Here is a 72,089-nt window from a genome sequence, read left to right as displayed (position 1 = left end):
TTTAACTTCTTAGAAACTAATTACAAAAGTTATAAGTTATTATTGAAACAATACGTTTATGACGTGGACTGTCAAAAATAAGTATAGCTACATTCAAAATTGATTTTCCATCCAATCTGATTAAAATACAGATCCTTATAACCACTCCGTTCAAACGTAATGATAATGAGGATCTGTATTTTAACCAGATTTTGATCAATAGACAAATTTGGTGAGTAGAATACGGGATTTATAAATCTGATCGATAATAAAATTTCCGATTTTATCGTATATGTATCAATGTGTTTACTTAAACATTATGAAGTTGGTCCATTTAGTTCTTATGTTAGAACGGGATATGCAACTCAATCTTGATAAAATAATATATTAACTCATACAATTTTGAAACAAACCACTACTTAATGTCTATAAAATACAAAGAAGAGTTTGTTTGACTGGATTTGACTTTACAAAATCATGCACATCATTTTCGACATTTTGCTGTCAAGCAAATGGCGGTTGTAAATTATAGGCATGTTCATTCTAAGTATGTATATATAGGAAGTAAAATATGGGTATACAAATTTTCACTAGATAAGACAGTATTTAAAACCATAAATTGTTTACTGGTTTGATGAAAACGTGTATGCTTGGCACGTTTTTAAACAATTAAATCTAGTTACCTTTTTGAACCTAACTAGCACCAACAAATAGATGTGCTAATTTGACTATCGCATTTCACAACAATTACCGGTGGTGTAACCTTTAGGAACATTCCAGAACCGCCAGGAAGAAGAACTATAATTAGATATAATCAGACATGTGATCTTTCGGAATTATCGATATTATCACCCAAGAAGTGTTTTTTCCGCAATCAGATTTCTTGACTATAACCAGTTTAATACAGTTTTAACTACAAAGAAACTTCATGTTCCCAGGTAAATAATTTATGAAGATTTTTGATAACCGTATTTAAATATTTACTTCTCAGTTAGACAGTAATGGTGTATATTAATGTAAATCTATGTCTAATTAGCACACAAAATAATACGAAATAACTTGTTTTGCTTTTGGTGGATGTACATACCATATCGGGAATAGTGTCATTGAGGGTTTTTTTGGGAAGCAATAAATTATTTTTATCCTAAAGTTCAAGAAGCTCAAACTTTTCAATGAATGCAATGGTGTGTAAATTAAGTAACTTCTGTAATTGAAGAAAAATACTAATTGATTAATGATTAACTGTCATGATGAAGATTAAATTTATCATCTGTACTTTTGTTTTGTAGTCATATCGTATATTGGATGGCAATATGGATGAAAGGACTTTTTTACGAGCAATGTAAATTTTCCCATGAACCAATTTTATTAAAACTAAATGTATACATACCAACATTAATGCAAACCTTTGAAATATGTGATATGGCCAAATTAAAATTGTCCTTTAGAGGTGTATGACAGGGTTCCCTTTTTATCTAAAACGGTATTGTGTAGTATTATTTTCTGAAGAGTATAAATAATTACTTATTATAATCATAATAAGTAGGTAAAATGTAATAAACATTGTTTTTCAATGATAATAGATAATAGATCGGCAATAAAGCTCTGCATGCGGATATAAGTAATCAATTAAAGTCCACGTTAATTTCCATAATTACTACATCTGTTTCTCGAACAGAAATATATCAACTTTCCTTCCAAAGTATTCAAACCAACTATACGTCGAATAGTTGTGCCCTTTAGATATATTGATATATAGTACTTTAATGTACATTATTATTCGTAGCCGTTCAACATTATTATTTCAACGAATTTTAAAATAATAAAAATGCAGTAAACCAAATGTTTGACATCCACTTTGTCATAGTTTGATATATAGTACTTTAATGTACATTATTATTCGTAGCCGTTCAACATTATTATTTCAACGAATTTTAAAATAATAAAAATGCAGTAAACCAAATGTTTGACATCCACTTTGTCATAGTTTGAGATTATAGTTTTTACTGTCCATGGCCAACCTCTGAAGACGCAAATAGCCTTTATACTCAATACAATGTACAAAAGGCTCCCAAATATGTTTTATGGACTGATTACTATTTGGCAACGAGCATTGGAGCAGTATAAGCTGATAATTTTTCTAAACCTTGCTGACTCAGTGAAGACGGGTGTGATTTGGCATACATTGCTCCAAAACCGTTCAGTGTCATATGTCTGGAAATATTTAACCTGGTGACACGGCATAGTAGACCTGTATACATTCTGTAGACCAGATATGAATCAAAACATTATGAAAATTGCGATTTAAAGGAAATGCTGACAGACGACGGAAGGATGAACGATGTACGTTTTACCACGCGAAAATTGCCATTCTTAAAGACTAAGTGAGTTAAAATTCAGAAATGTGCCCATTGTCAGTACTATATAACATTGACCAGATGGGATGGTATTGTTCCGCGTATGTGGTGACATGCTTCAGTGAGATATCTCTATAATAGGGTCAAAGTCCACTTCACAAATGGCCACAACACGAACACACTGCAGTTTCTTCAAATACTTATGCACTTCACAGACGGACAGCACATACACTTGTTACATTAACGAATAACAGAAAGGAGAAACCAGCAGCTAAATGCAAAACACAATTTAATTATATATACAATATTATACAGAGATGGTTTACAATATCTAAAGTAATTGGTGGTGGTACAAGAGTAATACGATGATTTAAAGTGTAACTTATCTGTATGCGAATGTCCTGGTATAATCCTTGATCCTTCCAGGTTTCAAATTCACAATAATCACAAATCCACAAGGAAATTGAATGTCCACCGATGATTTGTAAAGTTCCAGGCAATATGAATAAATCCACACAAAGTGTTGTAATAATCCACAGATAAAGTCACAATAGCTCTCCCAATAGAATCTTATATGGCGCTGTACAATTCTTGATATGTCTTATTACAGGTCTCATCGCAGTTCCGATTAGCCTTGGACAGCTGGAGAATATATAGCTAAACCGTAATTCAAGAATATTGGAGAAACTTCTACTTCTAGAAATATCTAACTAAAAACAGTAAACAAGTAAACACACATAACTTTCTGGAAATAGATCATTCTAGATCTCTACTTAAAATCAACATGTTTACAAACATATTTGTTTATACATGATTATATTCTAGAAAGTTCTATAACCTAAATCAATGATATAACCTTCATAGGATGTATTGATAAAAAAAAACTATAGGAGTTATCTCCCTTATCTCATAACTACATGTATTTAGTGTCATACATAACACACCCCTCCTTAAAGAAAAGAAAGTTTTCTTGAAAAGGAAACTTTCTTGACATATCAAGTAATATTTAAATCCTTGATAAAGCATCAGCTAGAATATTGTCTTTCCCTTTGATATGTTTGATGTCAAGATTGTACTCTTGCAAAGTCAAACTCCACCTGAGAATTCTTTGATTTTGTTTTTCATTTTCCCAATGAATGTCAAAGGGTTGTGGTCGGTGAAGACCAACACAGGCACAACTGTAGTGCAGAGATATACATCAAATTGGTTCAAGGCCAAAATCAATGCTAAACATTCTTTCTCAATGGTAGAATAATTTCTCTGGTGTTTGTCAAATTTTTTCGAGAAGTAACAAATTGGATGGTCAATTTGTTCAGTACCTTCTTGCATCAAAACAGCACCAACACCTACATCGCTGGCGTCAACAAACAGTTTAAACTGTTTATTAAAATCTGGAGCAGTCAGAACTGGTGAGTTTGATAGTATGGCTTTCAATTTCTCAAATGCAGACTTACATTCGTCTGACCAAACAAATTTGACATTTTTCTTTAACAAAGCAGTAAGTGGAGCTGCTATAACAGAGAAATTTTGACAAAATTTTCTGTAGTATCCAGCCATACCAAGAAACCTCATCAGCTCTCTCTTGCCTCTAGGAGCTGGAAAATCTATAATTGATTCTACTTTGGCCTGAACAGGTTTAACCTGCCCCTGTCCTACAACATGGCCTAAAAATTCAACAGTTGCATGACAAAATTCACATTTCAATAAGTTTACAGTCAATTTCATGGTAGTGAGTCTTTCGAAGAATTCACGAATCCCGCGTAGATGGTCTTCCCACGTGTCGTGGTAGTTGATGACGTCATCAATGTATCCATCACAGCCTTCCAGGTCTGATATCACGCTGTTAAGAAGACGTTGAAATGTTGCCGGGGCATTCTTCATACCAAATGGCATAACTTTGTACTGGTACAAACCTTGCGAGTTTACAAATGCCGACACTTCTTTAGCTCTTTCTGTTAATGGCACCTGCCAATATCCTTTCAACAGGTCAAACTTGCTTAGGTACTTGGCTTTGCCAACTTTGTCAATACACGAGTCAATCCTTGGAATTGGATAAGAGTCTGTTTTACTGACAGAATTTACTTTTCTGAAGTCAGTACAGAACCGGTATGTCTTGTCTGGCTTTGGTACCAGAACACATGGAGAGCTCCATTCACTTTTGCTTGGTTCAATAATATCATTGTCCAACATGTATTGAATTTCTTTCTTTAAATATGTTCTTCTTTTAAAGGATTGACACGGTAAGGATGTTGCTTGACAGGTGGCGCATCGCCTACATCCACGTCATGATAGATAGCATCTGTTTTTGCCTGGTGTATCCGGAAACAAATGTTTAAACTCAAGTATCAAATCTTTCAGTTCATTGCGTTCCTTTTCTGATAGATGACACAGTTTCTTGTCCAAGTTCGCGAGCACATCTGAATTCCGTAACTTAACACCACAGTCTAAACCTACATTTTGTACACCACCATCTAAGTCTAATTTACAAATATCAGCTGTACTTTCACTTTGTGATGGTACAGAGGCCAAAGTAGCAATAGGTTGAGAGGTCTTGCTCTCTTCTCTATCTACATATTTCTTAAGCATATTAACATGACATAATTGAGTTTTCTTGCGCCTCCCTGGAGTTTGTACAATGTAGTTAACATCATCAACCTTTTTCTCAACAATATAAGGTCCAAAATATCTAGCTTGCAAAGGCTGACCCGGTATTGGTAATAGAGCCAAAATTTTGTCACCTGGATCAAAACTTCTTGCACGGGCATCTTTATCATACCATGTTTTCATTTTGGTTTGAGTAACGGCCAAATTTTCTTTTGCCAGTTCACATGCCCTTGTCAACCTTTGCTTAAAGTTAGACACATACTCTAAGAGATTCACTTTAGAATCTTCGTCCAAAATTTTGTCTTTCAAAATTTTCAAAGGACCACGTACAGTATGTCCAAACACAAGTTCAAAGGGACTGAAGCCAAGAGATTCTTGTACAGATTCTCTAACGCCAAACAACAACATGTGTATACCTTCGTCCCAATCTCTTTTGTTTTCAAAACAATAAGATCTCATCATATTCTTCAATGTCTGATGAAAACGTTCTAAAGCACCCTGAGACTCTGGATGATAAGCACTAGACTTATATTGCTTGATCTGGAGCTGGTACATGACTTGTTGAAAAATACCAGACATGAAATTCGAACCTTAGTCCGATTGGACAGCTTTTGGAAGACCAACCAATGTAAAGAATTTAACCAAAGCCTTGACTATGTTAGGGGCTTTAATATTCCTGAGTGGAATGGCTTCAGGAAAGCGTGTGAAAGCACACATAATAGTTAAAAGATACTCATTCCCAGACTTAGATTTGGGTAGAGGACCTACACAGTCTATAATGACTCTACTAAATGGTTCCTCAAATGCTGGAATGGGGTGCAAAGGTGCAACAGGGATTTTCTGATTAGGTTTCCCTACCACCTGACAAGTATGACAAGACCTACAAAAATCAGCCACATCCCGTTTCAACTTGGGCCAAAAGAAGTGATCTAAGATCCTGTTATAAGTCTTGGTCACACCTAAATGCCCTGCCATAGGTACGTCATGAGACAAACTTAGAATATCTTGCCTATACCTCGGTGGGACAACTATTTGATTGACAACCTTCCAGTCTTCCTCGGGAGACACATCAGGGGGACGCCACTTGCGCATTAACACACCTGACTTACGGAAGTAACAAACCGGGACTTTCTCAGCCTCTTCCTCACTCAAAGCCCGATTACACAATAAGGAGATTTCAGGATCTTTCTCCTGTTCTACTATAAGCTCCTCTCTAGACAAAGATGATTTACTCATCATGTCAGACAAAGAAGTACCCTTGTTAGGAACAACTCTCTATCACTATCAAAGTCTACAGGATTGCTCAAAAGATCACACTTGCTCCCGACATCCTCTATATCATGAGCCAAGAAAGTGTCACCTAACCCTGGACTATAATGATCCTCAACTACTGCAACTTCAGAAACCTTCTTACTCATTGAACGAGTTACAGCACAAGAAGGGAAAATACCAGGAAATTCCTGTTGAATAGTCTCAGCATCATCTGTTTTATCTGGAATACTGGACACTAAGGGATCTACCCTAACTTTCTCTCCAGCCAAGTCATTGCCTAAAATGAGCGACACGCCCTCTATGGGAAGTTCCGGTCTAACACCAATGGTGACAGGCCCAGTAACCAAATCTGACTTTAAATAAACACAATGGAGAGGCACATTAACAAAACCTAACTCTACACCTTGAAGCAAAACACTACTACCAGATGAGGTCTCCTCAGACAAAGGCACTACGCCATCTAATATCAAAGAATGAGAAGCCCCAGTATCTCGCAAAATCTTCAAGTTGGTAATATCACTAGTAAGTGAAACAAAACCTTCAGCAATGAAGGGAGAGTACTTCTCCAAGACACTATCAGACTCTGAGCTCTTAATCTCAACAGACACTTTAGAATCTTCCACAATATCACTAAGTTTCTGACTAGGCTTTGACATAGCTAACACAGAAGGAACTGACTGTTTACGCCTTTGCTCCTTACGCTGGAGAGAATAACCATTCAGGACATAGTATGGCCCTACTTTCTTGCAGTAATGTACAAACAGGACCAGAAGGAGACCCCCCACACCTGCCCTAAGATCTGATTTTAGAATCAGACTTTAGTCTTATCGACCTAATTTAAGGTTTGTCGTTAGGAAGGGCCACTAAAGGTTTGGGTTCCCTTAAGGCTTGACCCAAATTTACTAGTACCTCTGTGTAACCTCCAACTGGTTTTTGTCTTGAGAAAACTGTTTTTAACAAATGAGCCCTCCTTTGTGGTGATGAGCGTAATCAATCAGCCATTGTAGCTGCTTCACTAAGTGTTTCAACTTTCTCTCTCATCTTAAATGAAGTTTTTATGTTTTGTTGTGGACAACAACGTTATTAAACTCCTCTATCAACAAATAATTGCCTCAATTTACCGAAATCGTCATCAATTTCTTTAGAATCACACCACCTATTAAATAATTGTTCTTTTTCTCTGGCAAATTCTACATGAGTTTGTTCATCTCTCTTTCTCGAGTTTCGAAATTTCTGGCGGTAAGCCTCAGGAACTAACTCATAAGCTTTCAAAATAGCTTTCTTGACTACTTGGTAATTTGAAATCTCATCTACAGATAAAGAAGAATAAATGTCTCTAGCTTTACCAATCAAGACACTCTGAAGAAGCATTGTAAGCTTATCTTCAGGCCATTTCATACTGTCAGCTATTTTCTCAAAATGCAGAAAATACTTGTCAACTTCTTTCTCTTGAAAAGGAGGAACTAACCTAATATTTCTACTGACATCAAAACCTCTGTTTCCTTGTAAACCCCTAAAAGCTAGATTACTTGAACCGTCTTGAGAAGCTAGTTCTAATTCTTTCATTCTAAGTTCTGTTTCAGCTTGAATTTTTTGCTTCTCTAGCTCTAACATCTGATCTCTCTCAATTTCTTTTTCTCTTAACTCTCTTTCTTTGTCTATTTCTTTTTCTCTTAACTCCTTTTCTATTTCTCTTTCTCTCATTTCTTTCTCTATTTGTTTCATTTTCATTTCATGTTCAAGTTCCATTTGTCTAATTTGGATTTCTGAAGTGACTGTTTCCTCTATACTATCTAATGCACTAGAGTCAAATTTGCCATTGTCAACAAAATATCTTATAATTACATTCCTAATTTCAGCTTTCCTCAAATTAGTTTTGATAGTAAGGCCTAAATGTTTACCCAATAACCGTAAATCCTTCTTACTAACTTGCAAAAGAACTTCCAGGGATGGCGCTTTAACAAACTGTTCTACCTGCATAGTAGTCATATTTATCTAGCTGTTGGTTTCAAATGTAAACTCAAAGTTTGTACACAAATTTTGAAAATTTCTTAATTAATTTTTCAAAGTTAGATTTCACAAATTGAATATCGATCTCGGACACGAGCCCCCAATTCTGTTACATTAACGAATAACAGAAAGGAGAAACCAGCAGCTAAATTCAAAACACAATTTAATTATATATACAATATTATACAGAGATGGTTTACAATATCTAAAGTAATTGGTGGTGATACAAGAGTAATACGATGATTTAAAGTGTTACTTATCTGTATGCGAATGTCCTGGTATAATCCTTGATCCTTCCAGGTTTCAAATTAACAATAATCACAAATCCACAAGGAAATTGAATGTCCACCGATGATTTGTAAAGTTCCAGGCAATATGAATAAATCCACACAAAGTGTTGTAATAATCCACAGATAAAGTCACAATAGCTCTCCCAATAGAATCTTATATGGCGCTGTACAATTCTTGATATGTCTTATTACAGGTCTCATTACAGTTCTGATTAGCCTTGGACAGCTGGAGTATATATAGCTAAACCGTAATTCAAGAATATTGGAGAACCTTCTACTTCTAGAAATATCTAACTAAAAACAGTAAACAAGTAAACACACATAACTTTCTGGAAATAAATCACTTCACAGACGGACAGCACATATATGGGAAACCATCCATTAATTTTTTCGGGATGCAATTAATTATGCTTTAATATTTTTATTTTGAAGTAAAACAAGAAGCTCAAACATTTCAATTTTGGTAATGGTGTAAGTAGCTTATGTAACGGAAGAAAAATGAATGGTAATAAGCCTGCTTTTGTTTTTGATTAGGACAAAATGTCCATTCGTCGGCAGTGGAGTGTCGTTAAAAATGGGTTTGGCTGTTAATAAGACGTTAATCGAATCCGCCAACCTACGTAAAACTGGAATTAACATTATTTCGTTTATACGCCAATATAATAAAAAAGGTCACGGCCAAGTCGGATGACACAGCTGCACTAGATATGTGATTTAGAAACTGACATCAAGTTAGTAATTATACCAAAGGCGTTCGTCCCTGACCTTAGTTGACCGACTTCGCCCACGACGCTCTATACTGTAATCTGTTTCCATCAATCAACCATGAAACCAACATCCGGTGGGTCTCGAAATCACGGCAGTCAGTTTCTATGCTACAGACTTCACTTCCACATCTTGTCTAAATATCCGCACCTTGATCACATTTAAATCCGCACACAGTCCATATATACACCCAAATTAGATCTTTTATTTTATTAATAGTCTATATATAGAATAGTGTACACGTTAATGACATAAAAAGAGACGTGGAAGCCGTTACAGCATTATCAGAAATCTAATTGGTTCTTATTGATTGAACATCATATGAGCACAGGTTTCCTGGGGATATCGAGGGTGACACACTTTTGATGTCAACTCTAGGCCATATCTGTACAAAGCACAAAACACCCAGCTTCGAATTCATATTGTCAATTAGACTGAATTATACTGCTGTTTAATCATCATTTTACAGGCCTTGAACCTGTTGTCCTGTCATTATTGTCTAGGCCATAAGCCTGTTTTTCTACATGTATCATTACTTTTATATGCCTTGACCCGATGAACGATAGATCCGGCCAATTGTAAACGTACGTATTTCATCCATATTTTCTTTTTTAAATGTTCCTATTAACAATGCATGCGGTGTGTTGCATGTATGAAGTGCATGTGTGTGTATTGGGAGATTGCGGTATATTCGTGTTGTGTCTTCTTGTATAGTGGAACTCTTGCCCTTTTTATAGTGCTGATATCAATGAAGCATGCCACCGAAGACGCCAAGCAACACACCCTAACCGGTCACATTATACTGACAATGGGTGAACCAGTTTTTTTGTCTGAAATTCTACTCAAATATGATGGAAGTCATTTCATTTTCTGTAAACAATGTCGTTGATAAAGCAATGTTTATACTTTATATCGGTCTACTATGAATTGTTAAAAATCGATTCTGCGCAAAATTTGACAAATCAAAATTACATACGTTTACAAAAAAAAACTAGTTTTTTTCTACTGTTATGCTCGTAATATCAGTCCATTATAATCTAAAGTCATGATGCAGTCAGCTGTTTTTAATGTGATTTTGATTTCCCCATTGGCATGGTCGTGGATGTTGATTTACTGTCGGTAATACTGTCAGAAGACAAGGCCATTTGACATTTTAACATAATATATTGTTGTTGTTTAATCACCCTGCACTCCCACACAGTGATAGATATATGACACATCGTCCTGTTTTTGTTCGCGTTCTATATACAAAACGGTAGAAATACATCATAGTTACATCCCACGTCACACTGCCTGGAGGGATAAATCGTAGGATACTGGTAACAGTAGTTGGTTGGATTTTATCAACGTCCTATTAACTCTCAGTGTCATTAAGGGGCGACCTTCCATAATGGTTTGTAGTGTGTGTGAAATGTTTTGGGAGACTGTAGTATGTTTGTGTTAGTGGAACTGTTGCCATCTCTTCTTTTTATAGTGCTATCTCACTGAATCGTACAGCCAGAAACATAGAACTGACAGAAAAATAGTTTCACACCTTTTATGCTGACGCAACGATGATATCGTATCTAAATCTGCAATCAACTGCTACATGATACCAGTAGGTGATTATTAAAATATCCCTATTTTATAATACATTTAACCATACATATGCAGATGTGAGCATTACAAGATTGTTTCTAAACGTTAAACCCTTGAAATCAAATGAAGAAGAAAGGCCTACATAGGCAATATTACCTCATTTTTCCATGTTAAATTCATGTGAATATTCACGTGAAAGGGCCTTCACGTGAAATTCAGGTGATGAAATATTACCTGTGGAAAGGTCAACGGTAATACATAAGTCAAAATTGTGGGGCCTGTAGAATGTAAGGGATATAGTAAAACTGGACTACCTAGACAACGATACATGTAGTTCATCGTTTTGACCATACCACCATCCTTCGATGCGTTCAACTTATAATAACTAATGAAACCAAAGAATGACGATCGACTAGTACGAGAGATTGTGAGTACGGTGACACCCTTATATCTCTACGGTCTAAAAGTCCGAAGGCCCGTTAGTCCGAAGGCCCAATAGTCCGAAGGCCCGTTAGTCCGAAGGCCCAATAGTCCGAAGGCCCGTTAGTCCGAAAATTAGTAAATATTGCAAGTTATATACTAGTAGTTGATATAACTAACGTACAGTCAGTTTTCAGAAAACATTTTTCTGCACTGCTGATCTGACAATTTCTATGGACGGAAAGTTGTCATTTCTTCATGGGGTATTGCAAGGTCAAAATAACATCAAAATAATAAAAAAAATGATAATAAAAAAAGTTCGAAATATGTTATATTTGATAAAATATCTCTCAAGCATACGTTCTATGAATTATATTACAAACATACAAGCTTTAAGATGTCCGATTGTAAGCCTTATGTACAATGTAATTTGATTGCATTATGATTAACGTTTCTCCTTGAATAAATGATGTATATAATCAAATTTTACCAAAAAAATGATATTTATCATACCTGTAAACGTCGTTATATTGTACAATATATACATGTATTTAATGACTTATTTTTGCGTTTCCTTCCCCTTTCTTTGACTTGTTTATTTTACCCTTATTGATAGAAATAGTCGCATAATGATATTTAGATGTCACACAGGTTGCGTTGTACATATAGAATGCAAATACTCTTTGATACGTTTAAGTATTTCAAGATTATACTCTTTTTTAAAATTCGCAACATTTCGTTGTTTATTACATTTTTTCGTTATAGTTTACCTTAGCCCAACAAATCTTTTGCATCGAAAAATTGTAATAAACGTTTGTATCATTTCGAGTACAGTACTGGTCGCATATAAATTCCAGTTATATTATCTGTTTTCGGACTATCGGGCCTTTGGACTATTGGGCCTTCGGACTAACGGACCTTAGGACTAATGGGCCTTCGGAATAACGGGCCTTCGGACTATTGGGTCGTAGGGATATAAGGCGGTCACCGTGAGGGTGTGTTTGATTCAGAGCGTAGCACATACTCATAGTTATGTAATACATTTGTCAAGGTCCATGTATAACCATACCGCCTTGGTAGAATTGAATTCTTATCGACGGCGTACCCAAAGTTCATTATTTTAAATTCTATCAGGGCGGAATGACAAGATCTCATCAAAGATCCTTGATTAGGTATGTTATTCCTTAAACAAATGTAAAAACAATTATCTGATGTTCATGTTAATTGCATGAAGAAAAGTAGCCATAGGGCGCTACCCTGAATAACTCAACGCTGCGCAAAGAGTTTACAAGCGCAATATCAACCTTAATGTGACGTCACGTAAAAGACACGCACCATACATTTCATACACCAACAAACTGTTATATGAGATGGGGCCGCGGTGGCCGAGTGGTTAAGATGTACCGACATATTACCACATGCCCTCCACCTCTGGGTCGCGAGTTCGAATCCCATGTGGGGCAGTTGCCAGGTACTGACCGCTGGTCGGTGGTTTTTCTCCGGGTACTCCGGCTTTCCTCCACCAACAAACCTGGCACGTCCTTAAATGACCCTGGCTGTTAATAGGACGTTAAACTTATCAAACCAAATCAAACTGTTATATGAGAGACCGTTCTTACATGACCCTGGCTGTTAAAGATGCTCCACCGCTGACGAATGGTATTGTTGCCTATAGAAACATTTTTCTTCAGTTACGAAAATTACTTACTTTACACATTACCATCATTGAAAAGTTTTAGTATCATATTTTAATTCAAGATAAAAATCTTAAGATTACTTAATTGCGTCCCGAAAAAAACCACAGCACTGTGTTTTATATGGAATTAAGTACTAATTTTGCATGCACCAAAAGCTAAACAAATTATTTCTTATGCATTTTGGTGTTAATTAGACACATATAACACGATTAAGTATCCTGTATGCTCTGTCATCGGTGGAGCATGAACATTATAAATAGGACATTAATTTAATCAAACAAACAATGTATGATTTGTCTAGACACCTACAACTTATAAAATGGTCTATGGGCACTCTCGTAGGTACAAATACTTTTGTTTGTTTGTCTAATTGATTTATTAATTAAGTAACGCCCTGTAATGTTAGGACGGTTCCCATGTATGCAGGTATGTAGTGTGCGATGTGTCAAAATAGAAAAGAAAATAGCGAAATTTAGTAGCCACAAATTTCAGTTGGTCTACAGTCAACTGTAGATACAGTAATTTGCAGACCTGTGTAATAAAAAGCCATATAGATGTCTTATAGCGTTATGCCACATGCAACAGGCGATCTATATTTTATTGGGGCATAGTACCGTCAATAATTAATATCGTTTTGAATGTATGCGGGACATTTAGATATAACTTTCCCTGCGTATCTGATCAAAAAGGAATATCAATAGTGATGTTTATGTGCTGGAGGGAGTTTCACTGCAGTCAGTTATAGAGAGAACGATGACCTCTGACCTTTATATAGGGTTATGATCAATTTGTTTGAGTAACGAAGAGTGTGAATTCATTGTATCGGTATCTGTTACTAACATAAAAATTAATATTTGATCAGAGACGAATATTACAGTGATGACCTCATTTTATGACCTACATTTCGACAGCTGAAAACTGCCCATTGGTACTAGGTTATATAAATTATTAATGATTTGTCTTCACATACAAATCATAAATGTCGACAACTGGAGCAAGTTTGTGGTCAATATCAATGAGCGGTTAACGTTATATTTGCCACACCCGGGCGAAAACATATCATGTTTTATTCTATAATCTATTGAAAACCATCAGGGATTTTGATGAATTAATCTATGAAAATTATTGAAGACAAACAAAAATTTATGATGCTTTCTAATCATAAGTAACCACACAGAACTTTGCATTTTAATTTTTTTTTTATGTTTTAAGTATGATTAGATGAAAGCATAACTGCTGGCTCCAGTATCACGAAAGAATCTGAATTAGACTTAGCTCATCACTAATGCCTTAACTTTATGTAACGTCATCTCTGATTGGCTAAGTCTAAACTTAAGATTGTTTAATGGTCCTGAGGCCAGAATTTACTTCACAGTAATTTATAACACAGTAAAAATGTGAAATGAAACAACATCTCCATTGCCTGACCATATACACATTTCTAGGTAGGCCTAAAGGTAGATGTATCATACAGTTGGTGTTTCAAGTTATTTTCCCGCATTTCCTGCATGATATAATCATATTTTTTTTTTTTCAAAAAGTGACATGAAAAGCTTTTCAGTATGGAAAAAAACTAAATAACTGACAGTAACCTCCTGTGTATTGAGTATGAAATGTATAATACAATTATTATGTAATGGTTTGTTGTTTGTTTGTTTGTTTGTTTGTTTATTTAACGTCTTTTTAACAGCCAGGGCCATGTAAGGACGGCCTTCCATGTATGCGGTGTGTAGCGTGTGTGAAATGCGAGGTGCGTGATTTTGGAGACTGCGGTATTTCATGTTGTGTCTTCTTGTATAGTGGAACTCTTGGCCCTTTTTATAGTGCTATATTACTGTAGCATGTTGTCGAAGACACCAAGCAACACACCCCACTCGGTCACATTATACTGACAACAGACGAACCAGTCTTCCCCTTCCCTGTATGATGAGCGCTAAGCAGGAGCAGAAACTACCACTTTTATAGATGTTATGCTGGAGCCGTGTGATACAGTTGATGACCTAAGGGAAACAACTCCTATTTAGAGTCGTCCCACACTAATTTTAGAATCTGTACAATTTTGGATGATTTTACTTTCTTATTATTAATTAACATATACAAATACAAATACATATCCTTATTTTATACATGTAGTTGTTTAGAATATGTTTCGATTGCAGGTGATAACTTTATGTACACAGATATCGATTGTCCTGGAATAAGATAGTATTCTGTTAATGTTGAATTTTAAGTAATAAATGATCGATCAAATAAAACAAATTTCAAAATTATACACTACGACTCTATTTAGACCACCACCATAACACATTTAAAACACAACTGACAAAAACGGTTATATGTTTTGTTACGGTTGTAATGTTCTAATGCATTTATTGATTATACATTATATAAGAATGGGAAAAGCATGAAGAATACAGAAACCGTCACATTGCCGGTTTTAACAGTGATTTATACCCTACAAGCAATTCAGGGTACTTCAGAATGACGTCATTCGATCATTGATGTCGTTAAAACTTTGTTACGCGATACTTACAAAAATGGAGTTCATGTCAAAGTTTAAAATCCCGACCAAGTCCGGGAGGTCATATTCCACTAGTGCAGTATCGATATATCTATCCCAGTATCCAAAACAATAGATATAATTGATCGAAAATTCAAAATAATACTTTGACTAAAAGCTTACCAGTTCATTTGCGCACAGTAAAAGAAATGATTTCTCGAAGTATCAAGGCGGATCTGGTACGACTCATTATTGTTTATTTCAATATGTAAATTGTGTAAAAGATAAGCTTCTATTGTTATCTTGGTGATATAAAAGTTCATTTTCCTTTGCTGCAATTTCACTAACTAAATATATAAAATGTATTAACGGCCCACAATGTTTCCGAAAAAGGCTTTAAGTTTTAAAGTGGGAATGTAAAACGAGATCGATAATTTTGTAGAGTCGCAAAAGTTATTGAGTTACCGTTAATACTACACTCATTATCATCTTCTGGAAAAAATAATTAAAATCAAGAACATGTTAATTTCCATAACGCGGGTCGTCTTATGTTTCCCGCCGTCGTTCTAAATACCGCGTGGTGGTTAACTATCACTGCGCCAGACGGCAAAACAGCGAAATTAATCTCCACAGTTATCATATATTACGCAGATAATCTTGCATACATTTGGTGTTTTAACCTCATCTTAAGCCATCGATATATATTTTCTGATGTTATTAATGTTTTTAAGAATTTTTTTAAATGTCACTAAATGTCGATAAGATCGAAAAAAGTTTCCATAACTATTAGTTACTTTTTAGTTTTATCTGGGATTCTTATCTGTGTCTACAGTTAGGGGAGATAATCGTACCAAGTAATACTTGTGACTTCCTGTCAGGAATTTATGGTAGCAAATATATAAGGGTAAGACGTTTACGTGGGAAAAGGGAGACAACCACAACAATATAACGTAACTGCTTCCGTAACCATGGGATTGCCTGTTCAACTTTTGTCTATTCGGCCTTCTAGTTTATCAAATCTTTGCTGAGTTGTTTATTTAATCTCAGTGAATGCCTTTGAATCCATTGAATTAAATTTTGGAAACAAAATGCATTTACATGTGTAAAAAGTCTATTTAATGATGTCCATATACCCATTATTGGGCAGTTTGTAGAGTGTCAAGCAAAACCAGCATTCACACTATTCGCATTATATTCCTTCTGTATAATCGTTACTGATTTATATTTCCTATGTCTCTTCATAGAGGTTTTATTTGTTGCAGCTTGGGTTAATGAAACCTCGCCTTCCCCCTCGCTTACCATTGCGGATACTTATCATTCCTTATGGCTTTTTTATATGCTGTGTAACATGTGATGTATCACTCGGTTAGTTCTTATAACACGTGGTATTTTCTGTGCTGTATGTGAACAGCGAAATACCCCCACTAGTAACAAATTGTAGTCTACAGAAAATTACCAGAATTGGATTGCATTTATTGAAGATGCTTCGCCGCTCACAAATAGTATTTTACTCTATCAAAGACAGGAGCAGACGAATTAGAATTTTTCTTCAGTTGCAAAGTTACTTACTTTACACCATTACCAATATAATTGAAAAGTTTGAGCTTCTTACCTCAAGATCAAAATATTAAAAATAACTAAATGCATCTCGAAAAAAATCTGTGGCACTATGTCATATATGGAATGAAGTTTTGATTGTGCTTGAACCAAAAGCAAAATGAATTATCATAATCATATTTGGGGTAAATAGACATATATATACTCACGATTAAACACCAATTATTGTTAAAATTATGAGAATCGTTTATACTTTGTAGGCGGCGGAGCATCTCTAAGAAGTTCTTACCTACCAGCAGTCTTCATATATCCATACTCCTTTTTAATATTGATGCTGGGTAGATTTTGTTGCTGGTTCATGTTGTGCAACGTTTTCTACTGATTTGCCTAATATTGATGTGAAAGCGTGGTGATTTGAATTCCCTCCTTCTTATTTTACCCATAAATGAAAGAATGTATCTCCTTATTTCTTCCCATAGAATCCTGTCCTCTTGATGAAATAGTCTCTCTGTGTCCTTAAAACCTTTCTGTTGATTCCATACATCAATGCAGTTTCCTGGTATTACATTATACATAGGTTTAGACGGCAATAATTTGCAGTCATACCTATAATTTTCCTTCTGCTGCTCGGTGAAGTATCCTTGTAAGTCTAACAACAAGTGCCTGTCCTTAATTAAATGTCAGCTGTTTTTCTTTTTATATTCCTTTTCCTGAATCGTCTTTTCAATGATGTTTTTACATTTTTCAGTTGAGGCTCCGGCTATGCATTACTCATTTTACCTTCAGTAATCTCTTTCTTGACGTTGTGTAGCACCAATCCTTTTTTATTACCAATTGCTATATGCTACCATTTTTTTCTTTGGTGAAATAATTGGATTGTTGCCACTCCAGATATTTTTCTAGTTGCCGTATTACCATTGATGACTTCTTGTGAGTAGTTTCGTGTGTATCATACAGATCCATGCAAATATGGTCTAATTAAACCCACAGAGTTTTAGATGATATAAGCATGCCGATTACAAAGTTGGAAAAGTTTGAAGGCACGACTACTAGGATATTATGCTCCCACATTTTTTAAAAACAAGATTGAACGATAGTTGTAGATCATTTTTGATGTGTCCAAAAACAAAGTTTGATTTCGGTTGTGGCCAGATCTCTTACTCGGATCATGATCGTGAGTTGAGCAGTAAGGACAATCATCAAACGCATCATAATTCGCCCGTTGTTAGTGTATGTGACCAGATGGGGTGTATTGCTTGTTGTCTTCAGCAGCATGCTTCAGTGATATAGCACTATAAAAAAGGGCAAGAGTTCCAATAAACAAAAAGACACAACACAAACATTCTGCAGTCTCTCCAAAGACGCACAACACACTAAATGCATGCTACACACCGCATACATGGGAGGCCGTCCTTACATAACACTGCTGTTGATAAGACGTTGATAAATCAGACAATCAATCCATACTCAATGTTCCCAAAAAATGTTTCAATTTGACGACTAAGGTTCATGTATACATAGTCCTTTACTATACTCAAACTACATTGAAAAGAACGGCGACAAAACTATATTTTCCGTCTATTCTTTATCTTCTTCTTCTTCTTCTTGAAATGCAACCATCTGCAATGCGGACCCACACGGAATCTGAGAATGAGAATGTGAACGTGAAAGTGCACACAGGCCCGACAAAGAGATGACGAGGACGTGAGCTACACGCTCCAGTTGGTGTCGAAACACTTTTTGCATTCAATGTGAGAAGTGAGTAGTACTAACCGGAATTGAACAATGTGTGTTTTAGATGTTTGTCCAGTTCGCCATTCATTTTCGCAACAGGCAAGCCAAAGAAAATATAGATTTTACAGGGCTTTAAAGAAAGAAGAAGGAAATCAGAAAAAAAACATGTAGCGTATTATTCTACATGTTCACAACAAAAAATGGCTTATTACTTTGTACAGCCTTTGGGGTGTCGATGTTAAACTGTTGGGAATATTATTAGAACGAATATACGTCTCCGGCCGAAATTGTACATATGTGTCATAATGGAGCACTGCCATAGAAAACCACTCGGGCACAATTTCTAAACTTTTTTAAAAGGTTTTCAATTTATTTAAGCGCATACATGCATTTATATATTATTTTTGTCCAAAAAACAACAACAGAACGATCATTCGTTATATCTGTTGAACCACTCATTAGACGGCAAACTCATAATTTGTAGACATGCCGTATAATTTTCCTTCGAAAAGACCATTATATTTATATGTGAAAAAAAAAAATGTCTGGCTGTGAATTTGATATTTTATGCGATACATTTTTATTATCTATGAAGTAAATGATATAAAACAAGTACGATAAAATGGATACAGACGTTTTAAAAATCGTTTGCTCAATCATTTCTTTGCTCAATTAGAATAGGGACCAAGTGTGGCTCTAAAACGACAAAATTATAAATCTAAAAGTCGTTTGAGCTACAATACTGCAGCTAGGATATTATAACCCAAAAATAAGACACTTGATACTCCGGAGGAAACTTGTGTTTCATCAACTAAACAAAAACGCCATCGATCCGCCATGCACCAGGATAAGGAACATATGTATGTGTAGTTTGCAATCACTAGATCACAAAGTACCCCCGTAACGGACGATATTCTAAGAGAAATTGCTATGGTTTAGGAGTCCCAGATTTCCAATATTCAAATAGATGGCTTAGTAGATTTAGAACATGTGATATCGGAAGACATTGTAGGAATTGATAAGAAAATTATGGTAGACGAAGCGGGATAACCGCAATTGAAATCTATCAACTCAGAAATGTATTCAATGTTTATCGAATATTTTATATCGCCACAGCCAATTCTACGAAATATGTTAAAAACTAAAGGATCGTATCACTGTCGTTCTCACATGTAACGCCGATGGAACTGAAAAATTGAAGCCGTTTATCATAGGCAAGAGTACGACTCCAAGGTGTTTGAAACATTTAATGTAAAGTTGTACGCACATCGTACAGCAAACACCAAAGCCTGGTGATCTCCAAAGAGATCATATAAAAATGTCCCGGCAAAACTCTAATGAGCTACTAATTATGGAAAACGCATCCTCCCACGCCATTAAATGAGGAAGTGCATGTTCTGCCTCCAGCAACAAGTCGTCTACATCCGCCGGATACCGGAATCATTCAGGCGTTTAAAAGACAACAACTTCCACTTGGTTGACTGTATTGACAACAACCAAGTACCATGCGTACTTTTGAACGAAGGTGTACGATACGTAAAATTGGCATGGGACAATGTTACCACAGCAACTGTCGTAAGCTATTGTGGTCACAGTGGCCTTGTACAAAGTGATGAATGCCAATCCGATAGCCCTATTACCATTGATTCCACCCGACTCGAAAGAGTTATCGCTCGTATTCAGGACGACCTGGATTTTGACCAAGACATCAGACTAATGGCTTGTACAAAGTGATGAATGTCAATCCGATAGCCCTATTGCCATTGATTCCACCAGACTCGAAAGAGTTATCGCTCGTATTAAGGACGACCTGAATTTTGACCTAGATATTAGACTAATGGTTCGGGGGTTTATCAACCTCGACAAAAACCTCGAGAACTCTACTGAAATTCTACTGAGGCTGACATAGTATTATCTATAAAAGCTACAAGCCATTCTGACAACCATTACAACACTAACGGCGAAACAATATTAAGCCGCCATCCTGTTCCGCTTGGAGAGCGGCTATGGAAAACGTGATAGCGTATTTTAAATGAGGACAGGACAGAACATGATATGAAGATGCTGAAAGGGCTGCCTAAGTCATGTTTTTGAATGAACAGTGTAATTAGTATGATAGGCCTATACCTTGTACATAACTGTTAGACTTGTATTTCAATAAGTTGTCTGTATCCGGACATTGACACTTTACATTAACAACCAAACCATATGATTACATTATAAAAATTTTATACTAATAAATATGTTTGTTTATTTGCATTTTTTAATTGTTTACCTGTAGTGTTGTTACATCTCAGGGAGAAATACTTCATGCTTTTATTATTTTTCTTCTAACTTATCTTCCCCTTGTTAAGTATAAATTTTATTTATTTTACATCGATTGAGAAAACAAGTTATACAACTTATGTAAATCACTCTCGATGGCCCGGATGTAAGCGCGCGAGGGGTCTTCATGTGCGAGGAAACCGGAGTGCCCGGAGAAACCCCACGTGATCGGGCAGGTGACCCCTAACGTTTTCACGTCCGTGCCGAGGATCGAACCCCGGCCGGCTAGATGAAATGCGAGCGGCTTAACCACTACACCACCCGATCACCCTCATTGTTCTCAACGCGCTTCTATTTTGTTCTTGAAATGAATGACTGGAAATGCGCAGAAATAGGCAACGTCTTCCGTGCGCAGTTGGTAGCATCGATGGTACTTCACATAGGATTTATCGTCCTGGAGCTATACTATAGTACACACAGACATGTTCACTGTACATAGACAGATAGAGATCGACGACAATTTAAATATAAAGTATGTAGATACAGGATGTAGAGATGACTTTAATTATGTACAGTGTTTCAACACCATGGTAATCGGAAGCCGTGCAGAATTGGACATCCCATGGAACTGGTATTTATCAGGAGATTGAATCCGTCTTATCATCCTGTTAGTACTCCTTACACTGCTTCACAACCACATTGTACGTCGCTCTAACCCCACAACAGCACAGGCGGAGTATATCGGATTTATGTAAACGAGGCGGAGTATATCGGATTTATGTAAAACATGCTATCTTTTTTCACAAGATACATTTTGTCATTGGAACTTAATATAGACATAACTTCACCGATATTGGTGTGGTTGTTTGTTTATTTGCGTTTCTAGCCAACAGACGTGGACGTCTAGTCTTTCATTAAAGTGTATCAATGTAAATATGTTTCCATACTCATGTAGTTTAGATGACTGCAACTATATACGGGGCGAAGGAAACGTGTGCACACGGACAGGATATGGCCAAGGAAATCCCGTCACGGTAGTTTTGGTAACAAGATATGTAATCGTGTTGACGAAAGCAAGCAAAGCAGCGATGTTTGTTATATATATGATAGATGTTAGCTCAGAGGAGGGTACAAGTAGACAGTGGGTACATGATGGTGTAAGTAGACCTGTTAGAACGCGAATACCACCTAAGCGTTATCGCGATTATTGCCGACATTTAAACCCGTTTAAATTGCTGTTATTAGCCTGTATAGGGTATGTATCTAAGACAGGTTAATTTCTGTTTGCAGACACGACTTGCCCCATTAAAGAGCCTAGCTGATGAGTGACCCATCAAATTCATAGAGACGTGGCGAGATATTTTAAAAAGATTTTTGAACATAGGCATCCCAACAGCACATGATACAATGCCATCGGGTAAAAGAACAGTTTGCAGATGAAAAGCGGGCTGGAGTACGTACACCGAAGAAGATGTCTGATCAAATTACCCGTTTTCCGTTTAGGTACTGTACACAGACGATGTCAAGAAATGGAGACGCCCGGCGTCTAATATAAAACGGCATCATCCGGGAAGCTACAAGATTTAACACTGTCTAGGAAGAGGAGAACGTATTCGACTACAAAGGCATCCGCAACAGCCGAAATGATGAAGCTGGGGTAGACCTGCATATATCTATCCAAACTGTTGTCTTAGCTCCTAAGCTGCTGTTCCCATTGGCGGAGTGAACACCAGTCGTAGGCTGCCCCTGGGAACTTTACACCAACCACCAACGAAGGAGGGCGGAGACGTCAATTCCACGTCAGACGGAGCACAGGCGCTTGGATCTAAAGTCATTTTCCTCTACATATATATGTAATACTGCGTCAAGGTCTATAACTCGGCCGGCGATATAACACTATCCATTTTCAGAAAATGTATGATTATTAACAAAGCGTATAAGATGGCGTTCATCTTCACAATTTTTTGAAATTTGAATTTGTGACAGCTTTAATTTCTCTGGGATTCTCTTCTCTCTTTTCGAGATAAGTGCAGCCACAGGGACCTTGCACGAAAATTTTTAACCAACAGTATACATATATAGATAATATAGAACAAGGGTATGAACTCGGCGGTCGAGAAAAACGGACCTATTTTTTTTAAACCGTGATTATTTTAATAAATGGACTCTATACACCATTAACGTATATCTTACCTTAAAGAAAAATAATTCATCTTTCCAAAAAGCGCTTGATGAACAAAATTGGCCATGTATTGACGAAGTTATGGCTTGATGAATCGGGAAATTTACGAAAAATATGCTAGGTAGACATTTCCCTGTCCGGTCGAAATGTCGTCTCGGCTCTAATGGGCACAGGGATCTGGCAATATACATATATATATATATATATATATATATGGACATGTATACGGCTGGTTAAAAATTTTCGTGCCAGGTCCCTGTGAGTGCAGCTTATTGGTAAGTAGAGATTCTAGCTGCCTTAAATTAATTTGTCGTGCTGAGAAGCTGTTAATACCTGAATTTGTTTTTCGACGATTCCCCGAATGACGGGTACCACATGTACGTGTCTCTTTCCCCTTCACTTTGCACTGGCCCGACAACTTTCCATGACTCTAGTGCGTTCCAGTGCAGTATCAAATTATAGCATACTTTACTAGCAGAATCTGAAACTGGAAGTAGAGCATCTATTTCCTTGCTGCTGCTACGGCAAATGTTCGTTAACCATAAAAAGTCAGTATGGTTTTTTTCACTAACTTAGAAAGTTTTCCACATAGATAAATTGATAATGAAAAATAAAACCAATTAATACCAACGAATCTAATGTTTATTTTTGTATAAATGTCAGTTTTACGCATTCAGTGACGGTGAATGTATTCAAGACACTGGTTCGGCAAATACACATTTTTTATGTGGGAGTTTCAACTTATGAAAATTAATTCATTTCCGACGATCCCGAATCTAATAAATTTATAACCAGAACATGAAAATGTTTGGAATATCTCATAGACACCGGATTTATTGAACATTTTGGTTGCTCTCCGGAAGTTAAGTTTTACCCCAAAATCCAGATCCGCTGTTACATAATTCAGTCAGTTACGTATACGGACCCATAGCTGTTTATACAGTGCTAAAAAACGGAAGGACATTCAAATGGTCGTCCGTGTTTTTTGATTGATTTTATAAACCCCAAAAAATGGTGAGAATAATTGTTATAATTCAATTTGAATAAATTGACGTGGTATTTCCGTGTTTTTACATACTTTTACGATGAAGCAAATTCAATTGTGATAAATCTAAAGGAAAATATTTAAGGATTTTATTGAATAGATTTTTTTAATGTTATATGGATATGACAGAAAAATCTGAGAAATCTGAGTGTACTCCAAATAAACCGCGTGTTATATCTCCATAGCAAAATACACATTTTATAATACAATTTACTTAAAGGTAGGTTTCGCCCAATGAAATATAAAGACTACGAAATTGAAATTTATCCTATACATAGATATAATCTTCAGATCATTTTCAATGCATACAGCGAACGATATGGGTGGTCAGTTGCCTGGCTTGACCAGGAAAATACTCCTCTAAAAATAGAGCGAAGTCAAGCTTTACATAGAACATGACGTATTTTTTCCAAAACGAGGCCGCAGCAACAAACGGAAGCGTGCAACAAAATGTCAAATAGAAGTGACAGTCTTGCCACGCCATGTTTAGATAAAAAACAACAACAACAAATCGAAGTGCGAGGGACTGTTTATACATATCATATAATCTAAAACACTTCATGTTACTTACATACGCTCGCTAACTTTGTACACCAAATATACATGTAGTTAGTCTGCGGTTGTTTGAACTCACCACGTGCAATGCAGTTACACGAGTCCTACTCCAACAATGTTAGAGGTATAGCACGACGAGACACTTTTGATCATTACGTCGTGTCTAACCTCTAACAATCGAGGCAGGATTCACACGGCGCAGAAATGGGCTCGATATAAATTCAAAATTTCAAGTTGTGTTGACACTAACCTTTTATATCCTGAAAGAATTATCCCAAATCATGTTAAATCCAAAATTCAAAACGTCACTATTGCACTGTTATACCGAATTTAGACATTTCTATACCCCCACCACTATTTGTAAGTCTACCCGGTCGCCATTTTTACTCGGTTGTTACAAATTACGGAATGGTGACGGAAAGTAAAAGTATCATTATCTATGAAATATTTTGCAGTATTTCGACAAAAATGCATTAATTTATTTAAATATTTCCAGAATCAATCAGAACTAATAAAAAATACTTGTTTCCGTGCATATAAACAACCTTGGTTACCACTGTTAATATTATCTTTCCATTTGATACACCGTACTATAATTTGATAAACCGGAAGTGACGAAAATTTGAATAGGAATTAACCTAGATTATACAGCGATGCTATGGGTCAGCTCTTAAATGTGTGATTATTCCGTGGATTAATGTTATGTCATACCTATTCTTATACCAGGATGTGTTCATGGATAACTAATGATTCACGCTATACATGCTTTTTGACATTCTGGTAAGTTTTTCACTTGGTAATTAAGCGTCAAAGTTCCGCTCTAATTCGAGGGCGGAACTTGCGAAGACTCGTATAGGGTTCGGGCATTAGATCTCGATATTGCACATCAGAAGTTTCTCAATATCGAGATCTAATATTATTGGATTACACGAGTCCCAACAGATCCCGGCAAGTTCCGCTTGAGATGTGGCTTCTGTTTCTTCTATTGCTACATGCCATTTCTGAATTCAATTTCCTATAGATATCCTAGGGTGCTACCGAATCCATTATAATTTCCTCCACTTTGTTGCCGATTCAGATATATTTTTTTTCAATCTCACACACATTCGTTCAGCCATTTTGTTTACTTTTAGTGCGTGACAATGCGCATGCGCCAAACTTCGACAACACAATCCATCGCAGCTTCATTTGCATATTATTTTGTCTGACGGACACCGTAATAAATCAAGGATTTCCTTCAATTTTGGATTCAAGACACATTTGTTCAATCTCAAACACATAAAGAAATTAAATTGAGATCTTTTAATATGTTTTTTCATCTTTTCTTCCGCTTATCGAATTTCACAAAAAAATATTTATTTGGTTTGGCGAAACCTACCTTTAAGATAATCTCTTTAATATTCAAAATTCATTTTTGGGCTTTTTTTGCCAATATTTTACCATTTAAGCCAATGCGTAGCGACGTTATAAACGACATTTCCTTTATGGGCTGAAAACGTGAATTTTTAAGCCAATGAGAATTCTCCTAACAAGCAAAATTAAATTATTATTATACGTAATCTGAAATATTGCTGTTACTAAATATTCAATATCTGCTTTTATAGTTTTTAAGGTATTTTATCATTGATTTTTTTCTGTATTTTTTAAATATGAGCTTAAGGCTCATAGCCTGTTGATGTTAATTATCTTTACATCTGAGAAAAAAAAACCCAATTTAAATCGAAGCAAGGGGATCAACTTTAAGAAAAATGTAAAAAAAGAACTTTACAAGACAATTCATGACGTCGAATAGACAGTAACACAAGTTATAACTAACTCGCTTACAACGAATCCGCGGTGGAAAGATAGTAAATGTCATTTCCCATACTGGGTCCTATAAGATGTATGTAATATGTGTATAACGAACTATGCCTAAAACGAAGCGACTGTGCAGATCCCCAGAGGTTCGATATAACCGTGTTTTAATTGTACTACGTGTATACGGGCACAAACGACTGATCGTGACCTAGATTATCTGAAGACAGTATATGTGTAGGCTTGGGCCTATCCCGCTGTGTCCGACCGTGTGACTTTAACTGTGTCTACACATTTACGGTGTATACCCCAACACATACACAAGTGTTTGTTTAACACGGGACGACGAAGTTACAAGTCGAGACATTTCCCTTGGTGGATCTTATGTGAGTTAATACGATGTGTGTGTAGTGGGGATAGCCGACAGTAACCGACACACGTATAAACAACAATATCTCCAGTGGACCACGTGGAGTCGAATGTTCTAAAGCAGGTATGACATCAACACGTACGGTCTTGTTATCACTGCTAAGGATAGGCACATATGTACGTACATGTCTATGTATATGATAAAAACGTAGGGTATATCTACATTGTACATCGACAAGCTTAAGAGTCGTGGATAACATTTTATTTAGCTTTGTGTATAGTCCCATAGTACTTAACGGAATAGGCAGTCGGGAGGTCATATCGTTTCCACTACAACAGAAGCTAACACTATAGTGTGTCTACATGGGTAAGGAGATATCATGGTCAGAATTTATTGTATTACGTTTCTGTAGACTGAACTTGACAGTAATATAAATGTATGTAAGATTCTCTCGAAGGTTAGACTTTACAATCAGTTTCTAGAATAAACAAATTGCTAAGATTTGAACATTAAAAAAAATGTCTCTGAATCATGTCGGAGTCTAGACCAAAAGTTGTAGATATAGATGTGTATATTACTTAAGCTCTGAGGTATTTAGCAAGTTAATAACAAGCAACGAAACTAAAATACAGGTAAACAATCTAAAAACGAGTACATTAAAAACGATTTTGTGATAATAAAAACTTGCTAAATATAGCTTATATTAATAACTAATATTGATATTTGATTAATGGTATAGAAAATTGAAAAAAAAAGTTGACGATCAGTATATTCATGTCATCAATAATGAAATTAAAAACCCCCAACAACAAATGGGCCTAGTAGAGAATGAAATGCAGAGAAGATACAATGACATAATAAATGATAGAACATACATGTATCTAAATAGCAAATGCACGAATGATTTGAAATTTACAGATAGTATGGGGTTGGATAGACAAAAAAAAAACCATTTTGAGTCTAAATGAACAATATATAATATAAAATATGAAATCAAACTTACACAACTTAATATGAACGGTAAAATATATTGTATAATGGTAAAAGTTCATTTACATATCTTATGTAAATTTTATTGATACCGAAATTATTAAGAAATATGATTATTAGGCTTGTTAAATCGTTTATATACATATATCGACTTATAGATTTAAATATCACGATCGGAGAGCTAGGGGAAACCCCCCTAAAATCCCAAGACATGTATGAATGAACATATTATACATGTATATTAATTATTTATAAATTAAATATTATTTATTATAATTATGTCTATATAGACTATATATAAACATTTAATATTTCTCCCCATCATATGTACTTGTGTTACTTGAGATCTTTCCTTTCCAATCGATAACGGGAAACCCCCCCACAAATCCCAAGGTATAGACGTGCATATTATGTTAGTGTATATATCACTTAATATTTCTCGACTTGTTAAACTTGTGTAATGATCTATACAAACACTTGGGAGCTTTCCTTTTCGTACTTGGTTGTAAAACCTGTGTAAGATTTATCAGTCAATATCAAACTGTGTACAATTTGTGATGGGGATTTCCTTTCATTGAGATCAGCCAGTGACGTATAGGCCGGCAGGACAGCGCACCAGGAAGGTATTAAAGCGACTTACTACGTATACGGTATTGGAGCATAGACACTAGTTATGTATACACGTGTATGGTGTATATTTTTTACTTCAATTAGACACTAGGCGAAGTGGTGTCAAAAGGAAAAATCCTAAATAGACTTAGACCGAACTTTAATTTTACACCTTAGGCAGCTATTTAAAATTCCAGTATGACTTGTCGTGGATGTCAAGTGCAGTATTTAACTTGAACAATTCAATTGCGCATCTTAACACAAGTTTTCATTCTGATGTTTTAGTATTGTTAGTATTAAATGAAGATATTTCATACATAAAAGTCAAATGTTTCCGCAGATATTTCATGATATCTCGAGTTATGTTATGAATGGCACATTAATGTTTTAAAACTCCCAGATCTGATTCAGCATTCAATCATCTTATTTACAGTATAAACCCGTACTTCTATCAGTGTACGTCTTATTTACAGTATAAACCCGTACTTCTATCAGTGTACGTCTTATTTACAGTATAAACCCGTACTTCTATCAACGTACGTCTTATTTACAGTATAAACCCGTACTTCTATCAGTGTACGTCTTATTTACAGTATAAACCCGTACTTCTATCAGTGTACGTCTTATTTACAGTATAAACCCGTACTTCTATCAGTGTACGTCTTATTTACAGTATAAACCCGTACTTCTATCAGTGTACGTCTTATTTACAGTATAAACCCGTACTTCTATCAGTGTACGACGTCTTATTTACAGTATAAACCCGTACCGTACGTCTTATTTACAGTATAAACCCGTACTTCTATCAGTGTACGTCTTATTTACAGTATAAACCCGTACTTCTATCACCGTACGTCTTATTTACAGTATAAACCCGTACTTCTATCAGTGTACGTCTTATTTACAGTATAAACCCGTACTTCTATCAGTGTACGTCTTATTTACAGTATAAACCCGTACTTCTATCAGTGTACGTCTTATTTACAGTATAAACCCGTACTTCTATCAGTGTACGTCTTATTTACAGTATAAACCCGTACTTCTATCAGTGTACGTCTTATTTACAGTATAAACCCGTACTTCTATCATCGTACGTCTTATTTACAGTATAAACCCGTACTTCTATTACCGTACGTCTTATTTACAGTATAAACCCGTACTTCTATCAGTGTATAAACCCGTACTTCTATCAGTGTACGTCTTATTTACAGTATAAACCCGTACTTCTATCAGTGTACGTCTTATTTACAGTATAAACCCGTACTTCTATCAGTGTACGTCTTATTTACAGTATAAACCCGTACTTCTATCAGTGTACGTCTTATTTACAGTATAAACCCGTCTTCTATTTACAGTACCCCCCGTACTTCTATCAGTGTACGTCTTAAACCTTCATACTTCTATCAGTGTACGTCTTATTTACAGTATAAACCCGTACTTCTATCAGTGTACGTCTTATTTACAGTATAAACCCGTACTTCTATCAGTGTACGTCTTATTTACAGTATAAACCCGTACTTCTATCAGTGTACGTCTTATTTACAGTATAAACCCGTACTTCTATCAGTGTACGTCTTATTTACAGTATAAACCCGTACTTCTATCAGTGTACGTCTTATTTACAGTATAAACCCGTACTTCTATCAGTGTACGTCTTATTTACAGTATAAACCCGTACTTCTATCAGTGTACGTATAAAACCCGTTATTTACTGTATAAACCCGTACTTCTATCAGTTTATTTACGTCTTATTTACAGTATAAACCCGTACTTCTGTATTTTTACAGTACTTCTAACGTCTTATTTACAGTATAAACCCGTACTTCTATTACCGTACGTCTTATTTACAGTATAAACCCGTACTTCTATTACCGTACGTCTTATTTACAGTATAAACCCGTACTTCTATCAGTTTACGTCTTATTTACAGTATAAATCCGTACTTCTATCATCGTACGTCTTATTTACAGTATAAACCCGTACTTCTATTACCGTACGTCTTATTTACAGTATAAACCCGTACTTCTATCAGTGTACGTCTTATTTACAGTATAAACCCGTACTTCTATCAGTGTACGTCTTATTTACAGTATAAACCCGTACTTCTATCAGTGTACGTCTTATTTACAGTATAAACCCGTACTTCTATCAGTGTACGTCTTATTTACAGTATAAACCCGTACTTCTATCAGTGTACGTCTTATTTACAGTATAAACCCGTACTTCTATCAGCGTACGTCTTATTTACAGTATAAACCCGTACTTCTATTACCGTACGTCTTATTTACAGTATAAACCCGTACTTCTATTACCGTACGTCTTATTTACAGTATAAACCCGTACTTCTATCAGTGTAATGTCTTATTTACAGTATAAACCCGTACTTCTATCAGTGTACGTCTTATTTACAGTATAAACCCGTACTTCTATCAGTGTACGTCTTATTTACAGTATAAACCCGTACTTCTATCAGTGTACGTCTTATTTACAGTATAAACCCGTACTTCTATTACCGTACGTCTTATTTACAGTTATAAACCCGTACTTCTATTACCGTACGTCTTCTTTACAGTATAAACCCGTACTTCTATTACCGTACGTCATCTTTACAGTATAAACCCGTACTTCTGTTACCGTACGTATGTCTTATTTACAGTATAAACCCGTACTTCTATTACCGTACGTCATTATTTACAGTATAAACCCGTACTTCTATCAGTGTACGTCTTATTTACAGTATAAACCCGTACTTCTATCAGTGTACGTCTTATTTACAGTATAAACCCGTACTTCTATCAACGTACGTCTTATTTACAGTATAAACCCGTACTTCTATCAGTGTACGTCTTATTTACAGTATAAACCCGTACTTCTATCAACGTACGTCTTATTTACAGTATAAACCCTACTACTTCTATTACCGTACGTCTTATTTACAGTATAAACCCGTACTTCTATTACCGTACGTCGTACAGTCCCGTACTTCTATTACCGTACGCTTATTTACAGTATAAACCCGTACTTCTATCGACGTACGTCTTATTTACAGTATAAACCCGTACTTCTATCAGTGTACGTATTATTTACAGTATAAACTCGTACTTCTATCATTGACGTTTTATTTACAGTATAAACCCGTACTTCTATCAGTGTACCTCTTATTTACAGTATAAACCCGTACTTCTATCAGTATACATATACGTCTTTTATACAGTATAAATTCTTATTTTGCTTACATACACATATGCTATAAGGCATTGACAATGCGCACTATGCGTATGATTTCATCTAGGCGAAAAAATACAACCCCATGACACATTGAGTGGGTGACTAAAGAGCTTGTTTACATTACAAATCACCCTCGGAAACCCAGTATATGAACTCCATTACGCTCTGTTGTGGGTGATCGAGGATGTCTACAAACCAGTGCTGATATCGACTGACGTGTACACTCTAACGACATGTTGTGTCGAATTAAAACATTTTCTATTTGCATTTTATTTTTTTTAGTTATATAATATATATTAAAGATGCTCCACCGCCAACAGAGCATAAATGATATTCATCATTTGAACAATAATTGGGTTTGAATCATGTATATGTATGCCTAATTAACACAAAAAATAACATGAAATAATTTATTTCGCCTTTGGTGCATGCACAATCATTACTTCATTCCATATAAGATATAGTGCCACAGATTTTTTTCGGGATGCAATTAATTATTTTTCATATTTTAAACTTAAAGTAAAATTAGAAGCTCAAACCTTTCAATGGTGCTAATGGTGTAAAGTAAGTAACTTTTGTAACTGAAGAAAAATACTAAATCGTCTGCCCCTGTTTTTAATAGTGAAAAAAACACCATTTGTCAGCGGTGGAGCATCTTTAACTATTTAACCACCTAGTCCTGTTTATTTCCAATGCACACACAAACAGGTTATAACGCACCATGTGAAGCATATTTGATTGAAATATCACCAAAACATTGTATGTACGTGTTGTACATTGTGTAGTTTATTGAAAGACACAAGTCTACCCAACACACAAGTAAGGAGCAGGAGTGTTTATGTATCGCGCTGGCCCATTCAATACCTCCGTGTCCGTCGTTGTGTAACCGTAACGGGGTATAAAAACTATAACGGGTCGGTCCGAGATCTCAGGCAGATACAGATCCTTTAAAATTACACAGACTTCTCACCAATTACCGTTCCAATTCGCCAGTCAACTGGTGTAGCCCCAAACAACACCGATATCAAATTTCTTAATATCACACCGGTTAACCAGTGGAATGTGTAAAAAACAAAGTATGCATCGGTGTGCAGTCTTTAAATTAAAAGGTTCAATTCAATATATCAAGAACACGGAATACAAATTTGACAATATTTTGTCCACAAATATTTACTTCTTGATATTGTAAGGATCAAGTGTTGTCTGCAATACAGATAAATACTAGTGTTGTCAGGGATACACTCGTTGACATTACTTCTTTGAGCCAAGACCATTGTATATATGTAATTATTGATAAAATGGAAAGGGTGTTTATTTAATTTGTAATAATTCATTAAATTCACTCCGATTTCTTTGTCAGTCATTTATAACAATTTAAAAAAAAAAGAAAAAAGAAAGAAAGAGAAAACAAAAACAACAAAAAAACCGTATTTTTGTTTATGTCTTTCTTTATTTTAAGTTTAATGTTTCAGGTACACTCCAAGGATCACAACTATCTCCGAGTGTTTCATGATCATCGTACCTATATATAGACATACAACAAGATTAATATGTGTTGACATAGCAACCATCACTTTGTAATAGACCGGATATAGTATACGTCATGGAGGAGTCACAAGAGGAAGCGAGACCAAACAGTCCCAATTGGTCAGATGTTGAGTCACGTGACGATCTCAGTGATGAGTCAGCAGATGAAAATGATATAATCGACGACAACCTGTTATCAGATGTAACAGACGTCACACCACATATTCAAAGTTTTCAAAATAAAAGTAAGTGATCATGTGAGACTTTATTCAACATCAAAATAATAGCAAAAATTATATACAAATGTAGTGTTCTCCAAATTCTGTTGACTTGTGTTCTTATAACGTTAATGTATTCATACTTAGAAAATTAATAATTCCATTTACTATATACATTTAGTGTGTATATATAACACACCAGGTAAACTTCAGAAAATAAGTAAAGATGTCACATCAATGGGATTAAAATACAGATCCGTATAATTAGGATATCATGTCACAGTTACATGGCTTTATAATGAAAATTGAGGAAAAAATATTTCATTCTTGTTATAACGGGAGGATAATTTTGTTATAACGAGAACAAACTTCAGTGAAAAATCTGCATATATATGATACGCATATGTCATCTCATCTAGTCATAGAGAGCGCAGCGGACTCTTGTGATAGAGGTGTCTCGGTAACGTTATTCTCTGTAAATCATCCAATATATGCATGTAGAGTTGGAAAACTTTCTCAAAAACCGGAAACAGGAAGTCAACACAAGATCCAGCATCGCGCAAGACAGTATCCAAAGTCACATTCTCGCGTGATTACAAAATCACACTCTCGCGTGATTATAAACAAGTTATACTTGGAAAATTCAAAATGAATACATGATTGAAAAATTAACCTTCCAATTTATTCTTACCTGAATCTAACAATTACATACTGTCCTGAATCTTTACTTAAAAGCCGTTTTATGTGAGCAGTTGCTTCGGAATTTTCCGCCTGGCAACGGAGAATGACGTTAAGATATATTTTGTAGCCGCAGTCACGTAATTTTGCAGAAAGTGAAAGTAGAAGTACCCTTTCTTCAATATTGTTTTTCTTGTGATAAACTCAATGCCAGTATTTCAGCAAAGCTATGATTAATGATTAATAATTCTATATATGGTTTCTAGCAGTACAGTTAGTCAACGCACACAATAAGCAATAAAAACAAAACACATGTCAATATCGATAAGACTGATGGGTCAGGGGAGATAACTCTTTCGCCGTTGGAAATCCTTCATTTACCAGGCATATTTTTATTTAGTAACACAGTTAATAAACGAAAGAATGGATTAACTGCTGCGCTCTCAGATAGGCTTTGCCTAAAATTATATTAAATGCTAGGCTCTAGGATCATGAAATAATTTTAGACTTAAGATAGATCTTAGCCAATCATAAATTACGTAACGTTTTGTAACATAATCTTTGATTGGCTAAGTTTAAATTGAAAATAATTTTGTAATTCATACTGTTTTATGATCCAGAGCCCCAATATCGTCCGCAGTGAAAAGCCACAGTAATCAAATACGAACGACAATATACAACGTCACTTATTAACTGAACCCAAGTTGAATACACAATACAAAATGACTCTGAAGGAACGGATGAAAATATCCTAGAATGTAGAGAAATTTATACTAGGATAAATAACAACAGTAATTTACTAGTAATCCTTCAAACTTGTCATTTGTGAACATAATAATATGTTTGTCCCCTTTTGAAAGAAAAGTTACTGCATGGCAATCCCATTTTAATCTTTATGTTACGATATCAACCAGCTATAGGAGACATTTTTTCAAGATATAAACTAATGGATTAATGTCTAACTTGATGTTAGTTGGATCTTATTATAATTTGATACAATAGTGATCGATGCTGAATTGTTTATCTATATTTATGTATATTAGAGTTTTTTCTATGTACCAACGGGGGCCCCGGGGTATGTGAATTTAACAATAAAAGACAGTTTTGATGAATGAATACTTCAGAAACGCAAAAAAAAACACATTGTAAAACAGCTGTCAGCTGTGTTCCTTGTTCTTTTAAAATTTTGTAAAATGTTGATTGACATCGGTCTTTGTTACCCTATACTATTCTATAGTAAATCGAGTCCAATATTTCAGAGTATGAGCCCGTTGAATGTTGACTGCTCAGGTAACAGTTTAGTCCTCTAGTTCAACATAACACATATTAACCTCAAACTCAGTCAACAAATGTATATTGTTTTCTTCTGAAAGCAGACGTAATGTTTAGTAAGAAACAAAATAGCGGCCTTGACAGGGCCCCAAATTCGTGTACCCGGATGATGACGTCATTAAGCTGAATCAACACAATGCTTAAAATAGATTGATTTAGAAGAAACGATATGATAATTTTTAGTAACTAAATAATATCAGCATAATTTACTTAAATCACATTATATTTAGAGTCTTTATTGCATTAAATATGATTGCCACTTGAGATATCTTTGAACATAATCATATATGAAAACACACTTGCTGGTCGATCATTGCTTTTAGTCAAATCACGTGAGATTATGGGAAACTCAAAGTCATTTTATGATAACATGAGCCTGAGGCAACTGTTAAATCAACAAGCGTCCTTGACATAGGTTGTCAACAGATCGTTTTGATGTAAATGCCTTGATGCATGAGCTACGTTAGCGCAGTTTTTGCATCTAGCTAAGTATGATCTAAAAATAGACTTATCTAGATCTGGTTGATGTAAAAGTGTGTTTAACCACGTTCTCTGTATGATAACACCCATTTTTACATATATTAAAACGAATTCTTACTGCAATCATGTGTTCTAAAATATTATCCAGTGTCGCTATTGAATGACGTCAGTTGTGACGCATTAATACAACATTGCGCATGACCGGAAATTCATGAACTTTGGGCCCTCCCTCCTGAACTTGAGGCCCCCAACGATACTGTTTATATTAAATGGAAAGTGCAGGTTTCCTAATTTTCATTGTAGTTAACAACTGACAATAAAAATATTCTGAAATTAAATGAAAACAATAAATAACAGTGCTGCTTTACTCAGCTTTACAAAACTACAAAACGCAACCGTTCAAAACCATCTGATATACATGTACATGTATATACACTATAGAACAATTCTGTATTAGTACTGAATTGCAAATCCAAAAAGTTCAATTTCTGCTAGAGTGTGTCTGTAAGGGTGAATAAAGTTCCTGGCTTTATGTTTGAAGTCTGATACAATCATTTTCATTTTCTTACATCTATATGTTAAAGATTCTTCAACAAAACAACAAAAGCAAACAAATAAGAATTTTCTTCAGTTATAAAAGCTACTTACTTTACACCATTATCTCAATTGAAAAGTTTGAGATTCTAATTTAATTTCAAGATAAAAATATAAAAAATAATTAATAGCATCCTGAAATAAATCGTTGGCACTATGTTCTATATGGAATGAAGTACTCATTGTGCATGCACTTACGTCACAGTATATTATTTTACATGGTTTTTTTATATGTTATATATTAACATGGTATTTTATATGCTATATAAGATATATATACAATGTATACATGTATGTATAAGATATCATATATACATATAAGATATCTTATATAATTCGATTAAATACGGAATAGACCTTGCTCTTTCAATAAATGTTAAATTGGCTTGCCATAATTTTTAATCAATATTGAAATCCGCTAATGATGATCTTCGTGAATTTGTTTCGGAATGAAAATTGCGAAATTAAATTGCCGTATATTAAAGCTGGTTTACAGTACAGGTGTAATATAAATCTAACATAAAACCCATGTCTTTAATTATCAGAGATACCATATCGGTCGTGGATAAATGTTTCCCATGATATATAATACAACGCACTCAGACAGCACTTAGACATTGTTATTTTATCATACCATAACCCATCTGTTAACTAGTAGTCATTGTAAGTCACGAGATGTAAGATAGAATGTCAAGTTCAAGTAGTAGTTTCCTATTGTTCATCGTCTAAACGTAGTCACATGTATTTACACGAGAGATAGTGAGATATTGTACTGTACGATGCGATAGACCACTCCGACCGACTAATCTTCACATTTCCACGTATCGGTCGTGTCAGGGCTCGAACTGTTACCGTAAACACCCGCCGATGTTATCAGTTATTGACTCATATCACGTGCTATATATAATATATAAAATGACCCTGTTATACCCCAATCTGACTTTACTGTCATTAAATCATTGCTATATATGATATAAATGGGTGAAAATTTTGATGTGTTATTCTTTCTTCGGTAATCTATTGAAAATCATTAAGTTTGATGAATTAAGCTATGAAAATCATTCAAATGGACAGACAAACATGCATGATGCCTTATAAACATTAGTTATAACGCATAATTTATGCACTGTAAAAGTTATCATGCATGTTTAGATGAAAACATACCACAGAAGTCACTTTCCCATTACTCTAAACACTGGAAGTGTGAAATGAATATTTAGACCACTACATTGCATCATGGTATTACCGTATGTACTTATTTTACCGCACTATAGAAGTAAATACACTGAATTTTTGTAGTACTGCCAAAATCCGTTTTGAGATTATAATTGGAAATGTAAAATTAAAACTCGAAATCTCGAAATTTAGTAAATCACAAGATAATTACTAGGAATGCGATTGGATAACAGCCATGGCCTATTTTTCTCTGTCCTTCTTGACTACGGGAGACTATACCTGTATAAAGTATAGTCCCCCGGGAATGAGCACGCGACTAAATATATGACGTCATAATGAATGTCATGTGACGTACTAAATCTGTTATGGCGCTTTCCCTCGGGAACAGGTCTCCTATCGTGTTGTCTAGCGAGGTATTGACCCCTCGACTTCGACTCGGGGACTATACCTCGCCAGACAACACTATAGGAGAACAGTTTCCTCTGGAAAGCGCCATAATAGAATTGTAGGTAACTTTTGGTGGTGAATAACATATAATAAAAGCTTGATTTGTGAGTGTGGAAACTACGGCACATTTAACTGTAATATAATATATTCATAATTTTGGAAACAATATACTGCATACCCTCTTATCTTCGCGGCGATTTCCCGATTTCACGGGCCATTACTAAGATCGCTAAAATTGAATCCGCAAAATATTGAGGAATGTTTGAATTATATATATTTATATATATGTCATGAAAACCATATCGCATAAAATAAAATAGAACCGCTAAAATTTATGTTCTCATATTTTCTTTAAGGAACAATTTGATAAAGCAAATATGTTCACATAACCACAAAACAAACTATTATATAAAATTATTGTTATTACATTCCTTATATTGACTTATTCCACGTTACTGTTCATAATCTTGATAAAGTAGTTTGGATACGAACGCTATACTGATAACCGAGCGGTACTACCGTAGGGTTCGCAAATACAACAAATATCATCTGTGAATTGCTAATGATCTACATGTATTTTGTAAATAAAAGGTAACTTACACACATTATCAAACATTTAAATAAGGTAGAATATACGACTGCAAGAGTGATTGGAGTAGTTATAGACAAACGGTACTTTACTACACTAGCGCAGATTCCGGTTCGGCCTACAATGTAGCCCCACCAATGTGTAATTGCGGAGAACTATCTAGTTTTTACATCGTTTACACGTATCACGTTAGTGAACACATCACAGTGATAAAAAAATACACCAATATTCAGTAAATCGAGATTTCAATGCACTTCCTGACCTGACTAAATCGTCCATTTAAAATCACAAAATAATTTGACCAAAGAAAATAACCAACCAATAGCCTATTGTATTTTCCTATTACGGCATTCGTCCCTTCGCATGAACGCTCAATAATAATGCACCACTCTAATGGATACGGGGTTTATATCCGTTACTTGGATGTAAAAGGTGATTTAAAATGACTGGGGAAAATATCAATGACAGACTTCCACAAGTGAAAATGAAGGCATTCTGGCTGTCTAGTATATATTAATGATAGGTTCGATCTTTGTAACACAGAGGGATTGATGTTAGTTTGCCACATTAGGACATGGAATCAAGGTCAACGAGCTAAATGTAGAATAAAATGGAGGAACAAATTAATAATTTATATGTCCACTACATTAAAAACATTTCCGAAACAAAAATTAAAGTTTTAAATTTAAAAACAATAATATCATACGAAAGTATATATCAATGGGCTAAAGTTATGACATCAAGCATATGCAGAATGTTAAACAATGAAGTTTTGCCATCTGGAGTAGGGAAAGTCAGCTCGCAGTAGTTAGGACGACGTCGGTAAAATGAATGAAACTAACATTTATTTTATTTACTGCAAGTTGTTCAGAAGATCATGACAGTGTTACATTAACGGTAAGCTGATCATTTTAAGGGCGCTACACAATTATCAACCTCGTTTGCATTTTAAAAACTAAAAACAGTTTTCCGTTAAGTTCTGTACTTTTGACTAACGCCAATCTAAAGATAAACTAATTTCGGTTACGTTTATGGTTACTTTATTAGGATGCATCAGGAATGTTAAAATAAATTCACAGATTGGAAAAAATCTAATGGCAAAATGTAGGTCACTAATTATCCCTAATGCGATAGATATATACAAAAACTTGTAAGAAAAAAATGCAGCCACCATTCGATGCTTTAAAATATCATTGCATAAATGCATTGTTTAATTATTTTGAATTATGTCTACTGTAATATATAATAATTAATTTTTCTTGGTTTTCATACCAAATCTGGCTTTCTGGTTGGCCAATATTTTTTTTTTGCAAAAACTAAAACCAGTTTCCGCTAAGGTCTGTACTTTAGACTAATTTTCACTAATCTAAAGATAAACTAATTTCGGTTACGTTTATGGTTTCTTTATTAGGATGCATCAGGAATGTTAAAATAAATTCACAGATTGGAAAAAATCTAATGGCAAAATGAAGGTCACTAATTATCCCTAATGCGATAGATTTATACAAAAAAACTTGTGAGAAAAAATGCAACCAATAAATTGTTCAAGTACACAAATAAAGATTTAGGGGGAAAAAACATAGTTCAAATCCTGACCCCTGACATAATCCTCACAGTAATATGTTTTGCTATGCGTTTTAACTGAAGGAAATGGAAAACTTTCCTCACCATCAAACGGTTTTTTTCTTTTCTTTAATTCAAAACATATTTTCTTTAAGTTACCACATCACCTACGAATGGTAATCTTTATCTATTGTAACAGGATCAGACAAATTAGCATTTTTCTTTAATAACAAAAGCTTCTTACTTGATACAATTAACATCAATGAAAAGTTTGAGTTTCTTTTTTACTGCATAATAAAACTGTTTAAATATATGACCTGTATTCCGAAAACATCGATTGTAATATGGCCTATATAGAATGAGACACTGATTGCACTGATAATGACACCAAAAGCAAAACAAATCATTTTATATGTGTCTTTGTGTTAATTAGATATTAATATACACGAAACATGTAAACATCAATTATTATCGAAATTACAAATATTTATGCTCTGTCGGCGATGGAGCATCTTTAATAAAGCATGTGTATGTTAAATAAGTTATCATTTTACTATTTCGATATTAAGTAATGTATCTCTAATAAATGGGGAGCGTTAAGTTAACCAGGCTCCAGGATAATGAAACAATCTTAGACTTATATTTAGACTGAGCCAAACAGAAACTTGTTGTAACGTCTTCTTTGATTGGTTGATTCTAAGACAGTTTTTGACTGAAGATTGTTTCATGATCCTGAGGTCAGAAAACCTTAATTTAATGATATAAACAAAAATAAAACTTTTTGGTTGGGGTCAAATTAGCTCGCTTTAATTTTTTTCCATTTAGCCATATGTAATAATACAACATGTTATATATTGTTACATGTCCAAATCAAAATCATAAGGTATACAGCCGTTTTTATAGACCAATACCACAGTATTGTACATATAGATCCATGCAAACTTGTAGAAGTTTTCTTGCAGAAAAATATTATGCTTAATTTCCTTGTGAATTAAATCAATAATAAAATTCCATTTGTTTCTAATTTTCTCTCTGTTCAGTGTATATTGCAATGTCTTAATTTACTGTTTCGTTTGGTTTCAGGGCCCAGTCGTTACCCATGTCATGTGTGCCGAAAGTCCTTCGACCATCCCGTTGAGTTCTGGACACATCTGAAGACACATGCGGGATTTCTCCAAGAGAGCGACTTTCTGATGTGTTGTGTATGTGGGAAACGCTTTCAGTACGAAGAAGAAATATCCATTCACCTTACTTCACATACTGATGATGAGATATCACGTTGTGATGTGTGCAGTGAGCCTTATAACCATTTCACGCGGGTACACACTGGCCCCAAACCATTCAAGTGCCCTCTCTGTATACGGCCGTTCAGGAACAGTAACGATTTCCATTCCCACTTAAATATGCACGCTGGTAAGGATGAGCATACGTGTGAGTTGTGCGGGAAAGGCTTCGCGCGGAAAGACCGGTTCCGAATGCATAAGCAAGAGGCACATGGGTTGGAAATAAAAATGTGTGGCATCTGTAAAGCGAAGTATCAAACTTCATATGAAGAACACAAGAAGACGCATAATAAGTTAATGTACATTGAATGTAACATATGCCACAAAGTGTTCAGTTCAACTCGCACGTTATGTCAACATAATGATGACTACCATAACGGAGAATCTAGTTTTACATGTAACCCTTGTGGTATGCAGCTCGCTGACGTCTCGCTCGTTAAGGAACACGTGAGGAAACACTTCCCGGAGCCGTCACATAGATGCGATGTTTGTCATCTCAAATTTGTCTCGCCTGAAGATCTCGCCTTCCATAAAAAGACACATACTGGAATCGTACCAGACAGTTCTCCCAGTACCGAATTTCTCTCCGAGAAAAGGTTACGGAAACACTACCAGAAGTCTGGCCATACATCCGACCGGTACTATCAGTGTGATTTGTGCCCTAAACGGTTTCTTTCTTTAAGGTCCCGAAACCTACACAAAAAGAGTATCCATGCCAAACGTCTCGAGTGTAAGCTGTGTGACCTTACTTTCTCTAATCCGGACAATCTTTATTCTCACTTTACGAATATCCACCCAGGCAAGTCTCTGGGACATTTCTGCGCACTTTGTAAAATTACTTTCAGTGATAAATTAAAGTTAGATACTCATAACAAGACCTACCACGCTGAATTAGTGTATCAGCCCGTTTCAACATCATCGAAAAATCAACCTGCATCATTGACACCGTCCAGCGGCACACTCGTCATACCTGAAACATCAGGAGACAACAAAAGTCTGAACAGTGCCGATCCTATCGTTCAAGACAGTTCAGACATTAGTGAAACTGATAGCGATTGTATAAATGTGGAACATTCGGGTGATGAGATAGACGATATGGACAAGGAAATCGGTGAAATAGACACAGAGGATTCTGATGATGTATTTTATGAGTGTCGATTCTGTGGAAAGCGATTTTCTAGCTATCACCATTGGCGTCTGCACAGGAAGAGGCACAAAGCTTCTGAAAGTGTTGAAAAGTGCGAAAAGTGTCATAAATTATTCGGGCGAAAGGAACAATTCACTAAACATCTCTGTGTACCCAGAAAACATAACGAGTGTGAGATTTGTGACGAACAGTTTGGCAATGCCATCTTACTTACGCGTCATAGGACTATACACAAAGGACCGACCTTTAAATGCTGTAAGTGCAGCATATTGTTCACCAGAAAGTGTAACTTAGACAGACATATGAACCGCCGTCATCTAGTGAAATCGTATTATAACTGTTTGTTGTGTCCCAAATCTTTCTCCGGTAAAAGGGCGCATACAACTCATCTTCTTTCGCATTTCAAATCAGCAAAATCGTGTGCAGTTTGCAAGGCAACGTTTTCGTCACCAGCCGAATATGATAAGCACATAGAAGAGAAACACAAAATTGACAATCTGTACACGTGTCAAATATGTTCCTACGAGTTCATGACCTTGGTAAACTACAAGGTGCACTTACTCGCACATTCTGCATCTGCTCCCTACAAATGTTTACTTTGCTGCACGAGATTCAGAGATGAAGATCACCTGCTATCGCATCAGAAGAAACATAAGTCATGGTCGTCGTCAGGTTTCGTCTGCAACTGGTGTGGCACGGAGTTTGCGACCAATATGCAACTGCGCAGACACAAATATAGAAATAGATGTTGGAAGGGGAAATCATTTCAGTGTATCGCTTGTGGTGATAAATTTCACCGTTTCGACTTGCTACAAATGCATACAAAAACACATATAAAATCTAGTGATTTGTCTATGATGTCAGCTCCAGGAAACTCTGTCGTGGATAGTAGAGATAGTGGTATCGGTGACGACAGAGGCAAGATTATGGAAGGTGATGTATTAGCCTACAGTGATCATGATAGTGATGACCGACGTTCCCAATCAGCCACATCGAGATCGGGAAAAGAGTGTGATAGTGACACCAAACTTGCTTCTGTAACTATGTCCGATGAACGTTTGAACGCATGGGAAAATGCATTAGAAGCAGACAGCGACGGTCCAGCCGGTAGTGTGATGTTCAGCTGTGGTATGTGCAACAGGGAATTTGTCACTCACTCACAGCTTCAGCGCCACATCAAGATCTCCCATAACCGGGAAGGGGTCACTGCAGAACAGGTTTCTCAATCTACCAGTCAGGAGCATTTGTCAAGACGTCACGATCGGGAGAGCATTGCACAACGTCACGATCGGGAGAACGTAACACATCATCACGATCGGGAGGAATTACCACAAAGTCTCGATCGCGAGAAGGTACCTGAACGGCATGGGGAGACAAGAGATAAGTGTGAAAATGTCATGGATGATGTTTGGATGTACCGAAACGTGAGTAAACGCGATTCAGGTCTTTACAAATGTGGTTTGTGTGAGCAAACATTTATGGATATTGAACATTTGAATGACCATATTTCCAAGCACCCAGACGACAATAAGCCATACAAGTGTGGTGTATGTAGCAAGATTCTTAATTCCTTACTGGCCTTCCAAAGCCACTGTAGTGCACACGTGAAAGATAAATCTGGACGTGAGAATGGGGCAAATGACGTCACGTCATCACCAGAACTAAGCAGTAAAGTTCATGTTAGATCCATGACATCGTCACATCCACCTGGAAATGACATAAACCACTCAAATAAAGTTGGGTCATCTCGACGTTTTGGAACAAATGCAGACATTTCAAAACACATTTCAGCGGTTACCCACATGCAACAAAAGGAAGAACGCCCTGGAATTTTCGATATCTTGATTTCTAATAATGTTCGAGCGGACGCGGTAATACCAAAACCTAACATTTTGAAATGCGATATATGTGACAAAGTATTTGATTCTGAAATGGAAAGACGTCGTCACACAAAACAGCATACCAGTGAAAAGGAGACGCAAGTAGATGTACAAACGGTATGGGACAGTGTTGAGTCAGTCGCTACCCAGGATGAAGATATCGCGGTCACTTGTTTGATGCTGTACAAGTGTGCCAGATGTCCCTTAAAGTTTAATGTTCCTTCAGAACTCGTTGACCACAGCAAGATTCATTCGAATACAAGTGATTCAGTCATACGCGTCTCAGACAGCGAGCAACAGAATAAAGAAATTGGTCCCATTCCCGATAACAATGAAGTCTGTGAAAATGTTAATGTTGATGGCACGCTGAGCACCGCTGGTCATACGTGTCGTATTTGCAAACGTGTGTTTAATTCGACAGATGCTTTAGTTGATCACTGTCGTATTCATGTCACATCGCCGAGGATAAGCTTTCGCAGATTACCGTTACTCGAGGACAACTTTTCTGGGTCAGTTCTCATCAGTGACATCCCTTCGAACGTCTTCAAAACCACACCCCTGGTCAAGGCTACATTTGAAGAAAACACGGGTCGTATGTATAACGGATACTTTAGTTCGGACAGTGACGAGGACGAACAATCTATGAAAGACCCGGATAATACAGGTCAAAGTTCAGATGCACTGCCATATAAATGTAAAACATGTGGTGATATGGCTTCATCTGCAGTCGACCTCAAGAACCATGTTCTGAATAAACACTCTAATTCTAACTCGGCACATAGTAACAATGGACAATTGACAACGTCACTCACTTCTGGTGAGTCGAAGGAGATTTTGAAAGAAGATATTCCTCGGAATAATACAAGGTCAACGTTGAGGTGTAAAATCTGCTCGCGTGTGTTTTGTTCAAGCCATGGGATGAATTTACACTATATCATGGAACATCAGTCAAATAACCCTCGCTTTCTATGCGGAAGTTGTCAGAAAGTCTTTTCGAGCGTCTATGACCTTCATGTACACAGGGGGGTGGCACATGAAGATCAAAATTACAAAAATAAATTGGAGGACTTAAGAGTCTTTATAGATACAACAACCAAACACAGATCGACACGCACCAAGAACGATAACGGTGACCAAAATACAACAGATGATCCGTTTGAGTGCATTCCTTGTGATCGAGCCTTTAAAACACTCCTAGGGATACGTATACACGTAAATAATCATTCTAACGAGTTAGACACCAGCAATCTTCCGTCTTTCCAGTTGTACAGATGTCGGTTGTGCAATGTTTCTTTTGATGAAATATCTCAGCTTTGTGTCCATGTCTATTCGACTCACAGCGATCGTAAACATTCTAGGAAAGCCAAAAATATGAGACATATGTTGCATGAAACCGACGTCATTGTAGCTCCATCTTCAACATCTGGAGCACAACCGTCGTCACAACTGACAGATACACTTACCAAGACATGCCAATGTCTTATTTGTAATCAGGAATACCCGTCCACATTCAGACTGCGTGATAGTTGTAAGAACTGTCGTGAAGAAACTACGCTTACTTTCCTAAACAAATGCCTTATCTGTGGACAAAAGTTTGCAACAATCCGCGGTATTCAAGCTCATATGCTTAATCATGCCATTGGTGATTCGAAAAAGTCGAAAAAGAGGCCTTTATTAGGAGACACATTCGATCATGATCCCGCAAAAGTTCCGAAATCAGTCGGACGCTCATCACATCAGTGCTTAGTTTGTGGTCGGTTTTTCACTTCGGACCATGTGCTTCAAGCACATATGAAGACTCATCCTCATTATAATATTTCGACTCGTAAAGTAGTTTACCAGTCATCAAACTCTTCAGACCACCTCTCGTCACCGGAGACCAAATTACCTAGTCCTGTTAAACAGACAAGTGTTCCAAAACATGTAGGTAACGGATTGATGAAATACAAATGTCGCATGTGTTCCCGCCACTTTTCCTCGACAAACTACATGTTACGTCACATGCAAACGCACAAACAAAAGTTCTGGTGCGATATGTGTGGTGAAACGTTCAACGATGCAAGGACATGTAAGACACATAAGAATTCACATAACGTCAAGTTAAGACAATCATGCGAACTCTGTCAAAAAGAGTTCCCTACCATGAGTAGTTTGGTACGTCACAAGAAATCACATACAGGAAAGCGTCTTCCCTACCGCTGTGATGTATGCAGTGCGGAGTATACAGACACTGCTAAATTGAAGTCACACTGTAAAATGCACATCAAGAAAATCAGGGGCAAAGACGAAGAGCAACGTGAACTCGCCATAAATTGCGATGACTTAAATTCAAACCAGAAATCCTTTACAAACTTAAAGAGCAGCGGAGAGACGATGGAATGTGAAAAAGACGATCAAAGACATATATCTACAGTTAAGGAAGATGAAAACGGGTACACGTGCGATATTTGTGATAAAACATTTTATAGTATTCATGAAATCCAAGACCACTGCAGATCACACACAGAGTCACAGATTTCTGACGCAAGACCGAAGGCGGGTTTTAAATCTAGGAAACTCTTTGGGCAAAGGATTTACAACTGTCAAATATGTGACAAAAGCTACCTGTCCCCGTTAGGCCTTAGTCGCCATTTCAGGACCCACAAACACAATAAGACATTCGTGTGTCATTTATGTGACAAGAAATTTGATCAACCTTCCGATCTGCAAGACCATTTATTGACCCATAACCAAGACTTCTTATACAAATGCAGTTTATGTGGCCAGCAGTATAACAATATCAAGACATTCTTAAGTCACAAAAGAACACACAACCAGCACGTGGCAGATCGTTGCGCGAGATGTACCGAGGAATTTGAAAACCATAAAGACTTCTTGGATCATACAAAGGAGTGCGAGATAAAACGGCCACACGTGTGCTACATATGTGGAAAAGGATGCCGCCGAAAATGTCTTCTAACAGATCACATGCAAATCCACAAGGACAAACGTAAGTTCCGCTGTTCCATTTGTGATAACCGCTATACGCATGAGCGTAATCTGAAACATCACATGGAAACTGCGCACTTTAGAAACATAAATTTAACTCCGGCATTGAACACATCAACTGATCTGAAGGACAAAGATCAAACCGCCTCGACCACAGATTGTACAAAAATGACCGATAAATCTTTAGTTGGTGATGTTGAGTACACGTGTACTCAACTTAAAGAACATGGTGAGTCTGTAAAACCTTTCGGAGAGTTTGACTACAGGGATAATTTAGACTGCACGTGCAAAGTGTGTGGGAAGGTTACAAACTCGTTAGGCGGACTCAAGCGACATATGATTGTCCACAAAGGCATAACAGTTAACGTGCTGGACAAAACAGTGGGCGATCCTCATCGCAGAGTCCCTGATGACACGACAAAAGAAACGACCAATGGTGCCAGTAAAACGTCATTACCTCAAAGCAATCCGTCGGAACAATCGATGGAGGGAGACAGGATCACAAGTGATTTATCCGAGAGGTCAACCGTTAACACACCGAGTGATACGCACTGTACACAACGCTTCAAATGCTTTATATGTGGAAAAGGTTATCTGCTGAAGAGTGAGTTAGAAAGACATCTTGGGAATGACCATCGCGAAAGATTATATGGATGTGAAATCTGTAATAGAAGGTTTGTTAGTAATGACACTCTCAAACGGCACGTGAGTATGAAGCATAAGTCGGCATTATATAAATGTCGGGAGTGCGACCAGACATACCACACAATGGAAATGATACAGTCGCACATAGCGGTGACGCATCCCCAACACCCATATGCGTGTACACGATGTGATCTACAGTTCCAGTCTATGTCCGAGAAACACCGTCATGTGACGTCCGTGCATCCACACGACGGGAATTCGCCTTTTGAAATCATTCAACCAGAGACACCTGAAGTAAAATACATACCTAAAAGAGTTACCTCTTATTTTAAGTGTAGGAAATGTGACCAAGTTTTCCCCAATATTACCGAGCGTCAAAACCACATGGTCAAAGTTCATGAGACAGTTAAATATCCTTTTTCCTGTTCTGTATGTGGACAAAAGTTTCCCGGCAGAACCAGACTCAAGCGTCATCAAATAAAACACTCAGAACCTCTCTCGTGCCCTATTTGTCAGAAAAAGTTCTGCAACCGCCAAGGTTTCTCTCTCCATGTTCGATATCATTCAAAACAACAACATAGTGGAAATCCAGTAGAAATAACAGTGAAAACACCAGTGAAAACACCAGTGAAAACACCAGTGAAACACAAATGAAACACAGGTGAAAACCCAGGTGAAAACCAAGGTAAAAACCAAGTGAAACACCAATTAAACATCACTGAAACATCAATGAAAACGCAGTGAAACACAAAAATTAAACATCGGTGAAATCCCAGTGAAACACCAATTAAACATCACTGAAACATCAATGAAAACGCAGTGAAACACATAAATTAAACATCGGTGAAAACCCAGTGAAACACCAATTAAACATCACTGAAACATCAATAAAACACCAGTGAAAACGCATTGAAAGATGTTTTATCAACTACCTTATAGTCGGCGTTTTCTCGGATTATATTTTCTGCTGGCAATTATAAGGTGATATATCCAATGCAGTAGTGTGAACAATACCAATGTAAAAATCAGTGATAAAAAGTCATCTGACCCGAAGAGTCAGGATGGCCTATTGTAATCATGCATCGTTCATCCATCGTCGTGCACCGTCCGTCTTCCATAAACTTATCATTTAAGTGATTTCTTCACAGTAACCGAATGGTCCAGGATACTCATATTGTGTATGAAATAAGGTATAATCTTTAACAATTTGTTGTTTACGTCTTATCTACCATTGACCTTTTGACCTCTTGTTAGATAGATCGAGTCAATATTGTGAACTACATTACTCCCACGTTGTGTTCATTCATTATCACGGCATTTTATGGTCATCTCTTTTGTTGTAATATACACATCACAATTCAAATAATATTTTTTATGATTTGTCAAAGAAACTTACTACATATATAAAACTTAAAGACTTCTGCTAAGGTCCATATGATGATTTACCGCCCTGTTGGAATTTTAAATAATGACCTCCTGCCACACTCTCGGTCATTATTTAATTCTACCTGGGCGGTAGAACACCATATGAACCTTAGCAAAGATTAATTGACATAATTGATAAAGATATACACAATTTGAAAATCATGTTATTTACTTAGTGAATGGTAGTAAACTGGTATCAATGGTAGCAATTTCTACAATATAAGTCCATGTGAACAGTGTAAGGTAAAAGGTGAGCATATTAGAAGAATTGTAGTAAGTGTACACGATTCGGTGATACATTTACCCCGATACATCTTGCGCCTTCCTCGTCAGTCACCGACTTCATATATATTGGCGTATTCCGTCTTTGCAGATTATAGAGCTAGCTCCCTTGCGGGTAGGTATCGATTATTACGTCATTATTTTGTGAGCGCAATTCACGTCGTTGTCTCCGAAAAGTACGACGGTACGCTCGCAAACACTTGACCTCACTATTAATACCTACCCGCAAGGGCAGATAACTCATCTGTAATATGCAAATACAGAATACTCAGTATCCTAGCGACCACGACAGCCATAGATACCACATTTTCTTTTGTCTAAAACTAAATATGGATGTAAACATAAGGATTGATCTTCATTTTGACTGCGTATACGGTATTATGAATTCAGTTGGCAACGAACATATTTATTTTTGGAATATATATGCCCGTTGCCAACTACAACTGCATTTTACATTCATACTATCGTAACGCAATCAAAATAACGATCACTTCTTAAAGGAACAGTATTATTAAATGTGTAAAATATTAATGGAGGTTATAAGTCAATACTGTCAAACACGGTTTAAACAAACCTCTGAGGAACAACAAAATCGTGTCGTTAATGCTAAGTTTGTTATACATAAACAATGGAATGGAAATTACTGCTGTGACAATGGAATGGAAATTACTGCTGTGTAGTTGTTAATTTTTGCGGTGTAAACTTTTTCGATTTACTGCTACAGGAGGTCGCGGGGGTTTATTTTCGTGAATGATCTTTGTAACCTTTGAATATCCCATTCTTATGACTGATTATAATAGTGAAACCATGATTATTTTATAAATTTAGTGAGGTATTTTCGCGATTTTGAATGAACCCGCGAATTTAACGAAAATAAAAAGCCCGCGAATATACAAGCAACTATACAGCATGTTATAAGTATGAAATCCCTGGATGTTCCTAATAAACGCGCTTTACTGTATTTTGATGTTCACCAAAGTAAGTGAATATGTGAATTGTGTATAAAGATGTAAAAACTAATTTTACGTGTATTATGCTGACTGGACTTAAGCAAAATAAGATTTTTTTCTGAAGATTTTTGCAATATAAGTTCTAGATAAGTCGCACTTACAGGTTGCGCGTGCGTTATACGCTGTTACCTGCAGTATTTACAGTTCTAATAGCATTTATCTTAAAGAGACAATTTGAAATGTCTTAGGTTTTATGGTGAAAATATATGTGGTATTTCACACCCGAGTGAAAATATCACTTGGTTTGCAGTGAAATCAAAGTTTTGGTGGGAATACGTAATTTTTAAAAAAATATCAAACCAAAAATATAATATTACTTGCATCTTGCATCTATTTTTTTTTTTTTTCATTTTTGATTATTTGAACATAAATGTCTTCCTTTACATTATCTTGTTATTTTTCCTCGAAATTTATGTGTGAAATTAGTAAGAAGCGACGTTAAAGTGTAATAAATAGTAAACTTCTCGTTTCTTGATGAATAAGTTGTTTTCCATCGAGTGCGATGGATACTTTGATATTTTGTCACGCGAAAAATACCAATGTATCCGCACCACTCGATGAAATACATATGTTATTCATTTAGAAATATCATATATGTATGACAATCGGCTTCAAATACTAACAAATCAGCTCATCAAAATACCTTTGTATGGTAAAAGGGTACCTAAGCTTTTTTTTCTGTTTTTGTTTTTTTGTTTTTGTAAATTTGTAATACAAAAGTATCTTACAACGTATGTATACCGTGCATTTGAACAATGTTTTTTTTGTTTTCACAGATAGTCTGCGCATCGATAGATAGTTCGAATTAAGCGTAACTTCCAATTAGAAAAAAAAACCCAAATCGTATAATTCGCGGGCAATACGCGGAAAATTACGATACAATAAATGGTGAATGCGTGGTTTACTGAGTAAATGACGTATAGATACTATACAATGTAAGTAAAAATGTATTGTATAAAGGATGTGTGTGTTAAATGTTTTATGTTTTAAACGTCGCTCAATTCTGATATAAGCAAATGTCCATCATCATAAGAACCAATACGAGAAAGGAACCTCTCGTAAATAGTCCGGAAAAGTACTAGTACCTTTCAAAAAAAAAAAAAAAAAAAAAAAAAAAAAAAACGCTGACCAATCACTGGCTTGTGCGAATTATTAAAAAAAGTACAGAGAGCTACGCTCAAATTCAAAGCCTGACATTAAATCTTTATTCAATTATTTAAATGTACACCAAAGGAACAAACAACCTTTTCATCCGATGTCGCACACAGAGCCTTCAATGTTCTATGTTCAAGGTGTATGGATCGTAAGTGATCGTATTCCCATGATATCGAGGATGATTAAAAAGGTAGTCATTAAATAGAATGTAGGTAGTGACATGGAAAGGCAATTTTTTTCCACGGACTATTTATATAAGAAATTCATTTCTCGTATTGGTGTAATTGAAGAGCTTATATTAAATCTTATAAGAGAAATAATAAAGAAACGAACGCCAACAATGACTTGTTTTTATCTTAAAACACAATTTGCATAAATCATATTGTTCTTTTAATATTATATTTCGTGTAATGTACAGGATTTACCCAAAACTGGTCTCTAAGTGACCTGTAGCCGATTTACATTTTTAGCCGCTTGCCGTGTATGTGCGATTATTTTCGGACAGTTACTTATTTCAGAAACCAGTTAGGTAACTCCTGGATACAGCTAAAAGTGTCAAGGCATACACAACCTAAGAAGAGATCCAAAACACTTTTATAGCAAATATGTATCTTGAACAACATATACATGTACCATTCGTGAACAATGTTGACAAATATTGACAATAGTGTTCAGAATTCGAAACAAGATGCATTAATTCCATATCTATAATTTAACGTCTTCTTTTTGCATCCTGCACTATTTTACGATGGTCACATTCTTTTTGAGCTGGATGTACACTATGGTACTTCCCCTGACGCACCCCATCTACATCAGCTTGGTCAATGTCGTACAGTGTGTGATATTTAGCACAATCTCCACATATATTGTTGAATTATATAAGTTCCTACCAGCTACGACTGTTAAAAAAAGTTGGAGTGTATTTGTCCAATGAAAATAATTTACGTATTCACAAACTCTTTGTTGGGGTTGATCAACGCCCACATGTTCCCCAGTTTACCAACACACATATAGAAATTTCTGTATCGAATTGTAAATGGTATTGAATATGTGCAGCAAGAATAGGACCAAACTTTGTGTCGCAAATTCACTCAGTAATGTTACTTTGGCAGAATAATTTACTTTGAAAAAAAACCCAATGTGTTTATCATAACTGTAAGCATAATTATAATAATAATTTTCACTGACTATTTAACTTTTAGCATTTTAAGACAATTTTTTAAAAATAAGACTTGTAATTCCGTTTCATTGCGATGCAGTAGCTTGTACGACGCTATCCTGGTAGAGCAAGGTTATGTTCATCATCTAAAAATATTTTATTTAATTTTTTATTTATTTTAAAAATACATAATTCATTACTGAAGGGTGCACAAGGGGTATTTTATGTTCACCATAGTATAGCTGACTGCACTCACACACATGTGGGTAAACCTGTGCATGTTTTACCTGTTACTGCAATGACATGTGATGAATAGAATGATATGGATGAATGCACATGGTTGCTATTCAAGTATATATATTTGTATCAAGTATATGTTGTCTACCTGGTTTACAAGTAATGAATACTTTGTATAGTAGGGTTTTATTAAAACAGAAGGAGCTGTGTTTCACGTTAGAGATAAGACTCAAACTGTACTTTCTAAGTGCAAGGGTACCTCGATCACGCCTAACGTGTTTCGTAGCTGTACTCTCACTCATGTTGTACAGTTCTCGGCTTATCTCCTGATCATACACACCAAAATTACAATGACTTTAATATTCTATCATACACATCCACAACGAATATCAAGATTCATTATATCGTTTTCACAAATACACTGAATTCAAAGGGTTGTAATATCTAATCATACACACCAATATATACAATGAATTCCAAGGGTTTGAAAATTCTATCATACACATCCAAATATACAATGAATTCGAAGAGTTGTAATATTTGTAATATTCTATCATACACATTCGCATATACAATGGATTCCAAGTGTTGTAACATTTTGTAATACACATCCACTTACACAATGAATTCAAAGTGTTGTAATATATATAATATTCTATCATACACATCCACATATACATGGATTCAAAGTGTTATAATATTTGTAATATTGCATCATACACATCCATATATACAATGGATTCCAAGTGTTGTAACATTTTATAATACACATCTCCTTACACAATGAATTCCAAGATTTGTAATATCTTATCATACACATACATATAAACAAAGAATTCCAAGTGTTGTAACATTTTATATTACACACCTACTTATATACAATGAATTCCAAATGTTGTAATATTTTATCATACACATCCACATACATTTTGTATACAATGAATTCAAAGGGATGTAAACACATTGTATCTTATCATACACATCAACATATACGATAGCTTCCAAGTGTTGTAATAATTTTTATCAATCACATCCGCAAAATTGTACCATACACATACCCATACACATACCCATATCGTCGATGTAAATAAAGATTATCATTATTACAAAACTGTTATAAGCGTTAATCCCTATTTTACAAAGTGTATTTGATTGAATACCTATAAAATGTTATCGACATATTCCCGATTTTTCTATTTTTATAATTATCAGCGATATGAGATGAAATATTATGTAACAGGCAACTTTACTGTCGTTCTTTCTAAACAAAAAGATACTTGGTGATTTTTTTCTGGTTTTACGATGTGAAGCCCTAAAGTACTGTTTAAACAATATCGAAAGAAACGAATATTTATAATAAGTATGTAACAAAGGTTCATAATGATTGTAAGATGTAGTCGACCGCTGCTGAGAAATTGTCTGCTGTGTATGTAGGCTTTGGTTCTATCTTATTCTCGTCGCCTTCTCTGTACTTCCCTGTTAACAAAAGACAAACGCATTCTGTAATGATAATTAAGTAATGCAAAACAACACCATAGTATAATCTTTATTATTGTTACCAACTTTTATTCGCGTGCGATTTATTTTCGTGAATTTTGCGAGGCAGTGAATTCGCGAAAGTTTATCTCCGCGAATTAATATCTACAACATTTATAGTTAAAGAAATTTCTATTCAATTTTTTTATTCGAAGAAGTTATATTTTAAAATAAGCTTTACGATCTTGTTTTGAAAAAAAAGTCGGGAAATTTAGCAGCAGCCGACGAAGGCTGGCTTATAACATTATCACAACCGATGATAATTTCTGTAAATCATGGAATATTGACATAGCTTAGTAAAGTAATGAATATCATGTAGTGTTTACATTGTTACTGTTCTTACTGTCAAAATTCCTTATTCATTAAGTAAGCTCTCTTATCAGTAAAAACGTTGATGGGAAATACCATTTCAAAACATTAGTTTGGTAATTTTATGTTTGCATTTTTTATTCAATTATTCAATACAATTTTTCGTTTCAAATACAAAGTGTTTTCGATAATTATTAACAGTTAATCTTGTCAACTTGTATTTATAATCTCATTCAGTTAGAATGGTGCCCATTTTTAACATCAATTGTTCTTACCCTTCTTCTCCCTAACTACTCCCTTGAGGACGCCTCTTTTTGTTCTACAGAGTTACCTCCTGGCCGAGACACATCATAATCTATAAAACTGGCAGTTTCTGGTCGGAAATATGTTATCTATTTTACAGAGAGACCATCGCATCGTTCTATTATCATCCACGATGTATTTATATTCAATCTTGCATCCCAATATTTTCGGCAATTCAATATTCAGAAATACACATTAAGACACACACCTGTTTTTACAAGGACACCGCACATGCCCGCCGTCATGGCACCCAGAACATCATCTCGTGCATCCTGTGATGATAATCGTTTTATTTTAGTTTCCTCAAGAGTTATGGTCATTTAAGGAACAAACGAGTAACAGTGAAAACATCATTTAAATCAAAAAACAAAATGTGAATGGACACCAAACAGACAGTTGTGCAGAAAAGAAATATGATTTCTCAAATACAGATAAAATATGTAAATGGACGACTGACAGTTTGGAAGATAATTGAAATAAAATCGTCTTAAATTGTATTTTGAGATTTGAATAAATCTTATCTTCACTTACATCCCCTATCATGACACATTCTTCTGGCCGACATTCAAACTCTTCAATGGCTGACAGGAAAAACGACTTCTCAGGTTTTCCAACTACTTTGGCCTTGGTGTCAGTAGCATATTCCAGCGCAGTTACAAATGGACCTGGATATTACAGCAGGAATAATAAGGGGTGAGGAACAGACTGTAAAGCTACCGGTAGGGTTGTATGTGTGGTCACGATACTCGAATCTAACCTGACATGGAACTTTGTATTTTTTAACAATGGAACAAGAAGATGAAATTGCAAGTACTGTAACAGCTCTTTTGGGGAGATATTTTTAACACTCAAGACCAGTTTCAAATAAGGTGAAATATACCTTTCATGGATATATATAGTATATTATTTATTGCAATTTTCTCAGTAAAATATTAAGTTTTATGGTGAAAAAATGTGTTATTGGTGTTTATTAAGTTTTTATATTTGCACTCAATACTGACCAATCAGAAAACAGCGTTAACAGTGAAAATTTCGTTTTGGTGGCAATACTTTTTTAAATATCAATCCAAAAACATAATATTACGTGCATCTGCACTTGTTGGACTATAACTGCGTTGAATTTCAATTCTAATTGTTGTATAAATATTAATGTGAGCACCGGTGTGTGTGGAACTAAACTACTAAGCAGGAATTCAAGATTGAAATAAATGTATAAGTATCAGGACAGAAATGCAATAACCAGAAAATTCGTTGATTATATTTCATCTCGAGTGCTTCATCAAGAAACAAGGATTACCATCTACAGTATAAACGTAAGGTTATTTTGATATTGGCAGTTTTAAATAATTGAATATAATTAATAATATAATTGTTTTAATGGAAATAGTTATCACATTTATCTGATCAGTATATAAAGTTGACCACAAGGATTATTTTGAAGGGAATATTTATAAATCAGTCAATATTCATATATGGGATTCAAAAACTGATATTTTTCAGCAAATCACGCGGATCAGCTAGTAAAAATACATTAAAAGTAAAAAAAAAAAACAAATGTATGTGTTACACTGATTCGGGGCTACACAAAAATTAATGTATTTTTGCATTGGTAAATGTAAACCAATCTGCTATGTATATGTGTGCTATTTAAATTCACCCGAACGTATTGCGTTGAACTGCTATACATATAAAGTGAGTTTTCTCTATAAAACTATATGTGTGGATCAAACTTGGCATAAAATAGGACTCTAGTGTTAATATACTAAATAGTTAATAGCAAATCGATCTAATTTGGAACTATATTCGTGTCAAAAGGACTGTTTCAGAAGAACAACAATTAAAGCTGTTACATTTTAGGCGAGGTTATATATTTTGAAAATGGTTTGAATTCCACATTGTCACGTTTCTCCTTGCAAATGACTTAGTAGAATAGCGGTACATATTTTTTGAAGTTTTGAAAATGTACATGTACCTCTATACAAAAGTATGACAAAGATGCGAAATATTCTACAGCCACCATTTGCGTTTAGAAGCAAATGAAAGACAATTTTGGTTTGATAAAATCATTTACATTGTACGGTCAAAGCCAGCCATTAGTTTACTTCTGCTTAACTGCTTCATGTGCGAAAAAGGTATCCCATGATGTTCATAAAACTATCAATAATGTGTGAATAAGATATATAAACAATGGATTGTTTATATAGAATCACCTACCAGGACCCAAGGCAAGGCCGTCTTTCCGCTTGTAATACCTTGCCTTGTGAATAGCTATTAGGGTGGCGCCATCTAAAATGAGTCTGTGGGTTAATAAATAACAGTGTTCAAACAAAACTCGAATAAATAATTTTCATTTTCTTCTATCGTCTACAGCATGAGATGGGGACAATAATTCTGGAAAACATCATCTGGATAAATAAACTAAGAGAGTCAAACAATGTTTGTTTCTTACATCGTCACCAGCAGGCACCCTCGACACTCACGTACTGAAGTCAGCTCAAGAGAAAAATATCTCAAACAATCACAGGCCTGCAAAGATTTCCTTTAAGCCTACACACAGAGAAGAGAGAGAGAGAGAGAGGAGAGAGAGAGAGCGCGCGCGATGCCACACAGCCAACCACAGTGTGCCGTTAAACGGCTGTTTTGATGTACACCAAAGGACTAAAATACCTGAATATTCTGTCTTGTTGCCTCCAGTTTTACTCTGAGATAGTCCAGGGGTGGATATAAAGTCAGTCATAGTATTAACCCCAGGAGTATCGAGGATGCCAGCAGTTGACTTATAATCTTAACCCGGAGAGTTACTTTGGTCACAGTGAGCTAAAGAGGGTTTACTTATTTCCAAACACCACTGAGCACTCATCATGCACATAGGTGTCACTAGTTTCATTTTATAACACAAAAACATGTTCTTATATTATGTATCTAAACAAAATGTATATACATTCAAAAAAGGTGTATTTCAGACCAATTTGATCCATGATATGGAAGTGAATGGTTATATGAAGAATCCTCAAACAAACTCAATTTCAACTTGGATCCAAGTTTCTATCCCTTCAATACTCTTTTCATTTTGTATACAAGGCGTGATTAATATGTATTATTGAGTTATTGGACATAGCACAAAACATTTGGATAGTAATCGTGTGGTAATGGACACCAATAGTTATAAAAACAGTTTTGCATATCTACATATGATTCCTGTGACAAAGTGACAAATGAATGTTTGTGTTTGCATCAATACAGTCAATAATTTCAGATAAAAAAAACATGGATAAACTATATTAGTTATGTCAAGAAGTATTCCAAGTTCATATCAGACATGAAGGTTTCAAAAATTCAAACGTTACAATGTGGGTCATCATCTTTAAGTTTCGCGGTCCCTGAATTCTACCCCATGGTGACATCCAAGGGCACGATGGGTGTAATCCAAGAACATGAGTGTGTTGGTTTGAACGGATCTGAACACAAAACGTTCGAGACAAATGCTGTTGCATTAAAAAATAACACTTCTATGTCTCTCCCAATTTTTGTCCTTGACAAGATAAGAGTTTCCAATGGCCCTTTTCAAGGTTTGCCAAGGATGGTTCCTTCTTATCTTCCAATAGGCCAAATAGCATGTTTCTATATGAATACAGTGTATTATATTGTTATCGACAAGAAATTGTCTAAATCTTTAATATAAGCTTAACTTACTTGTATGCCCTTGTATAAACAGACAGATCATCCCAATAAAGAAATGTTGATTAGCTTACATCTTATCATGAAACAGATCCAATTTATGGGGCTTACAAGTTACTGACAGAATATTATAATAGGTTTGAAGATTTCAACCACATTTACCCCTATGACCTTGAATACATGTTAAGATTATTTATTTGATTAAACCTGATAACCCAGCATACTATATATAGCCAAATATCAATGAGTCTCTTTTTAGAAGAAGCTTCTTAATTTATGTATCCCTAAAGACACATTTAGACTCTCCTAAATTCAGGGCATGAACAGTTCATTATGAAATGTTGGGTTGAGTTAAAAGGAAAATTTGATGACATCCAGCCAGACTGACAGATAGGGGATAACATATATAAACATGCATTTTATAATAGTCAGATTTACACAAAAATAACCAAATAACTTTCCTTACACACATCTACTTACCTGAATGCCTTATTCATTGTTTCATAGTTGAAATTATCAGGCGCCAGACCTATAAGAACAGCATCAGGATTAGACTGGTCTAGACCTGTAGGAGAAACAGTTGGTATAGCAGGTTAAAAGGATACAAACAAAATGTAAAATACATTCCTGATATCAGGGTTGGACTGGTCTACATTTTTAGGGAAAACAGCAGATACAACAGGTAATCAAAGTTCTCAAAGTACGCAAATACAACACAGCAGATACAGAAAAATTAGAATGAAATTAAATGAATTTGATGAGTTCAGTACTGCCATCAAGTCCTGTTGATTATATGACATTTGATACACCACTCTGGTTTTGTGAACAAAAATTTCAATGATGAATATTTGACCAATCCATATAAAAACATAAAGCTGCTAGGCAGATACCCCATTCCTCAGAAAACAGATACTGTAGGTCCTGAAAAATTAAGTTTAATTGAAGGCTTTGCATATCTATATATCAGCAGTCTAATGTCTGGTGGTCGGGTGACCGACTTTGATATCAGTTATTTCAAGAATATTCAACTAATGTATATATTTTGTTTGTCATTCTTCTTAATTAAAATTCCTACATAAATTAAACAATTTAAAAATAAAGAAAGCACTTAAGTCTTAAATTCAGTAAAAATGAGTTTTTGTCCTACAGTCTTGACTCTTGTTTTGCACAGTTATGTATGTATAGTGAAACCATGCATACACGAGGGCAGCCTTATCAATAATCATTTAAAAAACATAACTATAATGTACACAGAAAGAAACTCAGATTAGTTTACTTTTAACTCTAAGATCTGTAAGCCTTAAGTAAATCCAAATTGTATTGTCATTAACAGTGTTTATGTAAGTTGGACAGAGGAGTGTGTACACATGTAGAGTAGGTGTTTGCATATTCTACACAGAGGCTGTGTGAATTCCACCAATGAGAAAGCAGGTTACCCATGACTGCATACACACAAATGTAGTAATAGGAATGCCACATTTTAATTGGTCCGCAGGAATATTGTTTGACATTCTTCTTAATTAAAAATCCCTACTTATAAAATAAACAATTTCAAAGTAAAGAAATCATTTAAGTCTTATATTCAATAAAAAAAGGAATTTTTGTCCTACACTCTTGACTCGTGTTGCACACTTATGATGTAGGTAAAACCATGCACACATGAGAGCAGCCTTATCAAATAATCATTTTAAAGAATTATTATAATGTACACAGAAAGTAGCTCTGAACTGTTTACTTTTTAACTCTGAGGTCTATAAGTCTTATATAGTAATTCCAATTTGTATTATCATTAACAGTTTATGTAAGTTGGACAGAGGAGTCACAACCAGATGTAGATTGTATGTACATGTATACACATGTAGACACAGTTAGGGAGTATGTGTGTGTATATTCTACAGAGGCTGTGTGAATTCATCCAATCATAAGGCAAGCTTCGCATGACTGCATACTGCAGTAAAGGGAATGCAACATTTTGATTGGTCAAAAGGAATATATCATTCAATAAATAGGGATTTTATGAATGGAAGTTTATGAATGAATGGTTTACGAGGTCACCACTAGATGTCATTGTAGGGCAAGTCTTACTCAGTCCTACACATCATGGTAAACCGGATAGCATTAATACAAACGCTAGTCGCGTTATATTAAAAAGGATACAAACAAATGTAAAATACATTGCTGACATCAGAGCTGGATAGGTCTACATCTGTATGGATAATGACTGAGGTTATAACAGGAAAATAGGGTACAAAAAAGGAAAATACATTAGCGACATCAGGGTTGGACACATCCTCTATGCTTCAAAGGTTCTGATCAAATACAATCTCTACATTCCTGGACTGTCTCATAGTAAAACTGGAGGCTACAGAACAGAACTTGGGTGTTTCTCTCTCTGTAGTCTTCAATGAATTTTTTGCAGGTCTGCGATTGGTTCAGATTCGTTCCCCTGAGCTGCCTTCAGTTATACTATGATAGTCCAGGGGTGTAGAGATCGTAAGTGACCGAAACCCCTGGAGTATCAAGGATGAATTTAACATGAATTGATAAGAAAGGATTCTGCAGCCTAAATGGACCATTTATAATATAAATGTATGTAAATCGCCATGTTCTTTAAATGCTAGAAAATCATCTGTCTGTGATCTGAAATACATGGACTTGTATGATACATTAGTGACATCAGGGTTGGACTGTTCTACATCTTCAGGGATATTGGCTCAGGTGAATATGATACCAAGAAATTTACATATAAGCTACATTACTAGATCAATGTTGTCAGGCAGGTTGTCTGCAAATAAGACCCATCTGACCACTTTTGACCTTCATTTCTTCTCTGGGTTGGGGTCTTATTTGCGGTGAAGTACAGTAACACTAGGTTTGGATGGGACTAGACCTGTCAGGAAATGGCTGAAGTTACAGCAGGTATATGGTAAAAAGAAATGTATAATACACAAAATTTTATTTGGGGCTTTGTGGTTAAAATGTCAGACATATCATAAGGCAAACACCTCTGGGTTGTGAGTTTGAGTTCCATGAGGGCAGTTGGTAGGTAGTGACCGATGGTCGGTGTTTTTCTCGTACTCCAGCTTTCCTCAACACTCTAAAACTGACATATCCGTAAATAAGTTAATAACCCTAGCTATTAATAGGATGTTAAACTTATATTTGACATACAAAATCTTAGAAAGTTTACACCAAAACAAAAAAAACAACAAAAAAAGGTAAAATAAAACTAGGAGCTGCAAAGCGTGGCATTATCCCCTGCGCACCGCAGTTGAAATAAAACCCACATACATCAAGGTCAAAGTAAAAATTATTCAAGTATAATTTTAAATATATGTGAGCACTGAGCAGGTAACAAAAAGAAACTGTAATTTGGTATTTTGGACTTGAGTTTCCATGATAACAGAAAAAAATCCAAAAATTGAAGGTCCGCAACAGCAAGGACACTTGTCTGATATGATCCTAAAGTTTCTGGTACTGCATGTGACTTTGTTTTTTCAATGTTTTGTATGCTTCGACAGTGGGCATTATAGCGTTGTGGCTAAATATTATCTTTCGAATGGGCAATTGTTTAATAACAGAAAAAAGTTTACTGTTTCACTAAAAACAATGTGTTAGGTAGTTCATGGTTTCATACATAGACTTAATTCAGATTTATTGAACTCTACTTTGCCCTTTTTTGTACAGTACCTTCAAAGTCCACGAGTGCTCGTTGATCTAACATCAGGAATGGACGTACCCCCAATTTTTCTACCAGCTGTCTGGCCGCTGTGAGTGAGGTGAAGACCTGAGATGGCTGGGCACTGAAGCCAATATTGGTCAGTCTGTCCACTAGACATTTCTTAGACTCCTTAGTGGTGTTCGTGACAAATTTAACATTAAGGCCTGCATGGACCAGCCTGAAAATTAATAAAATTTGAAAAAAAAATCAAGATTTCAGTTTGTTCAGCAGACATTGTGTTGCCTTCTTCTTGTTTGGAACAAATTTATATTAAAGTGAATAGTCGGGCAAAGGAAGGCTTAAGTCCGTTTAAATGGTGTTAATATATTCAGTATAATTTCTTATGAAATAGAAAAATAAAATATCCTGTCAAACATCGCTCTGCACTCGAAGAAATAAGTTTATAGTAAAGGAATCCTAAAACGTCCTCCCGGCTGCCTATATCCGTGTTGACATTCTCATGCAGCCTCGCTTTCAGAAATTATTTTTAGAACAGTGTAAAATTTATATGGGGCTTTCCATAATTTCAATGGTCCAAACTGGAGAAAGTAAGCACAATTTGATCGTCATTTTGATATGTAAGGACTTTTGGAAGGCCAATGAATGCAATTATACTTGTTTTCATTGCCCGACTATGCACTTTAACATCCGACTGGAACAGCCTGAAAAAAAATCCACAAACAATTGAAAAGGTAAAATAAAACTCTGAGTTGGAAATTTTAACATTATGTAGCCTTGGACTGGGTCAATCATTGGTGATAAGGTACATGTAGCTTAGTTGTAGAGCATTGGGCTAGTGTTTAAATCCCTGTCTGGCTGCTATTGTCTCCTCTCCTGTTACAATTAAAACTCCTTTTCACATCTTTGAAATGTTTATTTATTTGCATATTGCAGAGTTATCTGCCCTTGTGAGTGTAACATCATTCTTTTCAGAGAAAACAACATGTACTTCACAAACTAATGACGTCACAATGGATACCTGTCTGCAAGGGAGATAACTCTGTTACATGCAAAGATGGAATATGTATGTATGTGTGTGTGTGTGTGTGTGTGTGTGTGTGTGTGTAACCTACATGTAAATCAACATCATTCAGTCCTACCTCTCCATAATCCATTAATAATAATTAATTGTGTAGAAAAACACACATATGATTTCTGTTGAACCTGGGTCTCCAGTGTAAAAACTACGGCTGTACGAATGAAACAAAGAAGCATGCTCCATCAGCTGAGTGACAGAGACCATACAGTGTTTTATGATCGTGGGCCGTCATCGTTGAATTATCACATGATAATTACTAGGAATGCGATTGGATAACAGCCATGGTCTATTTTGCAACAGTTCCCTGTCCTTCTTCGCTACGGGAGACTATACCTGACTACGGGAACTATACTAGAGTATAGTCCCCCAGGAATGAGCACGCGACTAAATATATGACGTCATAATGAATGTATGTGACGTACTAAATCTATTATGGCCCTTTCCCTCGGGAACAGTTCTCCTATAGTGTTGTCTGGCGAGGTATATTCCTCTCGTCTTCGACTCGGGGACTACATGTATACCTCGCCAGACAACACTGTAGAAGAAAGTTCCCTCTGAAAATAGCCATAATAAAAAAATATTTAATAATACTTAATGTATGTACAAACCACACCGGCCCGCTCTTTTTACAATATTGCAATTTTTTTTCAACTGTATTTGGGGTTCTCATAACGAGTTTATCACAATGGTCTTATTTCACAATTGAGGCTTATTTTGTTCTACTGAACCTATATTTGAAACATATTTGCAGCAATACATTTTCATGATTTCTTACCGCCAGTGATACACACAAAATAATCTCACATGTAAACGGTATGTCTGTGCTAGCAGTGATCAAGTCCTGGCTAGCTAGGTGAGAGGCGAGTAACTCAACCATAACACCACTTGTTCACACAAAATTTAGTTAAATATATATACATGTACAAATGTAATGGTAGATCCATATTAATCTGTATTATTACATTACAAGTGAAATAAAGAAAAACATTGTAATACATTTTGTATTATACCTTGTGAATCCAACCACATCAGCTGGACGTTCTGTCTACAATAATATATAGCATAAATATACATGCATATATATACTATATGTAATATAGAACGAATATACGTACCCGACTGCCTACTATACCTTTCGGCCGGGTACGAATTGGTCCCTATGTGTCCTAGTGGAGCAGTGCCTCCAGAAATCAATCGGGCACAATTTTCTATACTTTTTTTGTAGGTGTCCAATTATTTTGTGCATATACAAGTATTTATATATTATTTTTGTCGAAAATAAACATAACTTCCATTCTTTATATCAACCGTACCGCTCACAAAACGTCAAATTCATACTTTGTAGACTTGCTGTATAAATTCACTGTGGAGAGGTCTTCATATGTGTATATGTAAAACAAAATGTCTCGCTGATAATCTGATATTTTATATGTTTCAGTTTTATTGCCTAGTAGGTAACCGATATAAAACAAGTATGATAAAATGCATGCAAACATTTAAAGTTATATGTGCCATATTTTTCATACTTAAGAATCAAGATGAGCTTTTGATATGTTATTTATTACCAAAAGTTACCAATATTTTGAGAATTACAGTATTTTCAATACTTACGTTTTAATTTTACGAGTACATATGAGCTGAAAATGATTTTTGGCAGTACTGCCAAAAATCATTATATGTACATCTATAATGAAGTGAAATGAGTACATACGGTCGGACCATTAAGCCAAATCGTGGTCTACAATTTCATTTAGCATTTGTATAATGTCAGTGTTTTTTTCACTTACTATTTTCAACAGCCCATGCCTTTTCAATTGGGAAAATAACTCGGAATTTGGAAGAAATTGGGGAAAAAATTCCGGGGTGTAAAAAGTTTTCAAAATCACTTGTCCCATGCAAGTAGAGCCAAATAAATCACTTGCAATTGCTCAAAATTAAATTCCTGTACTTGCCCCCCAAAAAATCTTCTTTTTTTTATCGCTGTACTGTACTTACTAGAAAATTAAAAATATTTTTTTTTAGAATTATCTAAAAAGCATTTCTAAATCTATTTCACAATATGTTTTCCTTCTATTATTAGAAGAAAAATAAAACAATTAATTTGCAACACTTTCTGCATTTTTAAAACTTTTTTTGTTTGTTTCTCTATTATCTTTTTTCTAAATTCCTGAATTCCGGAAACAGGATTCCGGCTCCATTATTAGATCCCAAGTGCTACTTCCTACCTTGAACAGAGATCGTTTTTACACAGAAAAACTACTTCATAAGTTAAGTTAAGTTAAGTTTATTTTCCAGTACAGGATTGAGGTCCTCTACACTGGACTCATAATCATACAATAAATACATACATGATACAGTATATAATGTACATGTAGCATTGCAGGTAATATTCTATAAAGTTTCGTTAGTTAAGTTTTTAAGAAATGTTCGATTTCCATGTTGATAATTTCAAGGTGTTCATGTTTATATTGTTAACACAGTTATAATGACAACTCTGCTCTATAATTATAGAGTAGGTCTTGGTTTTCCCAGAATTTGTCTAAATTATTTTTAAAACAGTTTATATTAGATGATGATATAACAGATTCTGGAAGAGAGTTCCAAATTCTGACAGTTCGCACAGTAAAATAGTTTTTCCTCAGTGTTGATGTTGAATGTTGGGGGTAAAGTTTTTTTGAGTTTCCTCTAGCACTATGTTTGGGGGCAACATCTGACCATAAGCTTATACAGTGACAGCAGTCTTTATCATATAATCCAGAAATCATTTTGAACACCTCAATCATGTCCCCACGCATACGCCGGTATGATAGACTGGGCAATTTCAGTTTTTTCAGCCTTTCCTCGTATGGCAATTTCTGTAGTCCGGGCAGGCATCTGGTGGCCCGTCGTTGAACACTTTCTATCAGGTCGATTTCCTTGTTTTTGTATGGATACCAGATTGAACTTGCGTAATCTAGCTGGGACCTGACAAGTGTTTTGTATAATGGTATAAATAACTTTGTGTCCATATAATGAAATGTTCTACGTAACATACCAAACATTGAATTGGCTTTTTTTACTTTGTTGCTGATATGGTTTTCAAAGCTTAAATCTGATGCTATAGTTACTCCAATATCTTTCTCACTTGTTGTAGTCAGCAGTTGTTTATTCATTAAGTTGTAATGGTGGTTTGTATTTGTAGACTTTCCAATATGCATATGTTTACATTTGTCCGGGTGCATTTTTAATAACCAATCTTCACTCCATTTGCTCATGGTATCCAAATCGTTTTGCTTATGCCGAAAAAATAATAATTAGACGACTAATAATGTAAGTTAACTCTGGAAACATTGTTAAATAACTTAAAAGCATTTAACTATTGTTTTAATCAGCTTGAATGCCTGTAAAACGTCTCTGAACTGGAGGTGCACCTAGCGACCTAGTTATGCTCATTTCGATTTTGTTTTCATTTTGTGAAATAAAAATTGTTTCTAATCCCAAATTATATTATTTGTTTAAGTAATGTATAATATATTTACAAATTTAAGGAATGAAAATCTGGTACAAATTATCAACACAAATGATTAATGTCATTTTTGATAAGTTTTTATTGGGAAATATGACTTCAAAATTGGGAAAATAAGGCATTTTTTGGCTAGGGGAAACAGCCGAAGTTCGGCTGTAGATTCGACCAAAAAAACCCACTGACTGTTGAGGTTGTCATGTGTAAAGTGATTTCTACAGGTATGTTTCCATATAAACATACATAAGGCATAAAAACCAACAATTTTACAGTACTTAAATTCTGTGTTGCAACTAACGTTTGTCAGACATCTGGATGCATTTGAATAATTTTCACGGATAAATTCATCAAACCTTATGGTTTTCAATAAATTAATGAAGAAAAAAATAACATGTCAAAATTTTTGTCCAGTTACGGCACATATAACTTTAAATAATGGTTTGTATAACCATTACTTTGCTCCATTAGCAGTAATAGGCACCAATTGTAGCTCTAAAGACGACAACATTTTCTGTCTAAAAGTCTTTTGAGCTACAATATTGCAGCTACATGTAATAGGGCGAGAGTAGTAAACGTGCCTGTCAGCCGGATTCGAACCTGCGGCCCTGGACTGACTGGTCCCCTGCTCTACGGACTGAGCTAAAGGGAAATTCCCCTTAGCATGTAGCCAGAAGGCGACCGTATCTTATGTACAATCACAGGAGTTTGACGTTCTGTCAATAATATATATAAAATAGGTTTTATACCATATATATAGAGAATACATGGTTAGTATCTTACAATACAAGGTTTATTTTGGTGCGAGACTTAGGAAAGCCGAGATGACGAGGCTTTGCCGAGTCATCTCGGCTTTCCGTGTCGAGCACCAAAATAAACCTTGTATTGTAAGATACTAACCGTGTATTCTGTTTATCCTGCAACCATTATGGCATTCAAACGAAAGCAAATTGACAGTTATTTACTTGGTTTCGTTCGAAGCGAGACACTTCTTTGATGCGGAGGTAAAGATTCATTCACTAAACCGAATGAGAGTGTACTCCTTTTTACTGCCGTGGGAAATAAATAAGCGCATTCACAAACAGTATCCGTAATTCTATTCAGTGTGATATATCACTGAAACAAAATGAAAATACTCAAAAAACAATAAATACCCATTAAAGAATTACTTTACAATACATACCTTTGCCATGAGCCAAGAAAAAGACGACACCGCCATTCGAGATTTTCGATATCGTAAAAATGACGTCATTCCGATGAATGTGACGTCACGTTTTAGCGGGACTGAATGACGTTTCATTCACCGGAAGGTTCAAGTTCTGGGTCAAGTTAGAAAAAGTTCCGTCAGATATGGAACAAATTCACGTGATTGTATTGACGGATAAAGCATTTCGTATTGACGGATAAAGCACAAGTTTATCCGGCAGTAGTTATCGGTCAGTATGTGGGACAGTTGCACATATATAAAAAATATTCCAATATACTATATAGTTTTTATATAGTATATAGGGGTATTTTTATATATTTTTACTATATATTATTGACAGAACGTCAAACTCCTGTGGTACAATTAAAACTTGCTACACTATATGAATACCTGTGATACAGATCTACGCATTACTTACAATTGTACATCAAGGGAATCATAGTTTCGTGTGTAAAAAAACCGTAATACTTTAAATTCTGGTGCTATGACTCGTCGTCTATCATTTATGTCACCCACCTTGTTACAGCATCTATAGAGCCGGGGATTTCATCCGTGTCGACATGCACTGTGCCGCTAAGGTCCACTAAAACAGTCTTTACTGTAGTCGTAGCCATTGTACACAAATATCTCCGGCAGTTGACTCCCCTAGTCAAATTAATAAAATGTTTAAACAACATCGAACTCTGCTACTATGTATATTATCCTCTTTGAGATTCATTACTACTTACTCACAATAACAAATAACAGATCTAGAACTCCGAATACGTGTGCAGACATCTTGAATTTGTCCAAATCTTCATCCCTCAGGCGCTTTATATTAGTCTACTTTCACTTTCGATTTTGTTCAAGAAAATTCAGATGGTTCGAATCTTGTCAGGGCCACATTATTTTTCTTTCTTTCTTTTTTTTTATCATTTTATTTCTTTTTTTTTATTTATTCATTTACTTTATCAAACAGCTATGTAAGTAACTATAAATTTACAAAGATTTTAAACATTTTCTATTTTATTTTTTCAGAAAGGATGTACATGTAACATTATCAGTTTTGCCACTTGCATTATACCTACAGAAAATAGTGATATAAAGTATTAAGTCCAGCAAGGACGTAAATGAGAAAAGTTACAAATCCTTGAGTCCAGTATTTCTTGCTTCTGAATATCTGTGCAGAGTTTTAATAAGTACGAGAGTTTCAAGATCCCAAAATGACGTGGGTCAGTGATTAGTTCCACCTTCCAAGATTATGACATCAAAAAATCATGTTAAATGACAACATCATAATTACCGGATGGCGGGACTAACACAGGGGTTTTGAGATGCCAAATTACGACAATTTATTGTCAATTAGTCCAACCATCCTGTGATTATAACGTCATCACTTCACGTGAGTTTCGTGACGTAAATTCACCCTCGTATTGCGCTGGCTGCTCTTGAAGTATATCCATTATATGTCAGAAACATAAAGGAAAATAATAGATGGTAACTTTGATGAGGTCGATGCATGGTTATATCGACCAAAGAAAAAATATTGACCGAGGACGTAGTCCGAGGTCGATATTTTTTCTGTGGTCGATATAACCATGTATTGACCGAAATCAAAATGCTATATTTGTTTTATTATTTTTCTGGATTTTTTTACATTTTGAAATGAGTGCAAATCTAAATAAGCATCGCATTGTAAATTCTGCTTTGCTATGACAGTTACAATCTTATGATTTCATACGAAAACAGTATCAATTGATGCACTTCACGCTTTTATTACATGCACCCGGTACATGCGTTCTTGTCAATTGCATACATGTACATGTACTCGATTATACCTGTAGTTCCATGTCGGACACAGTCAATTAAATGTGTAGTTTGTTCTCCGTTGAAATAATCCACTTCGACGCCAAACATATATTAAAAGATTCAGATTGACATGAACATACATTCTATTATGCTTAGTACTCCATTTCGTAAAATAAAAATCGTATACATACTGTACGATTAGCTTAATTCGGCCTAATGTTGTTACTAGTCTAGGTGGAAATTTTCAAATAAATATCAAACGTATTCACTATTCAATGGCTCCAGATGCTTAATGAATGTTACTCGATTATTTCCTACTCTCCTACCGTGTTTATGTTGAAAATTTGAAAGTTTAAACTGTAGTCATCAGCTGGAAGTCATTATCATCTTTGATAGAAACCGTAACAATCAACGTCGTCTGTCACATTTTGTAATCAACGTCGTCTGTCACATTTTGTGGTTACGCTTCAAACTCAGGTCATCAAAGCGTTTGTTTCAAAGCGCCAGGAACACGAAGCGTTTTGGTAACGTAGATGATAACGTTATCTAAAAATAACCGTGCAATACACTTTTTCTATAAACTACTTCCGGAAAAATCGTGCAATATAGTTTTTTATCGGTGAGCACGTGGCGTGTTTTTGACCAATGAAAAGTGACAAAAAATCCAGAAAAATAATGAAATCAAATATCGAGATGGTAACTTTCTAGGGCTCTTGCATCACGCATAGGTGTTGTTCTTTTGACATGTCTTTCTAAATGTTTGGTGGTTTTTTTTGTTTGTTTGGTTTTTTTTTTTTTAATTGAGCCATTTTATATTTTTCAACCCTAATTTCACATACAATCTTTTACCCAAATTTTCAAGTTACATCATTACTTAGTCTGGCTCCAATTTCTCAAAACCAAAGTGCAGACTTAAGTCAAAAATTTTTTTCCTTATGTAACTTATCCAATTTTTTTTACTTTTATGTTTGTTTCGAGAAATTGAGGCGTGATCATGTCACGGTAATACAAACTGACATATATTACTAATCTTATAAAATATAGATCATCATTTTTACGCTCCATTTCATAGATGATCTGACAACATCCCATTTAGGGGTCACACACTGGTGACTTTTTATGCTCCTTGTACATCAGTTTTGCTGTCCTGATACTTAAACTAAAAACAGCCTGTTTATTGTAATTAGATATTATATTTGACCCAATAAGCATCCATGTCCCTATATGCGCCCCTCCCACTTTTGAGGCTTCAATTTCCCAGACATACATAAAAACCAAAATTATATTCCGTCTTTGCATATTACAGAGTTAGCTCCCTTGCAGGTAGGTATCAATTGTTACGTCATTATTTTGTGAGCGCAATTCACGTCATTTTCTCCGAAAAGTATGACGT

At 35.4% G+C, this 72,089-nt stretch overlaps 2 protein-coding genes across 5 annotated transcripts; one reads left to right on the top strand and one right to left on the bottom strand.

Annotated features, from left to right (window-relative positions):
- Window positions 1-26,867: 26,867 nt before the first annotated feature.
- On the top strand, window positions 26,868-49,252 carry LOC138305924 (uncharacterized). Of its 4 annotated transcripts, none has more exons than XM_069246217.1 (3): window positions 26,868-27,097; window positions 33,274-33,573; window positions 41,489-49,252. In XM_069246217.1, the coding sequence occupies exons 2-3, from the start codon at window positions 33,405-33,407 to the stop codon at window positions 49,000-49,002; spliced, it is 7,683 nt and encodes a 2,560-aa protein (XP_069102318.1). In that variant the 5' UTR covers window positions 26,868-27,097; window positions 33,274-33,404; the 3' UTR covers window positions 49,003-49,252. The 4 variants fall into 4 exon arrangements, with proteins under 4 accessions (XP_069102318.1, XP_069102315.1, XP_069102319.1 ...); XM_069246214.1 differs by lacking the exon at window positions 26,868-27,097 and adding an exon at window positions 27,129-27,340; XM_069246218.1 differs by lacking the exon at window positions 26,868-27,097 and adding an exon at window positions 28,428-28,587.
- Window positions 49,253-54,680: 5,428 nt separating this feature from the next.
- On the bottom strand, window positions 54,681-70,375 carry LOC138305923 (haloacid dehalogenase-like hydrolase domain-containing protein 2). Its single transcript, XM_069246213.1, has 7 exons — window positions 69,425-70,375; window positions 63,133-63,341; window positions 59,923-60,007; window positions 57,979-58,061; window positions 56,296-56,429; window positions 55,973-56,036; window positions 54,681-55,092 (listed from the first exon to the last, which is right to left on the bottom strand). The coding sequence occupies exons 1-7, from the start codon at window positions 69,583-69,585 to the stop codon at window positions 54,992-54,994; spliced, it is 837 nt and encodes a 278-aa protein (XP_069102314.1). The 5' UTR covers window positions 69,586-70,375; the 3' UTR covers window positions 54,681-54,991.
- Window positions 70,376-72,089: the final 1,714 nt, after the last annotated feature.

Source organism: Argopecten irradians, chromosome 13 (genome assembly GCF_041381155.1).
Source record: "Argopecten irradians isolate NY chromosome 13, Ai_NY, whole genome shotgun sequence".
NCBI lineage: Eukaryota > Metazoa > Mollusca > Bivalvia > Pectinida > Pectinidae > Argopecten > Argopecten irradians.
This window is presented reverse-complemented; position numbering and strand designations above follow the sequence as displayed.

What these genes read in the sequence shown, in the direction of transcription:
- LOC138305924 (XM_069246217.1), top strand. Translation starts at nt 33,405, where the DNA reads ATGGAGGAGTCACAAGAGGAAGCGAGACCAAACAGTCCCAATTGGTCA. An exon ending in TCAAAGTTTTCAAAATAAAA is followed by an intron (nt 33,574 to 41,488) that starts GTAAGTGATCAT and finishes GTTTGGTTTCAG; the next exon opens with GGCCCAGTCGTTACCCATGT.
- LOC138305923 (XM_069246213.1), bottom strand. Translation starts at nt 69,585, where the DNA reads ATGTTGTTTAAACATTTTATTAATTTGACTAGGGGAGTCAACTGCCGG. An exon ending in AGCACTCGTGGACTTTGAAG is followed by an intron (nt 60,008 to 63,132) that starts GTACTGTACAAA and finishes TTTCTCCTACAG; the next exon opens with GTCTAGACCAGTCTAATCCT. An exon ending in CGGTGTCCTTGTAAAAACAG is followed by an intron (nt 55,093 to 55,972) that starts GTGTGTGTCTTA and finishes TTTTGTTAACAG; the next exon opens with GGAAGTACAGAGAAGGCGAC.